At 37.5% G+C, this 72,089-nt stretch overlaps 3 protein-coding genes across 6 annotated transcripts; 2 read left to right on the top strand and 1 right to left on the bottom strand.

Annotated features, from left to right (window-relative positions):
• Positions 1 to 22,042: 22,042 nt before the first annotated feature.
• On the top strand, positions 22,043 to 26,718 carry LOC107827964 (putative mitochondrial saccharopine dehydrogenase-like oxidoreductase At5g39410). Of its 2 annotated transcripts, XM_075250448.1 has the most exons (4): positions 22,043 to 22,315; positions 23,606 to 23,679; positions 24,287 to 25,193; positions 25,951 to 26,718. In XM_075250448.1, the coding sequence occupies exons 3-4, from the start codon at positions 24,423 to 24,425 to the stop codon at positions 26,638 to 26,640; spliced, it is 1,461 nt and encodes a 486-aa protein (XP_075106549.1). In that variant the 5' UTR covers positions 22,043 to 22,315; positions 23,606 to 23,679; positions 24,287 to 24,422; the 3' UTR covers positions 26,641 to 26,718. The 2 variants fall into 2 exon arrangements, with proteins under 2 accessions (XP_075106549.1, XP_016510684.1); XM_016655198.2 differs by lacking the exon at positions 23,606 to 23,679.
• Positions 26,719 to 28,521: 1,803 nt separating this feature from the next.
• LOC107827967 (uncharacterized) lies at positions 28,522 to 31,614 on the top strand. Of its 3 annotated transcripts, none has more exons than XR_001657657.2 (6): positions 28,522 to 28,819; positions 28,909 to 29,401; positions 29,875 to 30,013; positions 30,138 to 30,199; positions 31,136 to 31,339; positions 31,512 to 31,614. XR_001657657.2 is itself a non-coding variant. In XM_075250447.1 (6 exons), the coding sequence occupies exons 1-6, from the start codon at positions 28,675 to 28,677 to the stop codon at positions 31,156 to 31,158; spliced, it is 921 nt and encodes a 306-aa protein (XP_075106548.1). In that variant the 5' UTR covers positions 28,522 to 28,674; the 3' UTR covers positions 31,159 to 31,604. The 3 variants fall into 3 exon arrangements, 2 of the variants coding, with proteins under 2 accessions (XP_075106548.1, XP_016510686.2); XM_075250447.1 differs by adding an exon at positions 30,516 to 30,574 and having other exon boundaries at positions 31,136 to 31,604; XM_016655200.2 differs by having other exon boundaries at positions 31,136 to 31,614.
• Positions 31,615 to 32,137: 523 nt separating this feature from the next.
• LOC107827966 (putative ubiquitin conjugation factor E4) lies at positions 32,138 to 48,002 on the bottom strand. The gene is made up of 16 exons (XM_016655199.2): positions 46,580 to 48,002; positions 43,871 to 44,075; positions 43,524 to 43,675; positions 43,136 to 43,436; positions 42,835 to 42,987; positions 42,324 to 42,527; positions 42,117 to 42,229; positions 36,521 to 36,635; positions 35,400 to 35,489; positions 35,087 to 35,290; positions 34,912 to 35,007; positions 34,645 to 34,767; positions 33,174 to 33,266; positions 32,900 to 33,064; positions 32,696 to 32,785; positions 32,138 to 32,615 (listed from the first exon to the last, which is right to left on the bottom strand). Exons 1-16 carry the CDS (start codon positions 47,413 to 47,415, stop codon positions 32,436 to 32,438), a joined length of 3,120 nt encoding a protein of 1,039 aa, XP_016510685.2. The 5' UTR covers positions 47,416 to 48,002; the 3' UTR covers positions 32,138 to 32,435.
• Positions 48,003 to 72,089: the final 24,087 nt, after the last annotated feature.

Below are 72,089 nucleotides of genomic sequence, written 5' to 3'. Positions count from 1 at the left end.
AAGAAAGCAAAAATATAAAGAAAGTCGGAATTGGGCATCTTCTTCAATTTCAAGCCACAGGCCCAAAAAATGGCTCAACCTTCCCTACGACTCAGTCCATTTCGAACTGGGTCGACCCAGTCCATAACCCAACACCCCTATTATTTTACAAACAAAATAAAACAAAAAAAAAGAAAGAAAAACCCCTAAAAATGCCTACGCCCCCCCCCCCCATTTCTCCTTCTTCTTCCTCAAGCTCCCCTCCCAAGCCATCAATGGCTTCCCTCACCGACGTCGACCACCCTCCACCACGACCACCCCATCACACTCACACACACACACACCAACAACTCCATAGTTGCCTTCCTCCATCGAGCTTCGTCATCCATGGCAAGCTCAAAGCTCATCCATGGCTTCCCCTACTACGTCGACCGCTTCTTATTCTTCTTCTCCACTGTTGTTACTACCATGGTTGCGTCACTGCTGCCAGCTTCATGTCGCCATGGCTGCTGCCAGTTTCTTCTTCGTCCTAGCTCACCCTAAGTCGCCGGAAAACTCGCCATGCCCGCGACCGCTTCTGCCTCATCACCATGGCTGCACGTTTCTACTTCACACTGCTTCTTCTTCCTGCAGACGACACCATGGCAGCTGTCACTGCTGCTCCGCGATGCTACAGCTCGCCGTGGCCAGCTTCTTCGGCTTTCTTCTTCGTCATCCAAACAAATCCCATTGCAGCTGCTTCAGTCCAGTCGAGTCCGCATACTTGATTGAGTTTTGGTCGATGTCGTCGATCATTGTTCGAGTTTGTCGTTGGTTGGTCGTTGTTCGTCGTTTCATTTCCGGTTAGTTTTTTTTTTTTTTGATTCTCATTTATCGTCCATATTTTGTTTGGTATTTTTCGGATAAAAAATCGATAAATGATTAAATTCTTGTTTGGTTTGTTCTTCGTTGAAATAATTTTCAAGTTTGTTCATATGTTTTGATTGAATTAATTTTCAGATTTCAAATGAAAAGTTAATTTTCTAAAAACAAATCTTGTTATTTGTCTAAAAAATTTTAGTTGTGTTGAAGGAAATATATTGATTTAATCGTTTGAATCCGTCATGCTTGTTGTTTAATATAGATTTAATTCATGTTCATACTTTGTTTGGATGATCTTGAATCCAAATTTTGTATAGTTTGATTTCTTGTTTACCATTTATGATTATTTCTTGAATTGTTCTCATAATCTTGTTTAAAGTTTAATATAAGAATTGTTTGTTGTAATGTTGTTAGAGTTGATTTTAAGTTCAATATGATTGAGTTTAGAAATCTTCATACTTTGTTTGTTGTTGGTGTTGAATCCGAAAATAGGATTGTTTGTTGCTAAAATATTGTTCAATCAAATTTTAGTTGTTCTTGGTTGTTCAATTTGTGTTCATGTGATTTGTTGTTAAAATGTTGTTAAAATCATGTTCATGTGATATTGTTGTTATGATGTTCATCCGTGTTCATATTGTTGTTTGAACATTGTTAAAAATTGATCATATTGTCTATATTTTGGTTAAGTTTGATTAATTGATGTGTTATAGCTGATGGGTAGTTTGGTAAATTTGTAATACGTTTAGGGGTAGTTTGGTAATTTCAGTAAGGTCGGAAGGGGTAGTTTAGGAATTGTACAATTTGTAATTGTTATTTTGAAGCATGGGGGACAAAATGAAATGGGGTGGGTTGTGATATTACTATTTAATATAAAGGGGGGACAAGATTTAATTTAAAGGGGAATCTTGCATTATTTTAAAAGAAGCATGTGGGACAAAATGAAATGGGGTAGTGTGATATATTTATTTAATGTAATGGGGATGAGTGGGAAGATAATGGGTTTGGTAGAGAAAGGGATTGATTTTAATTGATTAAAGGGTGGGGATTATATATAAGAAGTCTTGAAATGAGAATAAAAAGGGGAGAAGAAATACAGACAGAAAAAAAAGGAGAGATTGAAAAAAAGCTGAACATTTATTCCGAAAAAAAAATTGAAACTCTCAAGAAAAGAAAAACAAACAAAGAAAAAAAAAAGTTGAAAATTAGAAGAGAAAGTAGTACACACCTGATAAATATTCTGGTATACAGGTGTAGAAATTAAGGGTTGAAGATTAACTAGCCTTTCAAAAATCTGAAAATTTCCCTTGGTTTCTGTCCATTATTTTCGGCATTCCTGGATTTTATTTTGAATTTTTTAAAGCTGTCACTGGGATTTTCGTTGACTGGTTATTGTTGCTGTTGCTGTGTTACGTATTACGTTGCTGACTTTCTTCTTCTTATATTGACAATAACAGGTACACAACTGTAAATTTGGCATTTTTAAGCTGAAATGAAGAATGGAGTGTTAAATTTTTAATTTAGTTTAATTTAATTTTTTGTATTGTATTTAGGTTATTCATGTATTATTATTCTGTAAATCACTGTCATCGGCATAACTAGGCATATTATAGCGACATATTAAATAACGCCTTTACCAGATTATTAGGAAATATATTTAAGCCTGATTATTAATTAAAACTGTTTAAATAAAAAAAATAGAAGAAATAACGTAAAAATGACGTTATTTAATCAGTTCAAAAATTAACTAAGTTCCTTATTCATAAGGTTTTTCGTCAACGATAAGTTAATCCGAATCATGTAGTCAATTTCAGTTATAACATGAATTAGTTTGCGAACAAGTATTAGGACATGATGAATTAAAACAAAGTTAGTTAATGTTAAATTGTTTAAATTTTTAGAAATATGATTTAGTACTCAAGTTTTTATTTTTATTTCTTTCAATTTTCAGTATTTGTAAATAATTAGTTTCAATAAGCTTAAGTCTTACTAACAATTTGAATTTTAATCCAACTATGGGATAATTAGTTTTTTTTTTTTTTTTTTACTTTTCGATAATTCCATGTTGTATTTATGATTATAATTTTATTACTTTCTGTTAATATTTGTTTTTCTCTTCTATTTAATATGTCATTTTCAAGAATGTAGATATTGATTTTATATTTATAAAAAAACTTAGTAATAATAAAAAGGTAGTCATTAAAGGATATTCTTAAAGGATTTCGCTAAAAATAAATAGATAGTCTTACTAACAATTTGAATTTTAATCCAACTATGGGATAATTAGTTTTTTTTATTTTATTTTTTTTACTTTTCGATAATTCCATGTTGTATTTATGATTATAATTTTATTACTTTCTGTTAATATTTGTTTTTCTCTTCTATTTAATATGTCATTTTCAAGAATGTAGATATTGATTTTATATTTATAAAAAAACTTAGTAATAATAAAAAGGTAGTCATTAAAGGATATTCTTAAAGGATTTCGCTAAAAATAAATAGATGTAAATAATACAAATTTACAGGATTCTCCAATCTCATTTATTTATTTAATTATTTAAAAAAAATTACTTAGAATTTGGGATGGATTGTTTAGTGAATTTTACTTCCTTCCCCAAAGATAATGACGCGCTAGACTCTTTAGGCGCGATTTAATTAATTTTACCTTCTTAAACTCGGATGCGCATTTCATGCGACCCAAATCTAAATCCTAAAACATCAAATAAAATATGTTTCGTATTGTGGGTGCATTTCATGTGACACAATCCAAAGATATGTTTTAAGCGATGTTCACATTCCTAAAAATAATAATTATAATAATAAAGCGGTAAAAGATAAAATTTGCACATGGTTCATAATTGTATTAAAAATCAGATAAATAAGCCGAATATAACAGTTGAGCGACCGTGCTAGAACCACGGAACTCGAGAATGCCTAACACCTTCTCCCGAGTTAACAGAATTCCTTATCCGGATTTCTGGTACGCAGACTGTAATATAGAGTCATTCTTTTCCTCGATTCGGGATTAAAATTGGTGACTTGGGACACCCTAAATCTCCCAAGTGGCGACTCTGAAATAATTAAACCAATCCCGTTTCGACTGTCCTTTAATTGGAAAAAACTCCCTTCGCCCTTCGCGGGGTCGGAAAAAGGAGGTGTGACAGCTCTGGCGACTCTGCTGGGGATCAAACCCAGAACCAGCGGTTCAGGGTTAGAAATTCGAGCTCATATAAATTGTTATATTTGGTTTTATCTGATTTTTACATGATTGAGCCTAATGTGCTAAATGCTGCTTTTACCGCTTTGATATTACGTGAACTGTGTATAAACTGTGCCGAAACCCATCTCCTCTCTCAGTCTTCTAAATCATGAAGAAGGGTGTACTTCGTACGACTTCTTTTCTGTATAGTGTCAAATCCCAATTTAGAACGAGGTTCGGACAAGTTGCTAAGCCGGTGAAGCTTCTGTATTCCCGGTACGCTACCCCCCTCGGCTCGAGCTGTCCGCTCGGGTAAGCCAGGTCTAGAACAAACACCCAGGTTCTGAACCTAGTATAACAAAGCCACATGCCGGATCCCTAGTAGGAACGTTTGTTTGCATCACGTGCATCTGACTTTGGAGGCTCAACACAGGGGTTGGGTCTGTCTAGGACAGGTGCACCAAAAATGAAAATGACCATCCTGATGCATCTTACTTGTTACTACTTGCGCATTAATTTGATACGGACTTGTGTGTTGACTGACTTGTGAATATCAGGAATAATATTTTGAAAAAAAAAAGAAATAGCGGTTAGAGAATTGATTGTTTATTTTGAAAAGAAAACAAATGCCCAAATACTGTCAAAACTCTGCTGAAATTTTTGAGAAAATGAAAAAAAAAATGTCTTATTAGTTTGTTTTATTAAAAGCTAAGAAAAGAAAAAAAAAGAGTCGTTGTTCTGTTTTGTTTTTCAAAAAATAAAAATAGAAAAAAATATATAGTTTGTCTTGCCATGAAAATGAAAATGAAAAAGAGTCCTCTTTTTAAAATGTTTTTTTTTATTTATTTGCTTATGAAAATGCAAAAAAAAAAAAAATCTTTCATTATTTGTCGCAAATATATATATCTGAAAAGTTTTTTTTTATTTCCAAAAAATATATATATCTTTATTTGTTGCAAAGAGTATTTGTCTTGCCAAGAAAATTCAAAGTAAAATTCCAAAAAAAGATATGTCTTGCAAAAAATAATATAAATATCTTTATTTTCCATTGTTGATAAAACAAAAATAATAAAAATGTTTTTTTTAAAAAAAAAAAAATCCGAAAATATTTTGATACTTCTTTCAAAATTGAAAAGAAAATTCAAAATTCAAAAAATATTTTTTAGAAGCATTTCTTTTATCAAAAGTAAAATTCCAAAAATATTTATTTTTTTTCTTTAGAATAAGAAAAAAAACAAATGAAAATTCAAAAAAAAAAATCCTTTTACTTTTGAAATTCTAAAAGTTCAAATCAAAAGAAAAGGAATTTTTACAAGTCTTTCTTTCAAAAAGAAATCAATCAAAAAAAAAATATATATATATATATATATATACTTCCTTTCTTCTTTTGAAGCAGTTCTTTCACAGTTCCAATTAAAAAAAATAATATATTAGTTCATTTACTTATTCGCGAGGCCCGAACTACGCGGGTTTGATTCTCACCGGATGTGAGATACGTAGGCAACCCTCATCGGGTCCAACCCCCTTTTTTGCTAAAATAGTCAAAAACCAAAAAAATATATAAAAAACGTGTCAAAATTTTTTATTTTGTCATAAATAAGTCTAGTGGTGTCCAACCTTCCCTTTTGCTAAAATAGCCAAAAAAAAAAAAAAACATGTCAAAATTTTAATTTTGTCATAGAGAAGTCGGGTGACGCTGTTTTATGAAGACATAGCCGAATGTTCCCGAAAGGGACGCCGGGAGGCTGACTTTGCATAAACAGCCACCTTTGGGTCATTTTTAAGATTTTGACCAGTTGACCCACACAGCCTTAAAAATCTTCGTCCCCGAGGCGTTGAAAGGTCGTGTTTGCAATATTGACTTTTCTAATTCGAAAAATGATAAAAAGAGTCATAAATAAGTCGGGTGATGCTGTTTTGTCAAAAATAGCCGAATGTTCCCGAGAGGGACGCCGGAAGGCTGACTTTGCATAAACAGCCACTTTTTTGGGTCCTGTTTAGGATTTTGGTCTAGTTGACCCACACAGCCCTATAAATCTTCGTCCCCGAGGCGCTGAAGGGTCGTGTTTGCAACATCAGGTTTTTAGTATAATTTGAAAAAAAAAAAAGAGTCAGCGGTCAGGTGAATACCGTTTGGATTTTTTTTTAGTCAAAATAACCCGAGCCAACTTCGGCCGCGTCTTGAACCGTTCTTGCCGAAATAACCTTAGAGTATCTGTCAGTTGTCGAAAGGTTATTTTCGTAAAAGAATGGACAAGTGTGTAAAGTGTCATAAAATAATCCTCCCCGGCCTCAAATTCATGTGAAAGTTGGAAGGGGCCACATTTGTAAAAATAACCGTTTGGTTGCATTTGTCAAACGGGGAAAGAAATTGGCCATTTGTAAATCTTTTAATTAGAATATGTGGGTTGTTTGATTTTCCAGCTTGTAGGTCATCTTCAAACCTTTGAAACTCAGTTTGTTTTAACATGAAAATTGAAAAAAAAATGTTTAGCATTGTTTATCTTTTATTGGGTCCGAACTACGCTCGGTCTTATTCATGCGGGGTCATGATACGTAGGCAATCTCCATAAGATTCGACCACCACCAAAATAAAAAAATATATAAAAAAATATAATAATAAATAAATAAAAGAGAGTGTGGAAGATTTTCAGGGGGCACAATTGTCTAACTGCTTAGGTACATTGTATCTCTGATACATGATTGTCTGTCCAATGCCCTAACACTAACGTGATGGCTTCCCTTTGATGTGTCCATATATAGAAAGTGGTTGGTTGTGGTAACTCCTCCCTGCAAAGCAAAATCAAAGGACAATGGCTCAGAACCGCAGAACCGAGTGGATCGGTACTGATGACCGACAACAATTGGTCGAACAGAACAACAGGTTGGTAGAAGAAGTGAAAATGCTGAGACAGCATGTGGCAGACATGTATCAGGCATGGATAACGGGAAAAGCACCACCCCCTCCACCGCCAAGCCTCTTGAACTCGGTCATTTCCCAAGCACCCAACACCATAATGGAAGATTCTCCATCCTCTCCATCCCAACCCATTTATGGCAGCTTTCCCAGCTATCCGAGTAGCTCCATCACTCTTCAATGTTTCTCCGCTCCCCAACACCACTTCTTTCCCCGTGACCTCAAAAGCCATACCTCACTTCCCAGGTACCCGACTCCACGAAATGCTTACCCACCCATACAAGCCTACCAAAAGCCATCTGGATCAGGTTTCCGGCCCTGTCAACATGCAAGAATGAAGAGGTTGCTGAAACGAGAAAAGGCTCTCACCCCTATCGGGGTATCTTATGCCAGTCTGTTTGAAAGGCTAAGGCATGCTGGCTCGATTGAACCACTCCCTGCATGTACTCCAAATCCACTTGCAAGGAGCTTTGATCCGGCAGCGCGATGCACCTACCACTCCAATGTCATAGGGCACAACATTGAGAGCTGTCATAGTTGGAGAAGGGAAGTAGAGAAAATGATCCGAGAAGGGCGGGTTGTGATTAATAACAGTGACATGGAGCACTCGAACCCCCTCGAGAACTTGCCGACGGAGGTTGATGAGATTGAAGCTGGTAATGGTCTCGGTAGTATTGATGCAAAGCTCAGTGGCTAAAATGCCAATTTTGATAAAGTGGGAGGACGTTTTGTTCCTTGGTCAGCAAGAGAGAAGCTTGTGGTGGCTCATTTTGTTGTCATTTCTGTTGTTCGGATTATTAGGGTTATAAGTCGGATGTTGTCTTGTCCAGTTTGTTTTAGGATTTTGTTCTGGATTGTTTTGTTTGTTTTGTTATTTAAACCATTTCACCGGTAGTCTAATACAAAATCCGGTCTTTTATTATTTCCAGTCATCTTTTTGTTTAGTCCTTTTATCATTTTTGTTCAATGCCGATTCTAGGGACATGACATGCGCACCCAGTTTGGGCCAAGTCTTAAAAGTTAATCATAAAACCCTGAGAAGGTGATCAAAGCATTTAAAGGAAATAAGAACGGTTTGAGATTATTTGGAGCCCGAGTCATGTGGAACTGGGGCAAACACAAAGAAAACCGTTAAATAAAGATTCGCCTAAATTGGCATGAGGGTCGTTCATAATAAAAGAGAATGAGAGTGTCGCCCAACGGTGCTTTAGAAGTGACAAATGAACAAACATATGTTTAACATAATTGTCAAGCCCAGCACCGTCGGAAGAGACTATAAATCTATTGTTTGTTGTGTTGTTTGCATTTGGCATGTTTTGAAGACTGGAATGACGAAGGCATTTTGTTCTGCTACCTAAACACTTTATCCTTCGTTACCCCTTTTTGAGCCTTACTTATTTTTCTTTCATACCCCTCGTTCGGAATCAGTAAAAACGACTAGAAAACGCGAGCATGGCATGAAAACATGAAAAAAAAAACGAAAAAGAAAAGAAAAGAAAAATGGTAACAAAAAAAAAAAGTCAAATGAAAAAAGAGGAATTGGGAACTACGTTTGACCTGATTCCTCAAAGAGGATACGTAGGCGCTTCACGGCTCGGTCATAGTTTTGAAAAAATATAAATCAATCAAGTAAAATATCCCCAAATAAAAATAAAATTTAGTAAAATATCCCCAAGCAAGAAACTGGGGCAAAAGTTGCGTTTGTGGTAAATAAATCTAGTTCCGAAAGTTGTAACTAATAACCCAGAATTAATGCATTTTTGAGCCTTTAATACCTTTTTTTTTCTAGCCCTATCCAAAACCCACATTACGGTCCAAAGAAAGACCTTCTGACCAGTCTTTAAAAGATGCCAAGTCAGACAAATGAGAGTCTTACCGACGAACATAACATTCTGTTCCACAGCAGAAAGGACTCTAATTTCCAGCAGAGAGAGTCATACCGGCAACACTCCAAATCCCCAGCTGGAAAGTGATACAAATGAGAGAGTCATATCGGTGAAAACCTTCACAAGCACCATAAGGCGATGAAAGCTGAGAGAAGAACAAAAAATGAGAGAGACTTGATAGTGAAAACTCTTTGGGCACTACAAGTCGAATAAGATTAAGAATCCAATGGGGAATCGCCAATTGAAGATCTTGAAAGATGATTGACGGTAGAGGATAGGCCACATACGCATGTCATGGCCATTAGAGTCGGTATCTGCGTTTGATAGGTTTTTATTTATAGTTTCTTTTGTAAAAGAGTCATCATTTCCTTTGTCTTTTGTTTTGTATCTTTTATCTTTCTCCTTTCATAAAAATTTTTCCCCAATAGAGTCTGTCCGGTCAGAACAAGTATGAAATGACTTCAAAATATGTCATCAGCTTCCCAATTATACAAAATGAGATCTGACTAGTGCATCCAAATGGTGTAGTCAGCGAGGAACAAGCGCGAGGCCAGTGTCAAGAAAATATCCCCAGCAAAAGGGAATTGACAAAAGGATTGACGAGTGTCAAAAGGGATATCCTTGCCAAAACCAAAGTTATAAACCTCAAGGCCAAAGCCAGTGGGCAAATCAAGGAGAGCAATGAGCATGATTTGGGAAATTCATACTAGGACTAAAAGGTCGGGGAAATGCCAGATTCCGAGTTATGTCACAAAAGAAGACGGATATCCCCAGCAGGAAGGGATTATCCCCAGCACATAATATCATCCCCAACAAGCTGTGGAACGCAGAGCAAGGGAAAAGCCATCCCAGTAGGGGTATCACAACCAACCACCATGTTTTAAACTAACAAATTTTGTTTGATTTGAAACAGGTAAAGGAAATGGCATTGATGCCAGAAATGCATGCCGCAAGGGATATTATCAAACTGGGGCAGAAAATTTTCCTTCCGCTTAGAAATTTTCTGGAAGTCAGGTACCCATGCGGGAAAGAATAGAGATAACGCCAGTCTCAAGGGAAGTGGTCTTAGAACCAGTGTTGCCCCCAACATAATAAGTTCTATGGAGGAAGTTGTTCCCCAGCAAAGGGATGAAACTTGAGCTCAGTGAAGCACTAGTTCTGAAAGAATCAGAATCCCCCAACAGTGTTATCTTCGACAGCGTTATCCCCAGCTGATAACATTTTGCCCCCCAACAGGTAAGTAAATAATTCCCCAACAGTGTTATCCCCAGCAAGTATTCGAGGTAAGACATTTTCAAGTCTTAAGGATATTTTGGGTTCATCCGCCCTCGAATAGGATATTTTGGGTTCATCCGCCCTCGAATAGGATATTTTGGGTTCATCCGCCCTCGAATAGGATATTTTGGGTTCATCCGCCCTCGAATAGGATATTGTGGGTTCATCCGCCCTCGAATAGGATATTGTGGGTTCATCCGCCCTCGAATAGGATATTTTGGGTTCATCCGCCCTCGAATAGGATATTTTGGGTTCATCCGCCCTCGAATAGGATATTTTGGGTTCATCCGCCCTCGAATAGGATATTTTGGGTTCATCCGCCCTCGAATAGGATATTTTGGGTTCATCCGCCCTCGAATAGGATTTTATTTTCAAAGTTGTTGTTGAAGCCAGGCGCCCACCTGAATAACGAGAGGAATACTTTTCTTGTCTGTCCATTGCATATTTTAGGCGCTCACCTGTATAACAAGGGAATACATTCCACGCCTTTGCCAATAGGAGACGCACTTCCTAAGTCTAGTTCTGCCAATAGGAGACGCACTTCCTAAGTTAGTTTCACCCATAGGAGACGCATTTCCTCCTAAGTTTAGTTTTACCCATAGGAGACGCATTTCCTCCTAAGTTTAGTTTACCCATAGGAGACGCATTTCCTCCTAAGTTTACTTTTACCCATAGGAGACGCATTTCCTCCTAAGTTAGCATTGAAGTTGGGAGCCTGCCCATATAACAGAGGCATACATTTCTGTCCTTTTACTTTCATGTTCTAGGTCGCCCACCAGTAAAATGCGGGAATACTTTCTGTTCTAGGTCGCCCACCAGTAAAATGCGGGAATACATTTCAGTTCTAGGTCGCCCACCAGTAAAATGCGGGAATACATTTCAGTTCTAGGTCGCCCACCAGTAAAATGCGGGAATACATTTCATGTTCTAGGTCGCCCACCAGTAAAATGCGGGAATACATTTCAGTTCTAGGTCGCCCACCAGTAAAATGCGGGAATACTTTATGTTCTAGGTCGCCCACCAGTAAAATGCGGGAATACTTTCTGTTCTAGGTCGCCCACCAGTAAAATGCGGGAATACATTTCAGTTCTAGGTCGCCCACCAGTAAAATGCGGGAATACATTTCAGTTCTAGGTCGCCCACCAGTAAAATGCGGGAATACATTTCATGTTCTAGGTCGCCCACCAGTAAAATGCGGGAATACATTTCAGTTCTAGGTCGCCCACCAGTAAAATGCGGGAATACTTTATGTTCTAGGTCGCCCACCAGTAAAATGCGGGAATACTTTCTGTTCTAGGTCGCCCACCAGTAAAATGCGGGAATACATTTCATGTTCTAGGTCGCCCACCAGTAAAATGCGGGAATACTTTTAAGTTCTAGGTCGCCCACCAGTAAAATGCGGGAATACATTTCAGTTCTAGGTCGCCCACCAGTAAAATGCGGGAATACAATTCAGTTCTAGGTCGCCCACCAGTAGAATGCGGGAATACATTTCAGTTCTAGGTCGCCCACCAGTAGAATGCGGGAATACATTTCAGTTCTAGGTCGCCCACCAGTAAAATGCGGGAATACATTTCAGTTCTAGGTCGCCCACCAGTAGAATGCGGGAATACATTTCAGTTCTAGGTCGCCCACCAGTAAAATGCGGGAATACTTTATGTTCTAGGTCGCCCACCAGTAAAATGCGGGAATACATTCATGTTCTAGGTCGCCCACCAGTAAAATGCGGGAATACTTTCAGCTATAGGTCGCCCACAGTATAATGCGGGCATACATTTCATAATTTTGCATTGAAGCAACTTTTTAGTCTTGTATTACAGAGTTTGGAATCAGTAACCCCACCAGAAGGCGGAAGGTTACAACAGGAATCCCCAGCAGTAAACAATAAAATCCCCAGCACCGGAAAGCAGAAGGTTGCAACAAGAGGTCCCAACATAAACTCAAGTCCATGTGTCAAAAGGAAGAAAAGCATCGGAAGAAAAGCACCGAAAGAAACACAAGCCGACAAGAAAGCAAGGCAACAAGAACAAATTTTAGTCTAGCCTAGCTTCTTGTTTTCTTTTAAGCACGATGTAACAAAGAGATCGGTAAGCAGTGATAACAGCATGCAACAGCAGTAACATCGCAGTCTCACGGTAGTCCCAGCTACCAAAAACTTCCCGAACTACATTGACCTGATTCCTGTTTAGCCCAGGATATGTAGGAAACCTTTGAAGCAAAGGTTCGGTCAAATCTTTTTCAAAAAATGCTTCACACGGAGTACTCGGATGGGCAAAAATCGCTCGCTTTATCTTTGCACGAAAACCCTTCGTGTATCCGGGCAAAGAGGGGCAGCTGTAAGCACGTGATTTTTGCCCTATATGAGAATTACTCCCAAAAAATCCAAAAATAAAATGATTTTTCTTTGGTGTGCAATTTTGTGATATTTTGTGATATTTTGAATAATTATTTGTATTTGTCTGTGCGTGTTTATTTGATAAATTAATAAAAAAATACAAAAATATGTCGCATTTTGCATGTAGGATTTAATTCTATAGTTGTTAGTAATTAAATTTGTTTTACAAAAATTAAAAAATTACAAAAATAAGCATCGTTTGCATTTTTAGCATTTAATGTCCAAATATACAATTTTATGCTTAATTAATACTTAATTGTGCATTAATTGTTATTGGGAGTTAATTTGTGCTTTTATAACTTAATTTAATTCTTAATAATAGTTTAAGTATTTTTATAATTTAGTTTTAGAGAAATAAAAGAAGAAAAGAAAGCAAAAATATAAAGAAAGTCGGAATTGGGCATCTTCTTCAATTTCAAGCCACAGGCCCAAAAAATGGCCCAACCTTCCCTACGACCCAGTCCATTTCGAACTGGGTCGACCCAGTCCATAACCCAACACCCCTATTATTTTACAAACAAAATAAAACAAAAAAAAAAGAAAGAAAAAACCCTAAAAATGCCTAAGCATCCGCCCCCCCCCCCCATTTCTCCTTCTTCTTCCTCAAGCTCCCCTCCCAAGCCATCAATGGCTTCCCTCACCGACGTCGACCACCCTCCACCACGACCACCCCATCACACTCACACACACACACACCAACAACTCCATAGTTGCCTTCCTCCATCGAGCTTCGTCATCCATGGCAAGCTCAAAGCTCATCCATGGCTTCCCCTACTACGTCGACCGCTTCTTATTCTTCTTCTCCACTGTTGTTACTACCATGGTTGCGTCACTGCTGCCAGCTTCATGTCGCCATGGCTGCTGCCAGTTTCTTCTTCGTCCTAGCTCACCCTAAGTCGCCGGAAAACTCGCCATGCCCGCGACCGCTTCTGCCTCATCACCATGGCTGCACGTTTCTACTTGACACTGCTTCTTCTTCCTGCAGACGACACCATGGCAGCTGTCACTGCTGCTCCGCGATGCTACAGCTCGCCGTGGCCAGCTTCTTCGGCTTTCTTCTTCGTCATCCAAACAAATCCCATTGCAGCTGCTTCAGTCCAGTCGAGTCCGCATACTTGATTGAGTTTTGGTCGATGTCGTCGATCATTGTTCGAGTTCGTCGTTGGTTGGTCGTTGTTCGTCGTTTCATTTCCGGTTAGTTTTTTTTTTTTTGAATCTCATTTATCGTCCATATTTTGTTTGGTATTTTTCGGATAAAAAATCGATAAATGATTAAATTCTTGTTTGGTTTGTTCTTCGTTGAAATAATTTTCAAGTTTGTTCATATGTTTTGATTGAATTAATTTTCAGATTTCAAATGAAAAGTTAATTAGTGGTTTTTTTTTCATGTTTATTTCATGTTTGTTTTATTGTTAGAATAAATATTTGTTAGTTTGATGTTTGTTAGATTCAAATTGAAATTTAATTGATTATTTCTTCAATTTGTTTCATGTGTTTATGTATTTTTAGAAATTGTTAATATTGTTAAGTTCAAGTTTAAGTTCATAATAGTTTCTAACAACAAATCTTGTTATTTGTCTAAAAAATTTTAGTTGTGTTGAAGGAAATATATTGATTTAATCGTTTGAATCCGTCATGCTTGTTGTTTAATATAGATTTAATTCATGTTCATACTTTGTTTGGATGATCTTGAATCCAAATTTTGTATAGTTTGATTTCTTGTTTACCATTTATGATTATTTCTTGAATTGTTCTCATAATCTTGTTTAAAGTTTAATATAAGAATTGTTTGTTGTAATGTTGTTAGAGTTGATTTTAAGTTCAATATGATTGAGTTTAGAAATCTTCATACTTTGTTTGTTGTTGGTGTTGAATCCGAAAATAGGATTGTTTGTTGCTAAAATATTGTTCAATCAAATTTTAGTTGTTCTTGGTTGTTCAATTTGTGTTCATGTGATTTGTTGTTAAAATGTTGTTAAAATCATGTTCATGTGATATTGTTGTTATGATGTTCATCCGTGTTCATATTGTTGTTTGAACATTGTTAAAAATTGATCATATTGTCTATATTTTGGTTAAGTTTGATTAATTGATGTGTTATAGCTGATGGGTAGTTTGGTAAATTTGTAATACGTTTAGGGGTAGTTTGGTAATTTCAGTAAGGTCGGAAGGGGTAGTTTAGGAATTGTACAATTTGTAATTGTTTATTTGAAGCATGGGGGACAAAATGAAATGGGGTGGGTTGTGATATTATTATTTAATATAAAGGGGGGACAAGATTTAATTTAAAGGGGAATCTTGCATTATTTTAAAAGAAGCATGGGGGACAAAATGAAATGGGGTGGTGTGATATATTTATTTAATGTAATGGGGATGAGTGGGAAGATAATGGGTTTGGTAGAGAAAGGGATTGATTTTAATTGATTAAAGTGTGGGGATTATATATAAGAAGTCTTGAAATGAGAATAAAAAGGGGAGAAGAAATACAGATAGAAAAAAAAGGAGAGATTGAAAAAAAGCTGAACATTTATTCCGAAAAAAAATTGAAACTCTCAAGAAAAGAAAAACATACAAAGAAAAAAAAGTTGAAAATTAGAAGAGAAAGTAGTACACACCTGATAAATATTCTGGTATACAGGTGTAGAAATTAAGGGTTGAAGATTAACTAGCCTTTCAAAAATCTGAAAATTTCCCTTGGTTTCTGTCCATTATTTTCGGCATTCCTGGATTTTATTTTGAATTTTTTAAAGCTGTCACTGGGATTTTCGTTGACTGGTTATTGCTGGTTATTGTTGCTGTTGCTGTGTTACGTATTACGTTGCTGACTTTCTTCTTCTTATATTGACAATATCAGGTACACAACTGTAATTTTGGCATTTTGTAAGCTGAAATGAAGAATGGAGTGTTAAATTTTTAATTTAGTTTAATTTAATTTTTTGTATTGTATTTAGGTTATTCATGTATTATTATTCTGTAAATCACTGTCATCGGCATAACTAGGCATATTATAGCGACATATTAAATAACGCCTTTACCAGATTATTAGGAAATATATTTAAGCCTGATTATTAATTAAAACTGTTTAAATAAAAAAAATAGAAGAAATAACGTAAAAATGGCGTTATTGAATCAGTTTGGCAAAAATTAACTAAGTTCCTTATTCATAAGGTTTTTCGTCAACGATAAGTTAATCCGAATCATGTAGTCAATTTCAGTTATAACATGAATTAGTTTGCGAACAAGTATTAGGACATGATGAATTAAAACAAAGTTAGTTAATGTTAAATTGTTTAAATTTTTAGAAATATGATTTAGTACTCAAATTTTTATTTTTATTTCTTTCAATTTTCAGTATTTGTAAATAATTAGTTTCAATAAGCTTAAGTCTTACTAACAATTTGAATTTTAATCCAACTATGGGATAATTAGTTTTTTTTATTTTTATTTTTTTTACTTTTCGATAATTCCATGTTGTATTTATGATTATAATTTTATTACTTTCTGTTAATATTTGTTTTTCTCTTCTATTTAATATGTCATTTTCAAGAATGTAGATATTGATTTTATATTTATAAAAAAACTTAGTAATAATAAAAAGGTAGTCATTAAAGGATATTCTTAAAGGATTTCGCTAAAAATAAATAGACAGTCTTACTAACAATTTGAATTTTAATCCAACTATGGGATAATTAGTTTTTTTTATTTTATTTTTTTTACTTTTCGATAATTCCATGTTGTATTTATGATTATAATTTTATTACTTTCTGTTAATATTTGTTTTTCTCTTCTATTTAATATGTCATTTTCAAGAATGTAGATATTGATTTTATATTTATAAAAAACTTAGTAATAATAAAAAGGTAGTCATTAAAGGATATTCTTAAATGATTTCGCTAAAAATAAATAGATGTAAATAATACAAATTTACAGGATTCTCCAATCTCATTTATTTATTTAATTATTTAAAAAAAATTACTTAGAATTTGGGATGGATTGTTTAGTGAATTTCACTTCCTTCCCCAAAGATAATGACGCGCTAGACTCTTTAGGCGCGATTTAATTAATTTTACCTTCTTAAACTCGGATGCGCATTTCATGCGACCCAAATCTAAATCCTAAAACATCAAATAAAATATGTTTCGTATTGTGGGTGCGTTTCATGTGACACAATCCAAAGATATGTTTTAAGCGATGTTCACATTCCTAAAAATAATAATTATAATAATAAAGCGGTAAAAGATAAAATTTGTACATGGTTCATAATTGTATTAAAAATCAGATAAATAAGCCAAATATAACAGTTGAGCGACCATGCTAGAACCACGGAACTCGAGAATGCCTAACACCTTCTCCCGGGTTAACAGAATTCCTTATCCGGATTTCTGGTACGCAGACTGTAATATAGAGTCATTCTTTTCCTCGATTCGGGATTAAAATTGGTGACTTGGGACACCCTAAATCTCCCAAGTGGCGACTCTGAAATAATTAAACCAATCCCGTTTCGACTGTCCTTTAATTGGAAAAAACTCCCTTCGCCCTTCGCGGGGTCGGAAAAAGGAGGTGTGACAGTACTTAATGCCATCTGGCGTAATTCGGGAGAATATGTCTAGTAAATTGTGGTAATTACTCGGGAGAGAGTTACGACAGTTAGAGCGCTCATGATCGGTAGAGAATACTTAGGCAAATTTATAAAAAATGTCGCGGGAAGGATTCCGACAATAAGGGAAATCATAACTCTAGACCTCCTTAATTTTTTCTCCAACCTGTAGTATCTTTAGTTATTAATTTACTATTTTAATTTGTCAGTTAATTAGTTAAACACAAGAATCTTATTATCTATAAGTTAGAAATTGTTTGGACTTGTCTTCTTGGTGATAGTGAACAATTGTAGCTAAGCCTTAGTTCTCTGTGGGATTCGACTCCGGACTTGTAAGCCGAATTATATTTGCACCGACTGCTTAGTGTTTTTTATAAGGCATAGTTGCGCGTGATCAAATTTTGGCATCGTTGTTGGGGAGCTAACTGTGTAGTTGTAGGTGTACATATTGCTAGGTTTAAAGTTTGAACTTTTATTTTATTTTTGTATTTGACTTTTTTTTTTAAAATTTTTGTTTTACTTGTTGACTTGAGATACATGACATCTTGGAATTATGAGAGTTTTGATGTTGGTAATTCTACTTTTGATCCCCCTTATGCATATTGTGGATGAAACCACCCAGGGCAAAATTATCAAAATATTTCCGAGAGCGAGTTTTGTGCACCAACTCAATTTTATGTGTGGAATGTGTGTGATATGTGTGGTGGTCATGATGGTCACTTTCATGGTTGTGCTTATATTTCTTATCTTCCCCCAACCCCTTACTATAATGGTTTTACTTTTTCTTGTGAGGATAATAGGAACAATGAACCTAGGGAAGCTGACCTAAAGGAGATCAAAGATATATTAAAGTGCCATGTGGAACAATATGATGAGAAACCACGGAAGATACAAAGGCAAGAGACAACTATTCACAACCTGGAGGCTCAAGCAAATAAATTAATTGAACCTTGTAAAGCGCAACAAGTTGACATTATGGATAACAGCCAATATGAGCATGAATTGGCTGCAAAAATTGCCATTATACTGGAGGATTTAAAAAAATACGGGGAGGAGCTAGAGGAGAAGGCTAGAGTAGAACACCAACAATCAATCGAACTAGATTTGAGGATGCCTATGTCGTAGAAGAGATACTAGAGTCAACCAAGGATATTGAGGATACATATTTAGTTGACTCTACTGTCATTGATACTGAGGATGTTGGCAATTCCAATATTCATGTAGTAGAGCGCATTGATCTCGCTCCAAGCATTTTTCCACATTATTTTTGGATGATGATATAGAAATAGAGTCATCCGAGCCACTTGAGGAGTCAAGGGATGAGGAACAAGGTACTTACATTCTGGAATTCTTCTTGCCAGAAAGTCGGGATTACACACCTTAGCTAAAGGCCAAGAAGTGCAGAATACTACATTATTTTATTGGGCCAGTCGGATTCGTTCCACCATCCCAGGAGCATGATCATAGAGCAGAATAAAAAATTGGGGTCCAATTCATAAGCTAGGGGTGGAGGCAAAAAGTGATTCGCTTCGTGCCGCGGCGTTAAATCAAGTGCTTGTTGGGAGACAGCTCAGCTTTACTGCTTTCTTTTATTTATTTATTTTTTTTTTTAATTATTGTATTATTTTTGTAGTGTCGATTTTTTATTTTCTAGGAGCATGGAAAGCAAAGCTATTGGAAGGATGCAACAACAAATCACATGTTTGGAACTAAGTGTGAGGTACCCGCACGAAGGACCAAGCCTGGGAGAAGTCTGAGTATCTCATGAGCTGCTAGTGCTTCGGCCTTTGGCCTACCAGGGAGTTTCTTTTATCCTCTTATTAGTTATGGTGTGCATTGGGGACAATGCATAATTTTAAGTGTGGGGTGAGGAGATTGTCTAGGTGACTTTCTATATTATTTTAATTTTGTTAGTTTAATTGAATAATTTTTTTAGAAAAACGAAAAGAAAAAAAAAAGATTTTCTTGGTAGGTAGTGTAGTAATTCCCCCTTGGTTTTTCTTTGTGTCGCGGTTCTTTTTCAAGAGTTTTGTTTGAACCGGGTGTAGTTAGTTTTATTTTTTTAGGAGTAGGAGCTAGTGTGAGATGAATTGAATTGCAACAATGTCTCTTGACTTTGTTATACCTTGAAAATAGTGAGTACTTTGGTTGTGACGCTTAGAGTCAGTTTTGACTCTTGTATAAGTACCTTAAATCATATGATCTTAAATTTACTTAACTAATTTGAAAAGAGTGCCTTGATGATCCAATCTTGAATGAGTCATGTGTCATGTCGGAATAATCCTGTTTCTTTGGCAACCACATTACAAGCCTTACCCATTTGTTTAAATTAACCATCTGTTTGAACCTTTTAATCTCTCATGAGCACTTGAATTATTATGAACTTTGTAAAATTTAAAGTGTGGGGTGGTTGGTTCAGCTTTTGAGTGGAACTAATGAAATAAAGAGAAAAGTGCACTGATTTGAAAGAGCAAGAGCCACTTGAATTGAAAAAAGAAAAAAAGAAGAATTGTGTGCAGATATTCATTGATAAGTGGTAACTCTTGATGTAATTGTGCTTAAATAATTGGGAGTTGATGTATATTGATGTGAAGGTGGAGTTATGGTTTGACATAAGTGTGAGGTTTTAAATGTTAAAATGTATGTATTAAAGTGCTTAGGGAGGTGTAGTCTTTCTTATATCTAAATGTATCCTACCCGTCCCTTAGCCTACATTACAAACAAATAAAGTTCTACTTGACCCTAGACTGAATGAGCTCGATTAGTAGAGTAGTACACTACTGGCAAGCCTATGGTGCATCTTTTGTGGCATATGAATGTCGTTTCTGAGAGTGAATTAATTTTTTCTATCTTGAGTTCCTAATTGTTCTTAACTTTTATATTGTATGGAACTACTCTCTTTGTTGTGTGAGGGCACTTGATTCATAAAGGAAAGGTAATGTTAGTGACCTATATGTTAGAGTAAGTGGGTAAATTGTGAATAATGTGTGGTACTTGCGAGTCAAATCTTGAGGTGAAGATGTTACATTTTTGTGCTTAGTCTATTTTAAATATTTTTGGTGTGATGAGTTAGGAGAATTGTTTAAAAAGGTCGTGTCTATATAAAATGTGGTTTGATTGCTCGAGGAAGAGCAATGGTTTAAGTGTGGGGTATTGATGACAGACTATACTTGCATATTTTAGTCGCTTATTACACTCTAATGTATTGCACTTTAATTAAGTTTGAACTTTAATCACTAGTACTTTGCACTAATTGTGCATGTTATGCTTTGTAAGAGTGATTCCAAGCTTTGTAGATATTATGGAATGAATTCAAGTGATTTGGAGCTTTGAAGTCTGAGTAAAAGCCCAAGGAATCAGGCCGGTATCGTGTTCAGGGATCAATAGATTCAACGATATATTGTGGAGCTCAAACAGAGTTTTGAGCGAAAAGCTATGTGCATTTTACTAGACAATGCGTCGTATGCTCGCTTGATTCTCCGTTTCATTCTTAACAAACTTTCAGGTCTTGCATTTTTTAGAATTCCCACTACCGCGGCACATGGTGCGGCGCGACGCGCCTGTGGAAATTTCCTGCAGCCTGTCAGAATCAGCTTTCTGAACTTCTCCACAAGCACATCGTGTGGCACGTCGCCCCATGCGGTGCGCTTGTGCAAATTTTATAGAGCCAGAGTCCTATTTCGCGCGGGAGAAGTTATTTTTGTCTTGCCCGACCCTACTTGGTATAAATATATGTAAAAACTCTATTTTAAGGACGGTGGACAGACTTTTGACACACTTAGACCTAGGGAGAGCACGGAGCCGCGGGGGAGACCTGAGATTCAATCTAAGGAGGCAAGAACACACTAGGAGCAAGGCAGGAAATTCTTCTACGAGTTTTTCACTTCCTTTTTCCTTTTTCCATTATTGGTTATGAATTCTAGTCTTATAATTTTGCATACTATTATGAATAGCTAATTTATTATCTAGGATTTTGATGAAACCCATTGGAGGATGATTTTCCTACTACGTTAATATAGATTTGCTGTAGCTTTTTCTCTAATTGTTCAACTATGTTTATATTGTGGTTGGTTGAAGTGCTCTCAATCGACTGTGCCTATTTAGTATGTATTACTCGGGAGAGAGTGCATATTTAGGTAGTTATTGAGCAACATCACTCCTAACGCATATAAGAGATCAATACGAAGGGTTTAAAGGTGGGATTAGGGATAACAAAACCTTTGGTGCGATCTGAGTGAGTCGTACTTAATGTCAGCTTCGGGAGAATATGTCTAGTAAATTGTGGTAATTACTCGGGAGAGAGTTATGACAGTTAGAGCGCTCATGATTGGTAGAGAATACTTAGGCGAATTTATAGAAAACGTAGCGGGAAGGATTCCGACAATAGAGGAAATCATAACTCTAGACCTCCTTAATCTTTTCTCCAATCCGTAGTATCTTTAGTTGTTAATTTACTATTTTAATTTGTTAGTTAATTAGTTAAATACAAGAATCTTATTGTCTATAAGTTAGAAATTGTTTGGACTTGTCTTCTAGATGATAGTGAATAACTGTAGCTAAGCATTAGTTCTCTGTGGGATTTGACTCCGGACTTGTAAACCGGATTATATTTGCAACGACCGCTTAATCCTTTTTATAAGGCATAGTTGGGCGTGATCAATGCCCATATTAATTGATGCATATTTTATTGGATTTGAGAAAATAATTTGAAATGAGTAATAAATACTATGGGTAAAACATGAAGAAATTTGTTGTCTTCTCTTGATATGCGTAAAGTACCAAGTAAAAGTGAACATCTATTTTTAGTATACATGCCAAGTAAAAGTGACCGGAAGGAGTAATACCTAACAGAAAATGGTGGATAGTCTAATACAGTAATAATTTTTGCTATAAATTAAAATGAAGAAGTACCAAATATCTGCACTTGCTCTTCTCAAGTCCTCCTCATGCCAGATTTCACATCCTTTAATTTCCATTAATGAACGGGAGTACGAGCGAGCGAATGATAACCATAGGATCAACTTCTTCTTGATCCAACGGCTATCTTTCTCCCGTGCTCCCTATTTAAGCTGTGTAAGCCTCGAATCAAAAACCCAAGAGATGAAATCCGCTACACAAAGAGCTAAAACAATGAAATCCTAGTGATTATCAGTAAATGAAGGGAACTCTTTGAAGGCTTGGTCTTGCTCGGTCCTCATTTTGTCATCAGGTAGTAATACGGAGGTTCTTCCATGCTATGTTAAAATACAATTTTTCGTTTAATTACCTTAATTTTTTGTATCTCATCTCTTGTATATTGAGGAATAAAAAATTGAAAAAAATGAAATTCGTATATATGGAGTTCCTGATTTCGTCATAGAATCTGATGTTTGATTCTGATAGCATATAAGTGTTCTCAATATACAAGATGATGCGAGGTCTTAACCAGCATATAAGTGTTCGCATCATTTTGTCATCTGATTTCGTCATACAAGATTTCGTCATGTAAGTCTAGATCGTTCTCCGTGATTCGAGGTCTTAACCAGCGTATTTCTCGAACGTAAGATGATACGAACTTTCTTAGAATGTATTTGATCTCTATGAAAAAAAAGAACATCTGTTTGTCACTTCGACAGCTTTGAGAAAGACAATATTTAATGTCTTTGATCTCTTTGTGAATATTCCATGAATTTTTACGGAGTTTCAAGATACTTTCAAAGGAAATATGTGGTCCCTTATATAGGTGTAGCTAGGGGTTCCTCCAAGTTAGAGTTAGCATTTGGTTATAGATTCTCAAATTTGTTTTGAAAAATTTGATTTGGGTGAAGTTTGATTTGAAAATAAAAATGTATTTGGACATACATTTCAAAACATATTCCCAAATTTATTTTGAAAAAACATGTGTATTATTTGGGATTTGGCCCAAAACCAGCAATTGAGCTGGTTTTTTGGGATTTGGGATTTTGCCAAAATATAGGCAAAATTTATGGTCAAACATGTATTTGCCAAATAAAACCCAAGTTTATTTTGGCAAAATCTATGGCCAAACGGGTCCGTAGTATCTTAAATTTAGAATTTTACCCAAATTTCATATGGATTTGATCCGATAAAATTTTAATGTCTACACTGTCATTCTCATAAATGTTTTGTTATAAACATAGTTGCTTAGTTGAATTTAGAGTCATTACCAATAATAAAGAAATTTTAATGCATTATGAATAAATGTTAGGTATCGACTTCAAAATAATTAGAATTCTTAGAGTTAATTACCATATTGTCCCATATTTTAGCTTCTTCCCTTTTTTCCAAAACTTAACGTTCTTTTTCTTCGAGAAAAGGGGTTGCGACAAAACTTAACGTTCTTTTTCTTCGAGAAAAGGGGGTGCGATATATGTAGTGAAGGAAGCTCGTGTCAATACTTTCCTTGCAATAATAACAATATATTTAGTGAAATTTTATAAGTGAGACATGGGAAGGTTAGTATATATGCAAATCTTACATTTATCTTGTGATTTAACAGATGCGGATTTAAGATTTCAAAAGAATCGGTGCACTATTGTGAAGAGGTGGATCTAGGGAATTTACATTTGACAGGTTAAATTTAGTCGTTTACCATAAACCCACCACACCTTTAGAATTATAGGTTAAAAACTATATACTTTTTGAAATTTTATATATCTACACTTCGTACCGAAAACAAGACCGTCAAAGTGGGATTTGAACCACCAATTTCACTTGTAGAGGTGCATCCGATAATTATTGCACCATAGGAATGTTTAAGCATGGGTGAACGCAAAGGTAGATTCATGATTTAGACTTTATGTATTCAACCTTTAAGATATTTAACATTGAATTTATTATATTGCTAAAGTTATATATTCATATCAACTATTTATTGTAATTTTAGTAAATTTTTGACATTAATTTATGTTTCGTGTTAAAAAGATAAGTCTACTGGATTCAGATGAACCTGGTACTAAAAAGGATAAGTAATTCTGAAAAAATATAATATTGTTATATACGGTTTAGGGAGAGTAGCATGAGAATCCATATCCCTTAATCTGGATATGTCTCTAGGTAGAGAAACTATTTTTGATAGACTGTTATTGCATCCGTAGATTTTGAAGCCCATCGACTTCATATTTCTAAGTGATTTTGTCATTCTTCATTTAACTTGTCTCATTGTCCTTGTCAATGGCAGCTTACAGAGGAGGATTCATTCTGCGCTACGGCTTCAAGTTTTGGAGGGAAAGAAACGATCACGGGAGGTGTACGTGGGTTTTGGCGGAAGTTCGGTCTTGGACTCTTGGACCGTAAGTGCGTCATTTTCTCAGAGAATGTGGACTAATAAGATGATTTCTTCAAAGATATTGGACTATTTTGGACTTTATCTCAAAAACTCACATCATCCACCATGTATTACGATATCTAGTAGGAAAATGTCTCAAAAGCTCAACCCAAACCCGACTTACGACGTGATAATCTTAGGTGCCTCAGGTTTTACTGGCAAATACGTCATTAGAGAAGCTCTCAAATTCCTTAATATTCCCTCTTCCCCATTAAAAAGCTTAGCTATAGCGGGACGTAACAGTTCCAAACTTTCCCATGCACTCCAATGGGCCGCCCGTTCAAACCCACAACCCCAAATTCCAATCCTCACAGCCGACACAACCGACCCATCTTCTCTCCGCCACCTTGCTTCTCAGGCTAAACTCATCCTTAACTGTGTCGGCCCATTTCGTCTTTATGGTGAGCCCGTTGTTAAGGCTTGTGCTGATTCGGGTTGTGATTACTTGGATATTTGTGGAGAGCCCGAGTTTATGGAGAGGATGGAAATGAAGTACCATGATAAGGCTGTAGAAATGGGCTCTTTAATTGTTTCGGCCTGTGGGTTTGATTCTATTCCTGCTGAATTAGGCTGGATGTTTAATTCGAGACAGTGGCTACCGCCGGCAATTTGCAATCGGATTGAGGGCTACATTAGTCTAGAATCGGACAAGAGAATTGTTGGAAACTTAGGGACGTATGAGTCAGCAGTGCTTAGTGTGGCTAATGCGGACAAGTTACAGGAACTAAGGCGCTCCAGACCTAAGAGGCCTCGTCCTGTGGTAAGATTTTATGATCTTTTCTTTTTTTGTTGAAAGGCTGGTTATTCAACTACATAACATGACTTATATACTTGTTTCATGTCGATCAATGTGTATATACGAAGATTTATTGAAACTTCTACTGAAGTTAGATTGGGGTTACATGTTTCAACAGGGGATTACGGACTTATTAGATATCGACTTTGGTACCATATGAAAAATTATAAGCTTCGAACGCAAAAGATAAAGGGTATGTGTGGAGTAGCCCATGATTTTTGTGGGAAAAATGTAAAAGGGCTCAGTTCAATCACATACTTCAAATCCTCGTATAACTATTCTATCTTCACTACTCTTTTGTTTCACCGGAGAAATGTTGTATGTTAAGAAGCAATTGATCTCTAAAGCTTAGAAGTTGATTAATCATTATATGTTTGAAGGTGTAAACTTTAGTCAATATCCGCAGTCAATTATAGTTAACTCGTTTTGGAGAATGTTTAAGCTGTTATACAAAATGATTATTACGTAAATAGCGGGTCAAATTCATTGTTTACTTTTTCTAGCAAGTATAAGTAGATTATACATTAATTATACATAGTTATACATATATTATACATGATCTATATATATATATATATATTATACATCGGTCGGCTATTTTTAGCTTAAGAGATTAGATGAGCGACTATTTGGATTAATTCTTCTTTTTTAAATAACATATCAGATCTGTGAAGCGTATTATTTACTCTTCCACACTCCAATATTTTCCCGTTTGTTTCAGATTTCTGGTCCTCCCCCTCATAAAGGTCCAATGGTACACCACCTTAAGGAAATTGGGCTTTGGGCTGTAAAGTTACCATCAGCAGATGCAACTATAGTGAGGAGAACACTTTCATGTTTGGCTGAAGCTCCTCGTGGTTTACCTGGTGTTAATGAAAGCACTGAACAGATTGAGAGGAAGGAGGCATTTTGGTCTAGCATAAAGCCAGCTCATTTTGGTATGAAGATAGCTTCGAAATCTCTGTTAGGTGTTGTTCATTTCATTATAGTTGGCTGGTTCATTGGTCACTTTGGTCAAACTAGTATAGGCAGGTGGTTGCTCCTGAATTTCCCTTCAGTGTTCAGTCTTGGATATTTCAGGACAAAAGGTCCAACTGAAGATGAAGTAGCAAGTGCTAACTTTAAGATGTGGTTTGTTGGACACGGGTATAGTGATGGCAATCTTGCATCACAAGGAAACAGGAAACCCGATACGGAGATAATTACAAGAGTAATGGGACCTGAGATTGGTTATTCGACAACTCCAATCATTCTAGTCCAGTGTGCCCTTGTTTTGCTCAAGGAACGAAACAATCTTCCAAAGGGAGGTGTTTTCCCTCCTGGGATTGTGTTTGGCCCGACAGACCTCCAAGATAGGCTTCAGCAGAATGGAATATCTTTTGATGTTATTTCAAAGAATGCTATTAACTAAATGGTAGTTGAGTGCAGTTTTAGTCATATGGAAAATTCGAATTTATGCCACAGTAATAATGATTCTATTAATTCCTTCTACTTTCTTTGCGTGTTCTTCTGACTGTATTTTTTCTTAAGTTTTAATATGCTTATTCAATGCCTTAAGGTGCTTTTCTGTTTGTTTCTTTCCGTGGACTAACTTCAGAATCCCTGGCCATCTTTCTAGTTCTTTCTTTATAGTGTCTTAACTATCTTTACAACCATATATAAAAGGTAGTCATAGAGAACTCCTAATTTTTCTTAAAGACATGAATTATGTGTAGAGAAATAACGCGGGAAAATAACAATAACACAGCTATAACATTATTTGTAAGTCCACGAATTGGCTTGAGTCGTGCTAGGCAACTATTTCAGCAATGTAAAATGTTTCCCCAATATTAAACAAGTTTACCTCTATTTAAGAGAATACAAGAATAGCAAAATATTAATAATAAATCCAGCAAGTTGAAATAGAGAGAGCAACTAATATCTTTTGTCAATTAAAATATTATAGAAGAAGAAATGAAAAGGAGAAGAACATATAGGAGGGAAAGAAGATAGAAGAATTTTCTTCCTTTGCTAATGATTAGCTTTTTTTGGTGTTTGGATGATAGAAGAATAATGGCATAATCATTGCTATATATAGGCCTACGGAAAGCTTCTACACAAGATAAGTGTATCAAATTTCCTTCATGCAAGATGCCAAAACATCTCATGCAAAATGCCACTTGGCTTAGTAAGGTCATTTGTCAAACAATCTTTTTAAACAATGCCACATGTAAAAAGGTATGACACTTGTAAAATAAAAAGACACATGATTATTTAAAATTTTGAAAATACTCCCACGTTATGAATGAATGAAATTAGCTCCTGAATAGAGCGGAATGGCTATAGAAGATTCACATAGGAGACTATAACCAGTTTGGGATTGAGTTATAGCTGATCGATTAAAATATAAGTTTTTTCTCTCTTCTATATTAGTAGATTGATGTAGGTCAATTGACTAGATAATATTAACAATATTATGTCTCTTTTAATATAATTCTCTTTGTTGTCCGGAAAACAAAAGGTAACTGCAAAATTTATTTGAGGATGGAATTTAACGTTCTTAATATTTTGTGGGTTTTTAGCATTAAACCTCAAGCGAGGAAACCTTCAAAAATTATGTACTCCAACTTAGATTATTAAGCTGGACTATTATTGCAGCTATTCTCTAAAACTTTTTGGTTGAACGTACATATTCTTTCATACACCATTTTTAAAAAATTATACGTAGGAAATAGGAGAAGAGGAAGCAGAATTAGGGGAGAAAAGTAGTTCCCATAATTCGAGTGAGATTGTCATGGCGCAAAAATAGATATGGTCCGGTACTCCGTCATTCCCTGTATTGGTTATGTTCTTTATATCTTGTCTAAGGTGAGGAATTGAATCTTCACCAACAAGGTGAGAGTTCAAATAGTCATCCAACTAAGCTACTACTAAAAGCGAAGTCAAAATATTTTGTTTTACAATATAAGGGAAATGCTATTTCCAATATTTACGTACCATGCAATTTTATTACAAAAACAGGAGCTCTGATCAATATGTTCTATTTAACTTCTTCAGAAAAATATTGAAGTAGAATGTCAAGTAAATGTAATACACATAATTTTAAGTTGACAAAAGAGTTTGAATGAATATACACTTCTATATTCTTCCATATATAATGTTTTAATTTAATGCACCTAAATAAAAGGATGGAAACAAAAAAAGAATGTCACAAAATAGTAGTAGCACTTAAATTGAACGTGTGATCTTGCAGTTCAATTTTGGACAATTCCCATTAAGTTGTCCGAAATGTATAGTTAGGAGTACCAAATGTTTTGGGCGGGTTAGTTGGGCTTGACCCAAGTTGAACGTGGTCTCTTCACGACGCCGTTTACTCCTCCTTCGTCCAGTCCAGTCCAGTTCAATCCCCGGCAAAATCTCCATTTCCTGTAAGTGAGAGAAGAATCATCCCCATCAAGTTAATGCCATGAGCGCCTGCAAAACCTTATTTCGCTCCTCAATTTCGTTTATTGAGTTCAAAACTCGAAGCAGTTATCGGAGAAGTTTCTCTTCTCATTTTTTATCCAATTTCTCTCCTTTTAACGCACTGCGTCTACTCTCTCCTAATCCAGGTATCTATTTATAATGTTTGTGATTTTCTATGTGTTGCGCTGTATCTGTTTACTACACTAACCTTGTTCTTTACTGTATTTCTATGTAGGATTTAGAATCGAACCGTGTAGAGCTACTTCAAGACGATATGGCAGCACTCGAGGAGCAATTTCGCTGGAAACTTCGGAAAATGCGGAGGAAATGACAGTTCCGCGTGTCGCCGTAGAAATTCCGGAGGAAAAATCGGAAGATACAGTAGAAGAGTTGCTTTCCAATAGAGATGATGTAACAAAATTTATGAAAATGGAACGTAGGTCCAATACTGAAGGCCAGGGGCATCAGGACCGTTGGTTTCCGTATTTGGATAGATTTAAGGCGGGAAATGTGGATTTGAATAGCGCAGAGGTATTGGAAGCTTTGAATCCGGTTATAATGGATTCGAGGAAAGAGAGGTTTAGACATGCTGTGATGAATCGGACATATTCTGTATGTTTGGTGGTGGAAGGTTTGAGTGATTTTGGCAATATTTCAGCTGCATTTCGGTCAGCTGATGCACTGGGCATTCAGTCAGTCCATGTTGTAGCGTGTGACTGTTCGAAAAGGTGCTCAGCACTTTAGGTGAAAATAGTACTTATTTGTTTCTTTTTCTTACCATGCTCGATATTGCTTAAATAATTGGCAGTTTTAGTTGTATCGACTTGAGTTTCAAATGTATTCTTAGCATAATACATGATTTACAACAATGTGTCTGAGGCGACATGCTTTATAGTTTCCCCTCCTTTGGCTAGGGAAATAAAGAAGAACGTTTGGTTCAATGTTATACCCAGCTCGCGGTTATATTTAGTGAAACAAATGCATTTTGTGGTTTACTTAGTCATCGTGTTGATTAAGGTTTAGTGCAAAGCGTTCCAGAAGTGGTTTACTATCTAACAGTGCAAACAAATCCTGTCACAGAGAGTTCCAATATTTTTGTTTGACGATTTAATTTTGCAGGAAGGGAACGGTTTTTATAAGTGAATTGGTTTTGTAGAGCACTCTTTGTGCAAGTGCCTTGACATTTACTATCTGCCTACAGGTACAGGGAGAATCGTCATGTCAGCATGGGAGCTGAGAAATGGTTGGACATCGAACTTTGGGATTCTGTCCATGAGTGTTTCAAAGTTTTGAAATCACGTGGTTATCGTATTGCGACAACACATCTTGGAATGGACACAGTATGGAGATCCTCTTTTATTTCTTATACTGAATTGCCAGTGAAAATTTGCTTGCTCATTTTTTGGTTCTTTCCATTTTATTGCTTTCTCAAGATGTCAATTGAAAGTTGTCTTTCTATTGTAGGTTTCTGTGTACGATATGGACTGGTCATGCCCAACTGCAATTGTTGTTGGAAATGAGCTTAGGTAGGTGTTAGTCTGCTGTCCTCGTTCAAGAATAGTTATTCAGATTTGATCCTACCTGCTGACAGGGACTACTATATTCTGTCACATTTGAACTATAATCATATTAGCATCTGCGATAAATTTTTTGGTAGAATTTGTTATCAATTTCTTTCTAGTCTTGGTTCTCTATTTTAATGATCTTCTTTATGCTGAAGAAGATCTAATTCTATTTCCTTGTAAAATTAGAGATAATAGGAATATTGCCTCTTGACATGAAAAGACTATGATTTATTTTTCTGAGATGGACCAGAACTAGATGAGATATTGTTGTTTGCAGGGGAATTAGTGATGAGGCTCTTGAATTATCAGACATGCACTGCAGTATTCCAATGAAAGGCATGGTAGACTCATTCAATGTATCTGTTGCTGCTGGCCTACTTATGCACTCTGATGGAAGGGGGTGGGGACAATCAAATTGCAGTACATCCGATGGAATGGAGAAACTATGGACTAGGGTTACCTTCTTTTTTTTCTCGGTGATACAAGTATTGCCTTGATTTTTCTCTTTCTGGATGAGGTTGTGGGTTAAAGGTTATACATGTTGCATTAGCTACATAGCATGTTGTTTTTCTATCTTTCTTTTAACCTTCCGTGGAAATAGGAAAATAATGGTACAATCTATCTGCCTATGGTGCTTCTCTACTAACAATCAAGAAGGTGAAAGCGTGGTAAAAGAGTGGTACAATCTATCTTCAGTGTTAATTGATATCTCTCCTGTATTATTGTACCTTAGAAAATTTGAAACTTTGTTGACTCGTCTTTGGTGGTTGATGAAGGTGACACCGTAGTTGATCATAGTTGCTTCAAGTTTCTAACCTATAGAAGGATTTGGCCTTCTTTTGTTCATGATCTCCAAGATTCCATGTACAGAAAGTTGACTTTTTTTTTTCTTTTAAGGGATGTCATGGAGATCTAACTAGTGAAGAGAGCCAAATCTTGCTGGCAGAGTTCACTTTGCGCCACAGCAATAGTGCAATTAGGATTGCTCATGAATATGCAAAAAGAAAGATACCTGAGCTTAAATCAAAGCTGTGAATAACTGGTCAAACTAGTTTCCTGAAGGAAGCTGTTTTAGCCTATTTGCACGTGGGAACTTCACAGGTATTTCCCTACATAAGTGATTAACATTTTTTTCAAATATGACTATATTTGTTGTTTCGTGGTTTGCTCTTTTCTTTTCTTCTTCTTTTCCTGTCGTAGTGGAACAAAGTTCACATGTTCGCTTTGTTTTTAGACTTTGAATTACTTATGTTTTGGTTTTAATTATTGTCAGTAATATGTCTGGATATTCGCCACGCTTGATGCTGCTGACTGCCTGGTCGTATAACTGAGCAGCTATGCTTTTGCATTTTTTGGATAGTTCTGTTACAGCTTATGTATAGCTTTACTTTCACCAGTTTGCTTTTTTACGTCCACCATTTTTAAAGGATTTACTCCTTAATGTATTTTTTAATTACTTAGACGAAATAAGCTCTCAAGAAAAAATTGAGACGCCGTTAGCTTGCGTTCTTTATGGATTTACTGGTTTAATCAATGAAGCCCTCCCACCAAGCCACCTTCTACCGAAAGTGTAGCCGAAAAAGAAGTGGTTTAATGCAATCTAATAAACGGGGAGCTGCGGAAATTTGTTTGCCTTACAACCATCTGAATACTTTCTTCGTCTTTTTTAATCTTCTCGCTTTATTTTTTACACACCAGTAATGCCTAAAATTACTGATGCTAAAAGAAAAACGGAAAGATAAATAAATCGAGTACCCAAATTAACAAAGGTATTACCCTTATAGGTAGGACTTGGCAAAGGTACAACTTGATATTGACAGAGTATAGAATAAACAAATCATTTTATCAGGAGATAGAATGCTTAGTGCACTACATTCACTAACAAACGGACCAAAAATGTAATCACGAAAACATTAATATACCATTTCAGCAAATTCCCTTGTGTACATTGTGGTGGTCACATACATAAAGGCAGCTGATCATGCCAAAAGTTGTCACCAGGCCCGCAAGAGACATTGATTAACTAATAACATCAATTCTCATAACTCCCTATAGTTATTGGACCCTGAGGTAAAAGAAGAACTATCGCATACAGAAAGAAAAGCAAAAGATTTTCTAGTTTTTGCCAACAAGGTCTACCATTGATCACTTGAACCCAATATACACATGATCAGGTAAAAGAAGAAAAGATAAATCCCTACTCAATTAAATTTGAAGTATCAGTTGTTTGTATTGTTGTTTTTGTGTTTTGCAAGTTCAAATCTTCCCCATGCTTCTGCAATTCATGGGACCGAATGAACTCTTCAATTTTCGCCTTCAACTCGGTGTCGGGAATCAGCATGTCCGCAGTTAGATGAGACCGGTTAAACGGGTCTGACTGTAAACCAGTAGAAACAAGTGAAAAACAATAATTCCTAGTGGAATAAAAGACTTAGAAACATAGATATAGTGGCTTACACTATCACTAAGAAGGTGCCTCTGAATAACAGGTCGGTCCACTGTTATTCTCGAAGAGGGAAGAATGACAGGATCCTTCATCAAAGTATACTGCAAATCGAATAAAGACCATTCGTCCAAATCAAAAATATGACTACGGAAGCTATCTATATAGCAAGAATTGTAAGATACTTGATTTGATTTCGAGAAGAAGAAGGTACGTACTTGGATAGGATCAAGGAATTCATCAGGAATGTCTCCAAGCGCAGCCTCAGCGTCCATTGCTTCTGACGCTGCAACCTTGGCTTTTGCGCCAAGGTCAATGAACTCTTGAATGATCCTCATATCTTCACCAATTCTTCTAAGGACATCAGCTGCAGCACTAAATATCTGAAGCAAATCCAATTTGTCACGCCGAAGTCCAAACAAAGAATGAATTTGAAGAAAGCAATTTTTTTTTTAAAGGAAAAGAAAACAATTAGCAACATAGAGTAAAAACCTGATCACTGTACGATCGACCATCTCTTGTAATTGCAGCTGGAAAGATATTCTCCTTATCCCCTCTCGCCAAATGCACATATATTTTCACAATCTTCACATACGACCAAAAGAAATTGTAAAACTTCTACACACGTATCTTCTCCTGATTCTAGTAACAATACTATGGAGACTACAGGATACACTAAACAATAAGGAGAAAAAGAAATTTTTCTGGCCCTCTTCATGAAACAGGAGATACCCAGACACTGTGATGAATAGAGGAAAAAAAGGCTAAGTAATACAGAAATACACTTGGTTTTTGTCAAAAGAATAACCAGACGGCGCTTCTAATAAATTCAGAACATAGACCCCATCAACATCATATTAGATATTGCTAAAACAATAATAGTCTTGGCAAATAAAATGCTCAAGACATTTTGTAGGCTTTCTACTTTTTGGTATATACTTCTTGTATACGGGGGTTTGGTCCAAAATTTACTGAAAATTCGTTTGCTTGATCCAAAGAAAAAAAAGAGCTCAAGACACACCTGTATTCAGATGATATTTGCTGCTAATATGCAACAAATTACTTGCTTTAGATTCTTTTACAGATAACACTACCAATATTATCATGGCTATAGCAAACTAAACTTCTACACCAAGTCATCATCCACATAGAGAAATAAATATACATCTGTTAAGGTCATTTCCCAACATACAAGTTCATTAAGAGAAATGATCATTTTTCCTTCACAAATGAGTGATTAAAAACTAATTTTTGCCACTATGGAGCATAATCCTTCCAGCAAAGCAGTCAATCCCAAAACAGCTATTTCAATATTAGAATACTTTGGGAAGAACCAAAAGGAAATATCTGATATAAATTGGAAAAAAATAATTATTCTATAATCTCAAACTCGGTATGACATCTCAGACACCAAGCATTCCACTTTTCACAACCCACACTGTTGTTTTTCAGAGACATATATTCCAAATCATTAATTAAACATTTTTCTACCAAACTTGATATGATAATCTATTCACACTTTGTGCTATTAGTAACTGTGCAAGTAGAAGTAGGTTTTGCCTATTGAGACGTGGGGATATTAGAAACAAGTCCAGTTAGAGATGAGGCAAAGGTGCCAATGTAGGTACAGAGCAAGCAAATGGAAAAAGAGGAACTAGACGTGAAGGTCAGAGAAGGAGAATTGGCAGATATAAATATAGTGATGTGTGTGCCTCTGGCATTTGATCACGCGGCTCAGTCATATTTCATATTTTCTTTACCTTATCTTTTTGCCGTGTTAATTTCCAATTTCAATCATAAGAAAAGCATAGTTGCACTTTGCTACTTTTTAAGTGTATAAAGGCAAAGACTTCAGTCAAAAGGTAAAAGATTAGAAGTTTTCCAATTTGAGGGACACTTAATGCCAGCTGATCTTTGTTAGTTATAGCAAGTAATATCAAGATATGCAAAGAACTTCATTCACCTGTTTCAACAACTCTTTCGGACGAAACTCATACTTTTCAGGGTCTTTCAAGCTGAGAGATTTTCTTTGTGGACCCACCAGCTGTAGTAAAAAGTAATTCAACATGCTAGCAACTCTCTCCACCTAGGAAACCATTTCGAGAAAAATTAAGGGGGAAAAACAGCTTCACCAATTATAAAACAATAACCAATTTGAAAAGAAAGAAAAAAACAGCTTCATCGATTAGAACACGATACCACGAGAAATGATATAGAATGGTGAACATACCATCTCAGGAAGAAGAAACGGGGCGGTAATTTGCTCTGAAGTAAATGCTAGCAGGCTCACATCTTCATTTGCCAACTTCATATCAATTCGAATTATCTAAAATCAACCAGCATCTTTCACTTAAATTATGAATATAGCTTTAGCAAATAAAAATATTTAAAGATTTAAAACTGACATTCTCTTGTGAATGGAACAGGCGAGTTCTCTCCTGCCTTTCTTGAGCTGGTCTTCGTTCCCATTCCGCTGTGTTAGACATTTCAGCTTCCAGCTCTTTTAGTTCAAGAATTTTATTAAGACTTTCATCGAGAAGATAGATGCTATCATTAATCAAGAAGTTTAAGAAATTCAAATAAACACCCTTCTCCTCCTCCTTGGCAATCTGTAAATATTGAGGTTACAGATGGAGCGTTATTGAAGAGTAGTTCAAGAGTTGTGTTATAAAACATTGAACGCAAAATATACCGAAAAGAGAGAAAAAAACTCCCAACCTGTCTCCATGCATTCCTGTGACTTGGAACTTGCCAAAGATATTCAAGTAGTTCAGCAATGTTGTGGCGGATATTAAATTTATCATAGAACTGCAGCAAAGAAGATATTCCATTAAAGAGCACACAGCGGAAGTCTCTACCATCAAATGAACTAAACTGCAACTAACAGAACAATATGGAATGGCATTGACTAAATTAGCAACTTTTGTTTCTGGCAATAAGGCTGAATCAGAGAGCCGACTGTTTATTCATCAACCATATTTTCTTTTGTGAGACAGCAACTTTTTACTGCTTTATCCCTGGCCACTCCACTTTTTAAGAAAAAATTGAAGACATATTACCAAAGCATTCAACGTCTTTATCCTGAAACAAGTATCACCCGAGAACCAAGAAAACACTATCCAAAACCTGTGGGTTTATAGAAAAAGAAAAATTTGATGACTTAAGCCAGCATTCAAACCTCTCTATGCTGAAACGATAATATCACCAAAGAACGAAGAAAACAGACTTTGAGAACCTGGGTAAAAATAGTTCTGTTTTCCAAATAGCCATACTTTAAAGATATTTCAACACTCATGGAGAACCATACCTACAAATAAAGTTCTTGGAATATGTCTACTTTTCAATAGACTCTTCCATATAGCTAACACTCGCACTAATTTTTCTTCGAGAAACCTCTTTTATGACGGAAAAAGATTAATTCTTTTAACGCCCCGAAAGATTACTGACAACCCTCAAGAACAAGCAAATATCTGTATATTTTTATGTCCAGCCAGATCTGAAGAATCTCCACTTTGAGAAGGTAAGGGAGAAGTGAAAGGTCAATGACCTGAAGTTTTGAAAATGAATGACACAAGCAGGACGAAGGAGTAAGCTCACATTTCAAGATCCTTATGAGACTATAAAAGTAATTTATAAAATTATGAGAAAAGAAAGAACTAGCATCACATATTGCTTTTTCCTTAGTAGGAGGAATTTTTAGGGATGCAAACAACTTTTTTCACTTGTATAATGTGAGCACAACTTGTTTGGGACTGAGGCATAGTTGATGTTGTTTTTTGTTGCAGAAAAGGTTTCACTTGTCAAAGCACATATTAATTAATAAAGCACCAAAGCATTACCTGAGTGTGGGATCCTGTAAATTCAATGTCGACATAAACCTTCAAAAGATTCCTCACAAGATACTCCAGAGAGAGTTGATGCCCCTCAAACAAAGTAGACGTTGCAGTCGAGCCGCTGCATAAAAAAATCACTTAGATAGGCGACAGGAAAAATATTCCTAGCATGCATAGAAACAAATTCTCCCTCCCTTCCCCGTTGTTTGCCATAGTTTGACTTGGCACAAATTTTAATAAGGAAAGGAAGACTTTTGAAACTTGTGCTCTTAAATATGGCATAACACTTGTGTGACTATAAAACTTTTGAAACTTGTGGCCTTCAACATGCCATAGTTTTTGTGTGGCTATAAAAAACTTCATTAAGGATAGGAATGTGCCTCTCTTTTTTGCAACCGACTAATAAGTAAATAGTGCCAAACAAAGTGGAACAGAGGAGTAATAGTAAAAATTGTGAGAAGGCACGGGAGAAAATATGATATATATTGATATATATTGTGTGTGATGCAATACAAGAGGTGCTATTTATAGCTACTCTATACAAAGGGGATACTACTCCTATTTCAATGTGGGACAATTACATAACTATCTCTAACACTCCCCCTCAAGCCGGAGCATATAAATCATATGTACCGAGCTTGTTACATATATAATCAATGCGAGGACTAGTGAGGGACTTGGTGAAAATATCTGCAAGTTGATCATTCAATCTCACAAACTTCGTAGTAATATCTCCTGAGAGTATCTTTTCTTTGACGAAGTGACAATCAATCTCAATGTGTTTAGTTCTCTCATGAAACACCGGATTTGATGCAATATGAAGTGCAGCTTGATTATCGCACACAAGTTCCATCCGACTGATTTCACCAAATTTCAACTCCTTGAGCAATTGTTTGGTCCAGACTAGTTCACATTTTGCCATAGTCATTGCTCGGTATTCTGCTTTTGCACTAGACCGAGCAACTACATTCTGTTTCTTACTTTTCCAGGACACCAAATTTCCTCCTACTAAAACACAATATCCAGACATAGAACGTCTATCAGAAGGTGATCCTACCCAATCAGCATCCGAGTACCCAACGATCTGCTCATGACCTCGATCCTCAAACAATAATCCTTTACCTGGAGCCGATTTTATATACCGGATAATGCGGACAACTGCATCCCAATGACTATCACAGGGAGAATTCATAAACTGACTTACAACACTCACAGGATAAGAAATGTCGGGCCTAGTCACTGTGAGATAATTTAATTTACCAACCAGCCGCCTATAGCTTGCAGGATCGCTAAGCGGCTCCCCCTGTCCAGGGGGAAGTTTAGAATTCAGATCCATCGGCGTGTCAACAGGTCTGCAACCTGTCATCCCTGTTTCCTCAAGAATGTCTAACACATATTTCCTTTGAGAAATAACAATACCTGAGCTAGATTGAGCAACCTCAATACCTAGAAAGTACTTCAATCTGCCTAGATCCTTAGTTTGAAAGTGCTGGAAGAGATGCTGCTTAAGATTAGTAATATCATCCTGATACCCGTAATAACAATATCATCAACATAGACTACCAGATAAATACATAGACTTGAAGCAGAGTGGCAATAAAACACAGAGTGATCAGCTTCACTACGAGTCATGCCAAACTCCTGGATAACCGTGCTGAACTTACCAAACCAGGCTCGAGGAGACTGCTTTAGACCATAAAGTGACCGACGCAAGCGACATACAAGGCCACGAGACTCCCCCTGAGCAATAAAACCAGGTGGTTGCTCCATATAAACCTCATCCTCAAGATCACCATGAAGAAAGGCATTCTTAATGTCCAACTGATAGAGGGGCCAATGACGAACTGCAGCCATGGATAGAAAAAGGCGAACTGATGCCACTTTAGCCACTGGAGAGAAGGTATCACTGTAATCTAGCCCAAATATTTGAGTGTATCCTTTGACAACAAGACGTGCCTTAAGTCGATCAATCTGGCCATCGGGACCAACTTTGACTGCATAAACCCAACGACAACCAACGGTAGATTTACCTGAAGGAAGAGGAACAAGCTCCCATGTACCACTTGTATGTAAAGCAGACATCTCGTCACTCATAGCCTATCGCCATCCTGGATGAGACAATTCTTCACCTGTAGACTTAGGGATGGAAATCGAGGACAATGAAGATATAAAAGCATAATGGGGAGATGACAGACGATGATAACTCAAACCAACATAATGAGGATTAGGGTTTAATGTGGTCCGTATACCTTTTCGAAGTGCAATCGGTGTACTAGGAGCAGGATCCGTAGTAGGAGCCGTGTCAGGTGCAGGACGAGAACCAGATGGGCCTGATGTAGGGCGCGAATGACGATGATAAGTCAAGAGTGGTGTTCCTGTGGCTGGGGAACTAGGAGGGATAACACTGGACTCCTCAAAAGTTGGTATGGGTGAAACCTCTGTGGTTGAAGGTGGAGGAGGATTACTAAACTCCTCAAAAGTCGGTATAGGTAAGACCTCAGATATGTCATGGTGGTCAGCAGAAGTGACATCAGTTGTGAAGAAAGGTTTAGACTCGAAAAATGTGACGTCAGCTGACATAAGGTACCTATGAAGATTAGGTGAATAACAACGATATCCCTTCTGAACACGAGAATAACCAAGGAAGACACACTTGAGAGCACGAGGAGCTAACTTATCTTTCCCCGGGGCTAAGTTATGAACAAAACATGTGCTCCCAAAAACCCGAGGTGGAAGAGGGTATAAGGCTAACTGGGGAAACAATATTGAATGTGGAATCTGACCCTTGATGGGAGATGAAGGCATCCTATTAATCAAATAACAAGCTGTGAGAACTGCATCACCCCAAAAACGCAGCGGAACACGGGACTCAATTAGAAGTGTGTGAGCAGTTTCAATAAGGTGCCTATTCTTTCTTTCTGCAACCCCATTTTGCTGAGGGGTATAAGGACAAGATGTCTGATGAATAATTCCATGAGAAGACATAAACTGCTGAAACTGAGAAGATACATATTCTAAGGCATTATCACTGCGAAAAATGCCGATAGAGACACCAAATTGGTTTTTGATTTCAGCACAAAAACTCTGGAATATAGAGAATAACTCAGAACGATCTTTCATTAAGAAAACCCACTTGAGTAATCATCAATAAAGCTAACAAAATAACGAAATCCCAAGATTGAACTGACTCTACTAGGACCCCATATATCAGAATGAACCAAGGAGAAAACAGACTCTGCATGACTCTCAACACTACACGTAAAGGAAGCTCGGGTATGTTTCCCAAGCTGACACGACTCACAATCTAATCTAGACAAACTGGATAAACTAGGCACCATCTTTTGAAGTTTGGATAAACTCGGATGTCCTAAACGTCTGTGGATTAGATCTGGAGGATCTGTAACTAGACATGTTGTGGAAGGACTGAGCGAGTTAAGGTAGTAAAGACCTTCTGATTCACGACCTGTACCAATTGTCCGTCCCGTACTGCGGTCCTGCATAATAAAAGAATCATCAATAAAATATATACCACAATTGAGGGCACGAGTCAAACGACTAACAGATGCAAGACTAAAAGGACAACCAGGAACATAAAGAACGGAATCTAGGGTGATAGAAGACAATGGGTTGGCTTGTCCAACTCCTTGTGCCTTAGTTTGACATCCATTGGCTAAAGTAACAGTAGGAAGAGACTGTGAATATACAATATTCGACAAAAGTGATTTATTACCAGAGATATGATCAGAAGCGCCTGAGTCCATGACCCATGGTCCAAGAGTACTAGACTGGGAAACACAAGCAAAAGAATTACCAGCAATAGGAATATCAGTCTGGGCAACTAAGGCTACTTGTGGAGATGTTTGCTTACTTGCTCGATACTGAAGGAGCTCATTATATTCTTCTTTAGATACAGAAAAGCCCTGGTTACCTGTAGTCTCGCTCTGAGCAACGTAGGCAGTTTTGGGTGGAAAACCATTTAAGGAATAACACATTTCGCGAGTGTGTCCAAGTTTGTGACAATAAGAACACTTGGGTCTAGATCTCCCAAAAAGGACCGCCTCCTCGTCTATTCTCCATAGCTTGAGATGCCCGAACATCCACTGTCTGGGATGCAAGAACAGAGGAATCAAGTATCTATGATGAAATCACTGGGTGACTTGGTGCTGCAGCAAAGCGAAGTAATCGAGAGAATAATTCAACTGTAGGGACAGTCGGACTCGCCAAAATCTGGTCTCGTACTGAATCAAGATCATGAGGAAGTCCAGCGAGTGTAAGAACTAGAAACATTTTCTGTCGCTACTCTTGTTGTTTTGACACACTAGCAGAAACTGGCATCAATGTCTCAAATTCCTCCATGATTGCCTGTACCTGACCCAAGTAAGTAGACATATCTAATTCTTGCTTCTTTAAGTTTGTCATCCGTGATATCACATCATAGAAACGAGATATATCATTAGTGTATAACGTACGAGCCTTTGCCCAAACCAAATAACATGTCTGGAATGGCCGAAACAAAGGCATCAACTTAGAATCAATAAAACGCCACAAGATGCTACATAATTGAGCATCAATTTTTGCCCAAAGCGCTATCGTCTTTTCATCTCCTTCGCTAGACTGTTTAATCAGATGATGTTGCACACCTTGACATTTACACCACAACTCGACAGATGAAGCTCAAGCTAAGTAGTTTGAACCTCCCATTAAAGGTTCCGAGGTAATCATAACATTAGAGTTTCCAGAACTCATGCTTTTAGACCCAAAAACATAAATTCCCAAAGACATCTTGTAAATTATTACCAAATAAGAGAAGTAATCAACTGTAATCCACTGAAAATAGAGTAAGGAACACTGAACCAAAATAGGAAACTACTGTAGCAGTTGGAAAGTTACTGTTGCAGCCGGAAAATATTCAAAGTGGTCGGAATGAAATAAAAACAGTAGGGGTAGGAAGGATCGGAATTACCAGAAGACCCAACTGTTCTGAAGGAACTTTTCAAAAAGTGGCCGGAAGTCCACTTTTTTGAAATCACTATTCACGCCGAAAAAATAAAAAAGTGGTCGGAATTTGGTGTAACCTGGATGGGTAGGCTCGGAATTGCAAGGGAAACAATCTGTCCTGAAGAGTCGTCGCCAAAAAATGGCCGGAAGGTGGCCCACGCAACGTTGGAACTTTGCCGGAAAATTTTCTTTGGACAGTTACAGTACCGCCGGAGATTTTCACTGGGATTTGGTCGCCGGACAGTGACTACTCTTGTGGTAGTGTTGGATTTTGTGCACAACACTGACCGAGACAAAACAGACGCAAAACAACTTTGAAAGTCGCTGGAAAAAAAGGTTCCGGTGATTGATTTTACTTCCCGGAATCGCTGGAATTTATGCACAGCGATAAATCTCTCACGATAGCTCTGATACCATGTGAGAAGGCACGGGAGAAAATATGATATATATTGATATATATTGTGTGTGATGCAATACAAGAGGTGCTATTTATAGCTACTCTATACAAAGGGGATACTACTCCTATTCCAATGTGGGAGAATTACATAACTATCTCTAACAAAAATAATGAAAGCAATATCACAACTGAATATAATTGAATCACCTTCTACGGGGCATCCAACAATTTAGGACTTCAACCATCTTTGCTCTAAGATAAGGGTTTCTGATATATTCTGGACTTGCCATGAACATGATAATGAAATTCATGAAGTCGTCCTGTTAAGTAAGGCAAGAACAGAATTACATATCACAAAAGAACAAATGAAGAACAAGAATACGAATTGACATAAAAAGACATGACTAAACCTACCAGTAAGACACCATCCAAAGCTCTAGGAATTCGAGAAGCAAAAATTAGCAGCTCCATGGCATCTTCCACAAAGTGCTCAGGCATAGAAGCAAACTCCATAGGGCAAGGGGAAGGTAAAGGCATCTTAAAACCACCAACAAGGCCGACCAGCCAAATGACCATCAACCTGTAGAAGGATAATGCACGCTGGAGAAGCCCTCCATCCTGAAAACAAGGCAATCTTTTAACTCCGTATACAAGTAATATAAATAGGGAAATGCAGAGATATAACTTGCACCTATTCCTACCTAGGATATGTTGATTGCACATTTTTTATTTTACTCAAAAAAAAAAAAAGCATGTATGCAAAGAAAAAGTAGGACAGAAACAAAGAGTTAACACCAAAATAAGGAGCTGCTTTGCTTGAAAGCAGCAATGTAATCAAGTATAATCTAATAAAATAGAGAGAATCCCTTCAGATTCTCAAGATTGCACAATCCTTCTAGTATTACAAAAGGAGAAGTTTATATACCCTCAGTATTTGGGCTTCATAGCACAATTTCTCCTGTGAATACAGCTCAAGTTCTTTCTCCAAGCGAGATATTTCCTGCTGCAACTGTGGTGAGGGTGCTTGTTCTAGCATGGTCTTCATAGTAGACAAATGATCTTCAGATCTTGAAATGTCCTAAAGATGATAATTAAATAATTAGATTAGTACAAACACCATGAATATACCACATTAACCTTTCATCCACTGTTACATATGGTTCAAGACATCCTTCTTTCACCAAGTATAATTTGGTATTTCCTTTCCTCAAGTCCTAATTCCTCACCTGAACAAGATGCTTAAAATCTGAAAATGCTTTTAGGAGACCCAGGTTGAGCACCCTTGCAGTCATGAAGAAGCATTCACATATGAAGGGGTATTTGGCTTTTTCACTACTACTTGATATTGGCCTGCTATTGTGGAGAATCGAAGGTCCACCAGAATCATTCCCGGAGCTTGTAGCTTCCTGAGATACCAACAGCCGATTTTCTCCATCACTGCCTTCTTTAGAGACATCATTCTCTGGATTATTTTGATTTATCCATTCAGAAACTTCTTCTGATGATGCATGCAGAGCAGTCAACCCCCTGATATGGATGATCATAGGCAATGTTAAAGGAACAAACATACATGCAGATGAAAAGGGGGGAACATGGGAAAGAAGAAAATTTCACCTCAGTTCCAGACGGGTGCTAGAAAACACATATTGGGGATCAATCTTGTCCCTTTTCGTTAAATTGGCGTCTAAGAAAGGTTCACAGAGCCGAAGCATAACAGCACTGAGATTTACAAACATGCCTGAACTAGCACAAGATAATGCATCAACCTGCAAGCATAAAATTTTGGAGTGAGGGCAGAGTAGAAAAACACAGAACCCAAAAAACAAATCTACAATCCGCACAAAGCAGAGGAAAAAGGTATAAGTACAAATAAAGTATCCACCACAGAGCCAACAGATGCATACTTTACGGGTCTGTTCACATTTTAGTGCTCTATAGTGTGATCTGGACTGAAAGCTTACCTGTAAATGAGCCCTTGAAGAATTTTTGTTTATAACTGCTGCGAGATATTCAAGGACATTTTCACGAATGGCTGTATTTTTCAGAAGAGACATAAGGACTTCTCCCAAGCCATCATACAAGTTATTCATAACAGTTTTGATTGTTGTGAAAGAAGACAGGAGATCAGCAGGACGCCGCGTTGCCGATTCCGAGAAACACTGCTGGCTGGTGGCCAACACAAGTAAAACAATCTATCAGTCCTTTGGAGATAAATAAAGGTCTTCAACAGAGAATATGTCAATGCAAAAGGAACTATCTTTGTTCACCTAGAACACTAAATAGCAACCCATCCTAACTTTTCAGTTAGAGAATGACAGATATGCATAGGCTAAGTCACCGATAACAAACATAATCATATACTAGCTTGACGGTGTCAAAAGAATCAACCTTTTCAATATAAGAAGCTAGAGAAATGCTTCTTCCTAGCTCTTTGAACTTCAGATAATGAACTTTAACAGTAACAACTTGCTTTTTCCTGTTAGAGAGCTTAGGCCTTTTTTGTTTGCACTTAATAGAGGTCTGAATCTTAATCATTCAGATATCCGTCATTAAGTGCGTTTGTTTTTTTTGATCCGATTCTTAATCATTCAGATCTTAACAAGTTAAGATTGTTTGTTTTTTCAATTTTACAACCACTTAATGGGTCTGATCGTTTGAATAGATATTAATGATTAATATCTATAGCAGAGTCTTAATATCATTAAGATGTTATAAATTCAAGAATTTTTGTAAAAATAATATTTCATTATTACTCCTACACTTTTACCACTAATCACCATCGCCACTGCTATCGATGTCCCCTGCTATAATAGACTACAACCACCCACTACCCACCACCTATTACCACCATCCTCAGCCACACCACCACCGTTGCCAAGCATGAATGTCAACTGTCACTACCATTAGCCATCATTTACAACCATAACCAACAACCAACATTATCACAACAATCACCAATCACCGCTATTAACCACCACTATATATCACTCATCACCGCTATCAAACACCACAGTTAACTATTATTGTCATCCACCACACATAATTACCATTATCAACCAATACCACCACCACCAATTACTACCTAGTCGGCACCCACAAGCACTACTATTAGCCATTATTACCACCAACCACCATGTAAATTTTAAAAAAAAATTATTAGTTTTAAATTAATTAGTATTATTTGATTTGACTTTATACTTATTAATTCTTAAACAAAGATCACATCTACACATTCAGATGTAGAGAAAACAAACAATCTTAATTATTCAGTATTCAGATCTTAATACAACATCTTAATATTCATATATGTATTCAAATTCAGATGTTTTAATCTTAATACACATTAATATCCAGATGTGTATTCAGATTCAGACGTCTTAATCTTAAATCTTAATAAAAACAAATGAAGTCTTAGGCCTCATTTGTTTGTTTTAAGATTAAGACGTCTGAATCTAAATACACATCTGAATATCAAGAACTGTATTAAGATTAAGACATCTGAATCTGAATACACATCTGAATATATTAAGATATGTATTAAGATCTGAATACTAAATAATTAAGACTGTTTGATTTTTAACATCTGTATGTATAAAATTTATCTTTATTTGAAAATTAATAAACATAAAATTCTAATGAAATACTAACTAATGTAACATTCTATCAATAAAATATATAGTTTTTTAAAATATGATAGTTGTTGGTGGTGATGGCTAACGGGTGAATGCCGACTAGAAGCGGTAGTTGGTGGTAGTTTTGGTTGATGATGGTGGTTCATGCTAGTAGCTAGTAGTGATTGGTAGTGGTAGCGATTATGATTGAGGATGGTGGTGGTGGGTGGTGATAGTTAATAATAGCGGGTAGTGGTAGCAGTGTGACTAAGGAAGGTGGTGGGTGGGTGGTGATAGGTTATAATGATGGGCAGTGCCGCCTGTGGTTGTTGATGGTGATGGGTTGATCAGTTGTGGTAGTTGAGGTGGATGAGTGTTGATTGTAGGTGAAAATGATGGTGGTCAGAGTAGTGAGGATAGTGGGTGGTGATGGTCGATAATGGTGGCGGCTATGATTGAGGATGATGGTGGCATGATGGTGGTAGAGATGGTGGTGGTTGAGTATGGTGATGGTGGTGGCATGGCGGTAGTTGATAATGGTAGGTGGTGACGACAGTTAATAATGAATATGATAGCATCTTAATGAAATTAAGTCTCTGTTATAGATCTTAATCATACATACCTATTCAGACCCATTAAGTGATTGTGAAGTAAAAAAAACAAACACACTTAATAATTAAGATCTGAATAATTAAGATTCAGACTTTAAAAACAAACGCACTTAATGTCTGAGATCTAAATGATTAAGATTCAGACAAGTGCAAACAAATGAGGCCTTAGTCTCCTACACAACTTGTAAACTTATGCAACACTCTTTAGTGATCTTATCAATCAATAATACTTTGACATTATCAAAAAGACTTTCTTTTTCACACGTTAGCCTACACCCTTCTTGCAGAAACAAGCATGATAACAGGGATTGAACGAGTACGAAAGGCTGCAGCATCTGTTATTTTCAATCCATATTATAATGCCATATAATTTTTCATCAGTGTATAAAGTCAGGAAAAACACTTATTCAGGATACAATTAAAAGAGACAAAAGACAATTTTACTCACCCAACATCCGGCTGACTCTTAAAGATTGTATTATCAGGCAAAGCACTGACATGAAAGAAAGGACCCAAAATACTTGTCATCTCAATAACCCTTCCATTCAAATACACACTCTTAGGAATCCACCAAGGATGATTCACCAATGACTTTGCGCCCACCGGATACTTAACCAAGTACAATAAAGCCCTAAGTGGCTGCTGAAAATTACCCAAAGCTGAAACCTTTAACACAGTCCCTCTTAAATCCTCATACAACTGCTTTAAAATTGGGTCCATACTATCAAAATCCCCTTCTTTAAACAACTCATCCAAAAACCCAGGTGGACATGTCATTCCCCCACTACCCCCACCCCCACCAAACGCATCCACAGAGCTTGAAACCTCTGAAAACACCAAAGGAAGCAAAGGAGAAACACTCAATTTCGCTGTATCCCAATTAGGAAACATATCAGGATTCCCTAAATGTATCCTACAATAAGAAACCGCAAGCTTCTTAACTTGTTTAACCACTAATTCCATCTCAGACCTGACGTTTTTATCCTTCATCGATGCAATTTTCTTGCCCTCTTCGTGGGCCCTACGGAAACAGTTGATTAAATACTGGAAAGGGGGTTCAGCCGATACAAAATTACCTGAAAGTCGATCGATTAAAACCCGCTCCATTAAATCCCTAGATAACCTTAATTCTTTTCCCTCGCTTAAAATCTCCGCCGCCGTCATCTCTAAATACACGACACGTGTATCGTTTTCCATTGAATCAACTAGGGTTACGAGGAGGATTTTCCGAAGTATTATGTCCTCGATCTCCGCCGGCGTTCTCTGTGGTTTAGTAGTCGCCATGATTTCAACAATAAATAACAAGAATTCGAACAAAATTGATAGTTTTGAACTATTTATGGGTGTGAAAATTGATGATTTGGGAGAAGCTAGAGATTGAGACAAGAGCAGCTGGATTTACAAACTGTAGGCATGTGATATAACTACTTGCTATGTGAAAATTTGTAAATTAACATATGCATAAGGGTTATTTAAATACGTAGATAAAATTGGAGAAAACATTGAAAGGAGGATTGTGGAATCTGGATAGATGAAGAATACTCATGAAACCGAGGACTTTGGGAGATATAAGACGTGGTTTTCGAGTCTACAAGGTATCCTTATACGCTGTCGTTTTCTGTTCCAATGCTAACTTGAATTGGGAGTGTTGGTTTGAAGTTGAACTAGAAGACACTGTGGGGGTTGGTCTTACCACAAACCTAGTAGGAGATAGTTTAATGAAATCTAAATTGTTAGTCATAAGTTAAAAAAATCCAATGTATTGAGTTGATTTTCTACATTATTTTGATTAGGGGAGTAGTTGACATATGTAGACTTATTTGTAGAGGTTGTTACACGGGTGGGATCTTGACCTCGAATTGAATCGAGGCGAGTTGTATTGAGTCTAGCCTACTTTTATAATATGATTTGAGTCGAGGTTGACTAATCAAAACTTTGCAAAACCATAATCCAGCCTAAATAAGCTTTTTGATATTGTTTTCTGAGTATACTATTATGTTTGGAGGAATAATTAATTTCATAAATAGATTGACTAAGAAAATGAATAAGATAAATAGTTTAGATAGAGAATCATATATAATATAAGGCAAGTGGCGCGTTAAAAAAAATCGTGTGGCACTTTTAGGACAAAAATTAGTAAGCTATATATGAAGAAACAAAGATCTAATGTTCATTGACCTAGAGAAAACATATGATAAAATAAAACGAAAGGTCCTTGATAGTGATAGAGAAGAAAAAAATCATATTAAATATATAAATACAAAAAAAAGAATAAGTATGAACGAGTTGTCACTAGCACAAAAATAGTAGTAGGAGATAGAATGGAATTTCCCATAACAGTGTGTCGATACCGAGGATTGGTATTGTGTCTTCACTTATTTGCCCCAGTTATGGATGAACTAACTAACACAATACAAGATGAGATCACATGGTGTATGTTATTTGCTGGTGATATTGTGTTAAATAACAAAATCAGTAAAGGTATCAACCAAAAGCTTAAACCGTGGGGAGCAAAACTCAGTTAGCTTGAGAAGAGCGAAGTTGAGGTAAGATTAGATAAAATTATGGTGCCAGAATGTAAAATAACTTTTAGATATAGAGGCTCGCTTTTTAACGAGTACTCTTAGAATTAAAACTGGAAGGTTAAAGTGGAAAAGTTTTTCGAGGATGCTATGCGATATAAGGATACATACCTAAGTGAAAGGTAAGTTCTATAGAATAATTATAGACATGTAATATTATATGGTAGTAAATATTAGGCCGCTAAAATTTGACATATCCACAATACGAGTGTTGCAGATATACAAATATCAAGATGGTGGTGTGATCATATAAGATTAGATATGATTAAAAATGATTACATTCATCAAAAAGCGTAAGTAGCACTTATTGAAGATAAAATAAGATAAGGTCGCTTGAGATAGTTTGGTCATGTCTTGCATTGACTATAGATTCACCGATCCAACAACAACGACCCAGTATAATCCCACAAATGGGGTCTGGAGAGGGTAATATGTACGCAGACCTTACCCCTACCCCGAATGGTAGAGAGGTTGTTTCCAGGAGACCCTCGGCTCAAAAAGCAACAAGAGCCGATATATTAGTACCATAAAATGCATAATAAAATAACAGCAATACAAGAGATATGAAATACAGAATACGAAATACGAAAAAGATGGCTGGTATAGTAAAACTAGCAGGTAAAGCCCTGCATCAATAGACGACCAATGACATTCTTAGTCTAACTCCTAACTGGCTAGTCTCACTCTATTGTGCTGTAGAAATATTTACAACTCTCCCCTAACCTACAACCTTAATACTCGACCTCCATAATTCCCTATCAAGGGCCATGTCCTCAGTAATCCTAAGTCGCGCCATGTCCTGTCTGATCACCTCTCCCCAATACTTCTTAGCCCTCTACCTCTCCGCGTGACCACTATAGCCAGTCGCTCACACCTCCTCACCGGTGCATCAGTGCTCCTCCTCTGAATGTGCCCGAACCATCTGAGTCTTACTTCCCGCATCTTGTCCTCCATGGGGGCCATGCCCACCTTCTCTCGAATATCTTCATTCCTAATCTTATCCATCCTTGTATGCCCGCACATTCACCTCAACATCCTCATCTCTGCTACTTTCATCTTCTGGATGTGTGAGTTCTTTACCGGCCAACATTCAGTTCCATATAACATGGCAGGCCTTACCACTGCTCTATAAAACTTACCTTTTAGTAACGGTGGCACTTTCTTGTCACACAAGACTCCCGACGCTAACCTCCACTTCATCCACCCCACCCCTATACGGTGTGTGACATCCTCGTCAATCTCCCCGATCCCCTGAATAACCGATCCAAGGTACTTGAAACTACCCTTCTTGGGAATGACTTGAGAGTCAAGCCTCACTTCAACTCCCGCTACCGTCGGCTCAACTCCAAATTTGCACTCGAGGTATTCCGTCTTCGTCCTGCTCAACTTGAAACCTTTAGACTCAAGAGCATGTCTCCAAATCTCTAGCCTCTTGTTGACGCCGCCTCGTGTCTCGTCAATTAGAATAATGTCATCAGCAAATAGCATGCACCATGGCACCTCCCCTTGAATATGATGAGTCAGTGCATCCATCACCAGGGCAAATAGGAATGGGCTGAGCGCAGACCCTTGGTGCAACCCCATAATAACTGGAAAATGTTCAGAGTCGCCTCCTACTGTCCTAACCCGAGTCTTAGCTCCATCATACATATCTTTAATTACCCTAATATAGTCAATCAGGACCCCTTTATCCTCTAAGCAGCTCCATAAGACCTCCCTAGGAACCCTATCGTACGCTTTCTCCAAATCAATAAACACCATGTGAAGATCCTTCTTCCTATCCCTGTATTGTTCCACCATCCTCCTAATAAGGTGGATAGCTTCTGTGGTAGATCGCCCCGGCATGAACCCGAACTGGTTGTCTGAAATAGACATCGTCCTTCGCACTCTCATTTCTACCACTCTCTCCCAAACTTTCATGGTATGACTTAGTAATTTGATGCCCCTATAGTTGTTACAGCTCTGGACATCACCTTTGTTCTTATACAACGGGACCATTGTACTCCACCTCCACTCTTCAGGCATCCTATTAGTCTTGAATATAACACTAAACAATGTAGTAAGCCATTCCAAGCCTGCTCTACCTACACACCTCCACAGTTCAACCGGAATTTCGTCTGGCCCGGTAGCTCTGCCCCTTCTCATCTTATGCATTGCCTCCATTACTTCATCGATCTCAATGTCCCTACAATCACTTAATTCATGGTGACTGTCGGCATTCCTCGATTCCCCAAGTCTAATATCTTGATCCCCTTCTTCACTTAGAAGTTTATGAAAGTAGGTCTGCCACCTCCTCTTAATCTGGTCATCTCCCATCAAAACTTTGTCGTCGTCATCTTTTATGCACCTCACTTGGTCCAGATCTCGAGTTGTCCTCTCTCTCGCTTTAGCGAGTCGAAATAACTTTTTCTCCCCGCCTTTGTTCCTTAGTTCCTCATACAGATGAGCAAAAGCTGTCGTCTTAGCCTCCGTCACTGCCATCTTTGCCTCCTTCCTAGCTACCTTATACCTTTGACTGTTCTCTCTCTTCTCCTCCTCGTCAGTTCTCCCTACTAACCGCAGGTAAGCCGCCTTCTTTGCTTCCACTTTACCTTGGACAACTGCATTCCACCACCAATCTCCTTTGTGGCCACCATTGTGGCCTGTAGATATCCCTAACACCTCTCTCACCGCCTTTCTTATACAGTCCGCCGTCGTCGACCACATTGTATTTGCGTCCCCACTACTTCTCCAAGCTCTCATTGCCGATAACCTTCCTTCCAACTCCTTAGCTTTATCCTTAGTTAAGGCGCCCCACCTAATCCTGGGGCATCCTTGTACTGACCTCTTCTTCCTTCTTATCCTAATACAAATGTCCATCACAAAAAGCCTATGCTGCGTTGAGAGGGTCTCACCTGGGATAACCTTGCAGTCCTCGCACAACCTTCTGTCGCATCTCCTGAGGAGGAGATAGTCAATCTGAGTCTTCGCCACCGAACTTTGGTAAGTAACCAAATGTTCATCCCGCTTCGTAAAACTCGAGTTCGCAATGACTAGATCGAAAGCCTTGGCAAAGTCCAACAGCGCAATGCCCCCTCCGTTTTGCTCTCCGAAACCAAAGCCGCCATGCACCTCAGTGTACCCACCTGCAGATGACCCAATATGACCATTGAAATCTTCTCCTATGAATAACCTCTCAGAAGGTGGTATAATACGAACAATATCATCCAACCCCTCCCAAAAGCGCCTCTTAATATCCTCATCCAAGCCTGCTTGTGGTGCGTACGCGCTAACAACATTTAAAGTACCCTCACCCACCACCAACTTAATAGTCATTAGTCTATCATTCACCCGCCTGACCTCTACCACGGACTCTCTAAGATGACTATCTACCAGGATACCCACTCCATTCTTACCCCTCAGGACACCAGAGTACCACAACTTATACCCATCCACGTTTTTCGCCCTCGATCCGACCCACCTAGTCTCCTAGACACACGCTATATCAATCTTCCTCTACTGTAGGATTTTCGCCAACTCTATGGATTTACTCGTTAGTGAACCTATGTTCCATGACCCGATTCTCAACCTATAGGCTCCCTTGCCCCCTATACCTCCCCTGCTACCCGACCCACCCCCTAACCCCAGCCCCACACTCTGCCCCACCCGAGGACATGCCCTTATTCTATCATCCCAGACTGCAGCCACTACACTTACAACAATCTAGAGAAGACTCGCTAGTGCACAACGTACGAAATCAAACTAGAAGGAAACAAGTGGTAACTAGTATCCTAGTTGAAAGGTTTAACTATTGCGAAGTAAAGTAACAGTAATTTAGCTAACACCAAAAGAGAAACAGTAAAACAGGAGGTACCAACTCCCGATAACAAAACCTGTGGCTGATTTGCTGTACTCGATGCAGTTGTACGCTCACGCACCACTTCCTACCGCCCTTTGCTGACACTCGCCCAGGTTGCTCTCCTTTGCTAGTGCTCGTGCGCCCAACTTGTCTCCAATACTCCGAGAATTCCTGAAAACACAGAAAATACCACGACCCAAAAACCAGAAGGAGCTATCACCGCTACCACTGGTATAGCCCCAACAATATAAAATGTACCAAGAAAGGAGAAGAAGAAAACTAAGATACTAACATCAGGATTTCACATATTGTAGAGCAAAAGAAAGGGAGTAGAACAATATCAAAACCGAAACCAGCACAATCTGATCAATTATTTAAAATATAGTAAAAGTATGCATATAACAAGCACAAATACAATCTGATCAAGAAAATCAATCTAATGGACCTGACATAGCTTCCGACGATTAGCAAAATCAAGCCAAAATTTCGATTGCGCAGTAGATCAATGAATCCAAAGAGCTCGATAAAAATCACTGTAAACTCAATTAAATTATGGCAAGAAGATGTTAAAATCACCGATCCGTAAGTATAAAATTATGGCGAGAAGATGTTAAAAGGAGACCGATTGACCTAAAATCGCATGAGAAGAAGTTGTCTTGAAAGACCTACAAATTCTTGAAACCAATAAAAACTAGCTAAAGATAGGATACAATGAAAGAAAAACGATATCTACTATTAAGAATAGGTTTAGTGTTGTTAGTGAACTTCTATTATTATATATATAACGTAGCTATTAATTTATTTTATTTGGTATGATGATGATATAAGTTGAACTTAAATGGAGAAGTAAAAATTCATATAGTCAGCCCAACTTATTTGGACTGAGGCATTTTTATTGTTTTATAAGCTATATACATGTTAATAGAATTGAAAGATAAAATGTTTGAATTTGAATTGAAAGATAAAAAATATTTGAACGTAAATCAAAAGATAATTATTTTTTTGAATTTGAATTGATTGATTAAAAATTTGAAAAGTAACATGGAACTTAATGCATGAATTTTGAAATGGATTGTTACATCTCATGTTTTCGTACGTTAAAGTACGTCATAAGTAAATTGATGGAATGAGATATTACATTCCACATTTTCGTATGTTAAAGTTTCGTCGTAAGTTAATCGACGTAAGTTTGAGAATGAGATTATTTTGAGATTATAAGCATTATGCTATTTCAAACAAGTGATGAGTAAATTCGTGAAGGTGAGAGGGGAAACAAGTCAAAGAAAATGATTTTCATTCAAATTCAACATGTTGGGATAGAATACAACCCAAACTAAAATACTCGGTATTTATGGACTAGTGTCATACAAGGTATCACATGACCATAATAGTAAAGTGTATAAGGTATGTTAAAAGCGAATGGTATTTTAAGTAAGTGGAGATAATTTTTAATTATGTGTGTAATTGGTTAATTATTGGGTAATGAGACATTACCTAGTTAATTAATAATTAATGGTGGATTAATTAAAGTCTTTGGGTAAAGACTAAGGTCTTTGGATGAGTTCAAGGTGTAAAAACGTGGCAGCCCCTCCTATTCTAATTAATGACTCATTAGTCATTCAAGAAAGGTGTCAAGTGTCACACTTGAAGAACTTAGGTGACACTAAGCTAGACATGTGGGCCCACTTAATAATTACGGATAACTTTCCAAATTCAACATTTTCTTCAAATTTCTTTAGAAAAGAACATAGTAATGTTCTTTCTAAGAGAGTTCAACCAAGCTTTCCATTTTTATGTAACATAATTTCTAAACTCTTAAGAAGAGTTTCAGCAAGCTTTCCATTATATAGCATTGATTCAAAATCTCTTGAGAAAGAGTTTCGACAAAGATTATTTTGCAATAACAACATTATTACTTTGAATATTTAATGCGATTGTTCCCTCTTTCGATCTCGCCATTATGTATTTCGTCGCAATTAACGTGTGTTAGAGGGATTGTCAAGAGAATTGACTCAGGTATGTTAAGGCTATCCCTTCTTTCCTTTTGGCATTATCCATACGACACAAACGAAACGAGCAAATGCACAACTTCCATAAATGACTCTATTCGTAGAAATGCTAGAGATGCTTATATTCTTGATTCTCCATATGTCTTATTATTCTCTGTTCATGGGTCTCAGAAAATAGTAAGTGATAAAGTCTTTTTGATGATATTAATCAGAGGCATAATGGTCTTATGACACTCCAAAAGGTTTTATTAACGTATTTCTCATACACTGCATTCATTTACACTGACCCATGACCAGATGTCGTTATATATGCGTATATATGTGTATTATATGTATATGGGATAGGGAAAAATGTTACAGCATTATATACGCACCACCACCTGATCAGCTGGTATACGTTGATGATTTTACCCATAGTGGCCGAGATGATATGATGGGATGCCCTCAGAGGCTTAATGATGTTATGAACACATATACATATGCATTACAAGACATTTATACGCATATGCATGACATTATAATATTAAATAATTCACAGAGCTGTTCAGACATACATGTCGAGTCTTTTACTCCATGGTTCTCTCATGTCTATTATTTACTAATTTTCATTCCTTACATACTTGGTACATCATTCGTACTGACGTCCCTTTTGCTTGGGGATGCTACGTTTCATGCACGCCGGTCCCGATAGACAGGTCGAGAGCCTCTAAGTAGGCTATCAGCTCAGCAGAAGGTGTTTGTGCACTCCACTTGCTCCGGAGTTTCCTATTTGGTGAGTATGATTTGGACATGTATTGATTGGTATGGCAGGGCCCTATCCCGATCTTTATGACATTTATGTACTCTTAAAGGCTTGTAGACAAATGTCATATATATGGATACTTGTATGGCCTTATCGGCTTATGTTTTGAGTATAAAAATTATCATGTCGTCCTTATAGGCCCGTATGTCACATGTATAAGTTCGTATTCCCTCATGCTTTACTCTAGTTCATTTACCTATGATAGAATAATACAAAAGATACGTTACGTTGGTACTCGATTGAGTAAGGTACCGGGTGCCCGTCGCTGCCCATCGGTTTGGGCCGTGACAAAAGTGGTATCAGAGCAGTTCTGTCATAGGGAGTCTACAAGCCGTGTCTAGTAGAGTCTTGTTTATGGGCGTGTCGTGCACCACACTTATAAGTAGGAGGCTATAGGGCATTTAGGACTGTCACTCTTTCTTCTTACTCTAGATCGTGTGGTAGAGCTCAATTGTAAGAACTCAATTTCCTAAACTCTATTGAGTCAGAGAGACTTGATTTTTCATGATGCTTATGATGCGTTAATGTAAGGTCTTCGGTAGATCATGTGTGTACTAAGACGTATAAGTCTCTCGATAAGGAGCCTTAAGGCAAAAAATATCTATTCACCCCTAAAGGCAATGAGAGATTCAGAAGATAGATACAATCTTTAACAAGTAAAAGGAGCAAGATGAGAAGGGTACACGACACCCAGTTAATGAAGATTATCGATATTTTCAACTCCGGCAGAAAAATATAAGCATTGTGAGTTACCCTCTATAGTAACAAAGGTATGTATAATTGGCCACACCCATCTCATTTAAACCCTATTGGGGGCTAATAGGTGTAGTTTAAGAAAAGAACGGGATATCAGGATCCGGCTGGGGTTAGAGTAACCCAAAATGGTGAATTGATTGTTTGCGTTAGTTGACATTTCCAAAGGATATTGCAAATGTACTAATAGATCTCCTTGTGAGACACCCAGATGTGGCCCTCTAAAATAGTACAACTGGATATGAGTACTATAAAGATAGACACTGGAAGCCTTGAGGGGTTAAATATTACCTTAGTGTGGCTCATGTCCCTAGTAGAGCGAGAATTCTAGGGAACCCGACGAGCCAATGGATGAAGCAAGGGGAGCTAAAAGCAAAAGAATGTCTTGTTAAAGTTTTTCAAAAGAAAGTGATAGGCAGAAATATTAGCAGGAAAATAAGAAGAGAGATAAGGAAGCATTATGAGTAAGGTGTGATACATGGATGACAACGGTAGATAAAAAAAATGACAGTATTACAGAGTCTATAGTAGGTGAAAAGAAACGAGAGGTGATAGGCCTTGAGACAACAAAAGAGTATAGGACATAAAGTCATATCCTTATTATGAGAAATAAGTTCATGACTCTAACGTGATTACCTGAGGGAAAAACTAGACCTTCAGAGTAATAGAAATCAGTATGGGCTGGCGAACAAGATAAACTAAACATGGGTTAGGGACTAAGTGATTTGATAATGGTTGATATCATGAGAATTTCAGATTTCGGTCCGGCGATAATAGAATAGACAACAAAAGAAGATTCATGAAAAATTCAGAGAATGATCATTCAGGAAGGCGCTTCCCTAAAGCAAGCAATGTGAGCAAAGTGAAGCTTAAAGGACTATATGTGCCAATTACACTAAGTGTCACCCTCACGAGTAATAAAATTTCGTTATCCTTGATACAAAAAGATTACCGCAAGGCAAGCAAGGGTCATTGATGATGTGAAAAGACGCCAAAAAAATGAAGAGGTACAACATCTATATGTAGATCATCATAGCGCTAAATCTTAGTACTCCCCTAAAGAGGGGAATATGGAGTGATGTGACATTAAGTCAGAATTAAGTGATTCTAGAATGGTAAAGGAAGAATGCAATAAAAAGAAAATGAGAAAGAAATGAGATTGCACTTATTCAAATCCTACGGATATGCAACGACTCCAAAACATTATGCAAGTACGACGTCAAGGAAAGGAAGTAACGGTTCCTTTCCAAGATGTTATTGATAAATAAGGAACCAGTGCGAGACATAAGTTAAGACAAAGGAAATAACCCCAAGAAAGATAACGCGGAATATTGATGTGAGAATGAGCCAACGAGTAGTTAGTAGTTGATTCAGGAAGAGCCTAGTTATGGCTAGACAAGAGGATACATACGAAGCAGCAGATCGTGCAAGATAAACATAGTAAACCCCAACATAGTGAATTCAACCTTGCAGTTATGACAAGGTAATCCTTGAGAAATATTCAGATAGGAGTTAGGGTAGTTAAATGTACCGTATGAGTGTGACAGGAATAAAAGAGAGTTCCACTGGGAAGACAGTTAAACTTCATTCAGGAGCAACCGTACAAGCATATAAGTGTGGAGGTAAGTAACTAAGGAATTTTATAGGTGAGCACGAACATCAAAAATTCTATCGGGAATACGATGTAATAAGCTCGCAGCTTTACAAGAGTCAGAGGGTCCTCCCTAAGTACTACAATGAAAGACTAGCTGAGTAAATAAGAAAGAAGGCTTCAACCTAAACATAGTGACCTAAAGAGGAAATGGTCGTATAATAATAATCTCACAACAACATTGTATGCACTCCATAAGAAAGTAGCACCTATCGTGGTTAATGAACGGGAAGAAGAAAAAAAATCAAAAGGGTGATATTCAAGATCATATGGGTTGTATGGAATTTCAATATGTGTGGGCACTAAGATAAGCCAAGTATTCATGCAATAAGTGGCAGAACGGCTAGGGAAAGTAATTGCTTACATTTAAAGAAAGTTGAGAAGGAACAAAAGGAATTAGTCGATCAATGATCCAGAGTTAGTTACGTTATGAATGCACTCAAGATTTCAGAGTATTATCCATGCAGCATATATGTTGGCAATCATACAGCCGTAGAAGATGCCGGTATAAGTTAAAAGAAAGAATTAAGTTCAGGTCATAGACAAAGGATTGAATTATTAGAAGATTGTATCATGGATATTCCATAGCGTCCACGGAAGGCTAAAGTAATAACTAATACCATGAGCCGTAGGTCGGAAGATATCTTAAGCCTACATAAAGGTTGATCAGAAAGAAGAAGAGACTAAAAAGTTACATCAACCAAGTAAATCAGGAGTCTAATTATTAGACACAGAAAATTATAGAAATCATGATTGAGAATATTGCAGGATCACTCTTAATATCAGAGGTACAAGAGAGATAGTACAACAACTATATTCTATAACAGCCCTACGATAAAGCTAGTTAGAAAAGTACCATCCTCATAAGAAGTCAGTACGAAGCTCCCACCAGATTGTATATGCATCAGAGGTGCAAGTATTATAATAGAGCTTCAAGTTATGGACGTGGGTTACACCTAGGTGGAAGGGAGGTCATGAAAAAGATATAAGATACGATGCGAGATTTTAAGGTAAATAAGGTAAAGGTGAACAATATACGAGATACTCAAAGGTAGAAGATCGTGAATAGTCCATACTTCAGATAAAAGGCTAGAAGCGCGGGGATTCAGTATCTAGGAATAATAGCGGCTCGTCAGTAGCATATCTTCCAGCCTATGTTCTAGGTATTGAAAAATCTGACTAAGAGAGTAAAGAATATTTAGAGACGATGTGATGTCTCGCTTGATGTTCCAAAATAACATAAGGAAATCTATAATGCAAGCAAGTTAAAAGGTTGCAAGTAATATAAATAGATATGTGTAGGTCACAAGATATTGTATAGTAAAGCGACAAGGTTCTAGAAGACAGGAGTAAGGATAAGAAAGAGCGAGTGAGAAGGTAACGAAAATGGATAAGTCCTTAGGATTAAGCCCATGAAAACAAGAAGAGCAAATGGCTTCTCTAAGTTATACAAAGCTCACTATAGACTGAATGAACTCAAAGGAGTCTAAGACTAATAACATTTAGAAGGGATGGAATGTTGCCCTGGTAATACAATGAGGGTGTAATTGTGATAGATAAAGGATGACGTTTGGGCCTTCGATTGAGTAATGATCTGACGAAGAAAAGAAAGGGGTCTCATGAATTGAATATTATTAAAATACCCACGTAAGGTGAATCACATTGGGATGCTGTGAGATGCGGTTATAAAAGCATAGTATCGCCCCAAGTTATCAATCTAATCATTTCAAATATTTCCCGATGAGACGTGAACCCTAGCGACAGTGTTACATAAAAGGTTAAGTTATCAGGGGTAGATTATAGATCAATATTAAGGTGAATCAACAATGGATGGATAAAAGTTATAAAGTATGAGATGAGATTAGGCCGTCATTCTTAAAATAAACAGTAATGTGGAAGCATTAAAGGACATAGATTTATACATATTGGATAAACAATGAAAGTAACCTAGAGTTTGGTAGCAGACCTCATCAACGATAAATCAAAGTAAGAGTTATAGTATAGTATGACCTACCTAGATGCAGTAAAATCACACGGATGTATAACCGGTGCTATAAAACATGATATAGCGATATTCATAAATTCAATAAAGTACCGAGCAAAGAACTTCAGTATACCTATAGATGCCCAGAGAGACATCTTATTAACCTCTATATATGTTTACAAAGTAAGGCCTAGAGATTGACTAAAAGTTGGAGGAAAAAGAAGAGAAGAGTCTCATAGGCACACTTACAAGATCAGTATCGTACAGGTTGCATGATAGAAGGTAGCAACAGTTACGAGATTGGAAGGATTTCGATCACAAGTCATGGTGTGGGAAAGAGGCCTAAAAAGGGGAATGCCCCGGCCTTTGGATTTATTCACAGAACAGTTGCCTAAATGGCAAAGAGAGTATTAAAGTATTCGCAAGAGCTATGGGTTATGAGAATGATAAGCGCATCAGTCAACATTCGAGGACGAATGTTCCAAAGAGGGAAATGATGTTACACCCCATGTTTTCGTACGTTAAAGTACGCCATAAGTAAATTGATGGAATGAGATATTACATCCCACATTTTCGTATGTTAAAGTTTCGTCGTAAGTTAATCGATGTAAGTTTGGGAATGGGATTATTTTGAGATTGTAAACATTATGCTATTTCAAACAAGTGATGAGTAAATTCATGAAGGTTAGAGGGGAAACAAGTCAAAGAAAATGATTTTCGTCCAAGTTCGACATGTGGGGATAGAATACAGCCCAAACTAAAATACTCGATATTTATGGACTAGTGCCATACAAGGTACCACATGACCATGATAGTAAGGTGTATAAGGTATGTTAGAAGCGAGTAGTATTTTAAGTAAGTGGAGATAATTCTTAATTATGTGGGTAATTGGTTAATTATTGGGTAATAGGACATTACCTAGTATTAATAATTAGTGGTGGATTAATTAAAGTCTTTGGGTAAAGACTAAGGTCTTTGGATGAGTTCAAGGTGTAAAAACGTGGCAACCCCTCCTATTCTAATTAATGACTCATTAGTCATTCAAGAAAAGTGTCAGGTGTCACACTTGAAGAACTTAAGTGACACTAAGCTAGACATGTGGGGCCCATCTAATAATTACGAATAACTTTTCAAATTCAACATTTTTTCTTCAAATCTCTTAAGAAAAGAACATAATAATGTTCTTTCTAAGAGAGTTCAACCAAGCTTTCCATTTTCATGTAACATTATTCCTAAACTCTTAAGAAGAGTTTAAGCAAGCCTTCCATTATATAGCATTGATTCAAATTCTCTTGAGAAAGGGTTTCGACAAAGATGATTTTGCAATAGCAACATTATTGCTTTGAGCATTTCATACAGATTGTTCCCTATTTCGATCTCGCCATTATGTGTTTCGTCATAATTAACGTGTGTTAGAGGGATTGCCAAGAGAATCGACTCAGGTATGTTAAGGTTATCCCTTCTTTCCTTTTGGCATGATCCATACGACACAAACGAAATGAACAAATGTGCAACTTCCATAAATGGCTCTATTCGTAGAAATGATAGAGATGCTTATATTCTTGATTCCCCATATGTCTTATTATTCTATCGTCTGTTCATGGGTCTCATAAAATACGTAAGTTGATAAATTCTATTTCATGATATTATCAGAGGCATAATGGTCTTATGACACTCCAAAAGATTTTATTGATGTATTTCTCATGCATTGCATTCATTTCCACTGACCCATGACTAGATGACGTTATATACGCGTATATATGTATACTATATATATATGGAATATGGGAAAAGGTTACGACGTTATATACGCACCACCACCTGATCACATGATATACGTTGATGATTTTGCCCATAGTGGCCGAGATGATATGATTGGATGCCCTCAGAGGCTTGATGATGTTATGAACGCATATACCTATGCATGGCAAGACATTTATACGCATACACATGACATTATGATATTAAATAATTCACAGAGATATTCGAACATACATGTTGAGTCTTTTACTCCATATTTCTCTCATGTCTATTATTTACTGATTTTCATTCCTTACATACTCGGTACATCATTCGTACTAACGTCCCTTTTGCCTGGGGATGCTATATTTCATGCCCGCCGGTCCCGATAAACAGGTCGAGAGTCCTCCAAGTAGGCTATCAGCTCAGCGTAAGATGTTGGTGCATTCCATTTGCTCCGGAGTTGCTTATTTGGTCAGTATAATTAGGACTGTCACACCTCCTTTTTCATCCGCGCACGCAGGGGCGCAGAGGGAGTTTTTCCAATTAAAGGACAATCGAAACGAGATTTATTATTTAATTTAGAGTTGCCACTTGGGAGATTTATGGTGTCCCAAGTCACCGGTTGAATCCCGAATCGAGGAAAAGATTGACTCTGTATTACAGTCCGCGAACCAGAAATCCGAGTAAGGAATTCTGTTAACTCGGGAGAAGGTGTTAGGCATTCCCGAGTTCCGTGGTTTTAGCACGGTCGCTCAACTGTCATATTCGGCTTATTTATCTGGTTTTAATACATGTTGAAACTATGTGCAAATTTTAACTTTTTACCGCTTTTATTATTCTTTTAATGAGAATTGCAACGTCGTGAAAACACATCTCGAACCACGTCACATCAACGCACCCGTGGTTATTGACATGTTCCGACTCCGTTGAGATTTGGATTTGGGTCACATAAATGTGCACCCGAGTTTAAGAAAGTACTTTATTTAAAGCGCGCCAGAAGTGACTTGCACATTATTATCTTTTGGGGAAGGTCGTGAAATTCGCTAGATGGCCCGTCCCTAAATCTAAGTATTTTAAAACAAATATTTATTGAGGGCCCCGCAATTTTGTATTTTTTTTTATTCGGCGAGGCTCATCTCATTTTTATTCAAGGATAACCTAAAGCGACTATGATTTTCTATTTATTTGTCTCTAAGAATAAAGAAAATCCTAATCAATTAGCATTAAAAGTTCGGGCTTCAAGTTCAAGTCCGGGTCCAAACAAAAGGAAACACCTTCTAGTTTGAACCCGCTACCTAACTTAAGACCTGCCGCCTGCTGTTGTAAATATTAACAAACCAGCTACCATTTCGATTCAGTTCAACTTCAACTTTATTATATGAATTGGACTATTGGAATTAACTGTGTGGAATACAAAGCCATTTTTGTGCTCTTTTTACGATTTGCTGAAAAATGCATCAATGCTTAAAACTGTCATCAAGCTAACATTAATCACTAACATTATTTATGTTGCTATTTAAAATGATGTTATTTACTCAAGTGAACTCGCAATTTCAGAATTAGACCTATTAAACCAACATGCTGATTTCCATAAACTATTTGAACCTGTTTTGTGACATAAACTATTTGAAACTATTTCACGACTACTGAAAAAAAAGAATTAAATACAGTATATTTTATAACTAGTAATCACCAACTAAGATTAATTACAATTGATATTCCATGTTTGTAGAAATAGATTCAATCAGTCCATTTTATGCATTCCAAAGTCATTCCAATACATACTATGAAATATCAAGTGAACTATTGCTTATACATCAAATTAAACACAAAGAAACAGGGGAAATTCAGAGATCCATTCCAACAACTCTTTACTTCCTTTCCTTTAAATTTGAGAGCTTTAGAACGTGTACCTGGATAACGGAAATACAAGAAGATGAAGGAGCAGTCAACAACAGTAATAACACAGCGCAATGACAGAACAACCCAGTGATAAATTAAAAAGGAAGGAACCAACAGAGTTCCAACAACACCCAATGAAATCAGTAGCCAATAACCAATAGCAAATTCAGGAAGAACCAATTGAAACCCCAGAAATACCAAACAACAACACCAATGAAACAACAACAGTACTAGTTCTGATATTCAGCAGTAAAAGAAAAGACTCACTTTTCAGTTTCTTAGCTCTCCAAACACTGAACCTTTTACGATTAAAAACCAGCATGTTTTTTACTCTCAAATTACTGAACTTTTAAATGTTAAAAATCCAGCCTAAACTCTCTGAAAAAAAGACTGAAAGAGAACTCCTCTTCTTCTTCCAAAAAACCAAACCCCTTTTCTCTCTTGAAATGACCCTATTTATCACCCAAAAACAGGTATGGGCAACATATTTTAATCAATCCTTTTTAAGCGTTTCATACCATTATGTTTTGTTCCCCACACTTGCATGCCTTGTTCTCCACACTTGCATGCCTTGTTCCCCACTAGCAAATGTCTTGTTCCCCACACTTGCATGCCTTGTTCCCCACACTTGCATGCCTTGTTCCCCACTAGCAAATGTCTTGTTCCCCACTAGCAAAAGCACTGTCCCCTACTATGTATTAAACAATGCCTTATTTTAATATTATTAGTGCTTAGTGGTTAGAGCACTCAAATTAATCATTTTTAAAACTTTAAATCCCAAAATACCCCTGAAACTATTGAAATTACCATTCTACCCCATCCGCTATATCTAATACTCCTAATCAATTAACCAAACTATAGTAGTTATAACCAATCTTAATTGAGAAATCCTAACAATTGACTAATTAAACACATGAAACCAACTCCCAATCAACAACATTAGGACAATTCAACAAGGCCAGATTCATATCAGAACAAACTTAACAGAACAAATAAGTATATCCAAATCACTAAACACAATCATCAATTGAACTCAAAATAGTAGGAAAGTCGTCAAAATGCATACACATATAATTTCAACGAATATGCAGTAGGATACTTCATGCGAAAACTTTATCAAAATGAACCCACATTAAAACGAAACCACAAATAGATCCGTGAATAGCATAGATTCGAGGTAAGAGATATGACCTTTACTACTGCACTTTCTTGCTCCGTTACGCACAGTGAAAACGAAACTCCAAAGAAAAAGCAAAAAATCTGTGAACGAGCTATGGCTGACCTTTATGCTAACGATCCGACGTCGAACAATGTTGAACTTCCGATGAAAACAGCTTTGTTCACAACACTGTTTCGACGCTTGACTAACAAACACAGACTCGGACGGAACCTCGACGCACTCCCTCGACGTACGACTGAGCACGACCTCGGATGGTTGGTCTCGTTTTGGACTAGAGGGTGGCTGGTCTCGTTTTGGATTGGAGGGTGGCTGGAGAAGGTGAGGCGGGTTGTTTCATTTGGTCGACGAGCTGATGGAGTCAAGGTGGTCGTTGGTAGTGGGGCTGGCGTGAAGGGAGGTGGTCGTTTGGAGAAGTTGGTGGTGGCTGCTGGACGTGGTCGTGGTGGGCGTGAGGCGGGCTGTCGACGAGTGACGGAGTTGCCGGTGGTCGTTGGATGTTGATAGAGAGGAGAGGACATCCATAGGGGTGGTCGTGGTGGCTGGAGGGGTCGTTTGGAGAAGAAGAAGACGGAGGGTAGCCATGGACGTGGTCGTGGGAGCTGGAGCAGCTGTTTGGAGAAGATGAAGAGGAGAGGGGGCGGGTGGTTTAAGGTTTGTTGTTATGGGTTGGAAATGAGAAATGGAAAAAGGGGGGGTGGTCGTTTGGGCTATGGGGCAGACTGGGTCGGGGATGGGGTATGGGCTGGGTATCTGAGTTTCAATTTCAAAGGGGAAGAAAAATTGTTTGGGATGATGGACTTTAAATTGATTTGGCCCAAATATGACTTAACACTCTTTTATTTTGCCTTTCTTTTCTTAAACTAATAAAACTAAAAATTCCAAAAATCCTAAATTAACTTATAGGACTAGATTAATTTATAAAAGTACTAACTAACTTTTAATAACAATTAACACACACAATCAAATAAAATCACATAACTTGGACATGAAATGCTAAAAATGCAAAAATACATTATTTTGTAATTTTCTTTCTCTTAAAAACAAAACATGGTTCAATTAATTCCTAAGTGCACAATTAAATCTCAAATGTGCATGCAACATATATTTTTTGTATTTTTCTTAATTAAAGTAGAAATAAACATGCACAGACAAAATACAAATAAATCACAAATAACACAACACCATTTTATTTTATTTTGAATTTTTTAGGAGTAGTTCTCATAGGGCAAAAATCATGTGCTCACAGCTTCCCCTCTTTGTCCGAAAACACAAAGAGTTTTTGTGCAAAGATAAAGTGAGCGGATACGAGCGATTTTTGCCCGTTGGAATACTCCGTGTGAAGCATTTTTGAAAAGATTTAACCGAACCTTTGCTTCACAGGTTTCCTACATATTCCTGGCTAAAAGGGAATCAGGTTAATGTAGTTCGTGAAGTTTTGGTAGCTGGGACTACCATGGGACTGCAATGTTACTGCTGTTGCATGCTGTTATTACTGCTTTCTGACCTCCTTACTACACCATTGCTAGAAAGAAAACAAAAATCTAGACTAGACTAATGATTATAGAATCTTATCTATCTTCGACTTGCTCTTGTAGTCTTCTTTCAGATTTCTGAAATGGGATTCATGCTGGGGGTATTTTTTTTGTAACCCTCCGCATTACTGACTTCTGGCTTGATCTTGAAATGTATTCCTCTATTCTGCAGGCGGGCTCCTGACTTCAACTTGAATGTGTACTCCTTTGTTCTACAGGCGGGCTCCTGACTTCTTCAACTTAAAATATAACAACCTCCGTTCTACAGGCGGGCTCCTGACTTCGACTTGAAATTGTAACAACCTCCGTTCTAATAGGCGGGCTCCTAACTCCTTCAACTTAAAATGTGACAACCTCCGTTCTCCAGGCGGGCTCCTGACTCCTTTAACTTTAAAATATAACAACCTCCATTCTACAAGCGGGCTTCTGACCTCAACTACAACTCAAAACGTAATACCTCCATTCTCCAGGCGGGCTCCTGACCTCAACTACTTCTTAAAAATATAGCACTTCCATTCTCCAGGCGGGTTCCTGACTTCGATAAACAATTTGAAAATAATACCTCCATTCTCCAGGCGGGCTCCTGACTTCAACTACGACTTAAAAGATAATACCTCTATTCTCCAGGCGGGCTCCTGACTTCAACTACTTCTTAAAAATATAGCACCTCCATTCTCCAGGCGGGTTCTTGACTTCGATAAACAATTTAAAGATAATACCTCCATTCTCCAGGCGGACTCCTGATTTCAACTACGACTTAAAAGATAATACCTCCATTCTCCAGGCGGGCTCCTGACTTCAACTACTTCTTAAAAATATAGCACCTCCATTCTACAGGCGGGTTCCTGACTTCAACAACTTCTTAAAAATATAACTCCTCTATTTTTCAGGCGGGCTCCTGATTTCAAGAATTTCTTAAAGACATAACACCTCCATTTTTCAGGCGGGCTCCTGACTTCAATTTATGATTTAAAATGTAACACCTCCGTTCTCCAGGCGGGCCCCTGACTCCAACTTGACTTTAAAACATAGCACCTCCATTCTCCAAGCGGGTTCCTGACTTCAACTTCAATTTGAAATGACAACAACCTCCATTCTCCAGGCGGGATCCTGACTTCAACTACAACTCAAAATGTAGTACCTCCATTCTCTAGGCGGGCTCCTGACTTCACTACTTCCCAAAACATAATACCTCAATTCTACAGGCGGGCTCCTAACTTCAACTACAACTCAGAATGTAATACCTCCATTCTCCAGGCGGGCTCCTGACTTCAACTACAACTTGAGAATATAACAACCTCTATTTTCCAGGTGGGTTCCTGACTTCAATAAACAATTTAAAGATAATACCTCCATTCTCCAGGCGGGCTCCTGACTTCAATAAACTTTAAAATGTAACACCTCCATTCTTCAGGCGGGCTCCTGACTTCAATAAACTTTAAAATGTAACACCTCCGTTCTTCAGGCGAGCTCCTGACTTTAACAACTTCTTAAAGTTATAACACCTCCGTTCTCCAGGCGGGTTCCTAACTTCAACTTCTTCTTAAACAATGTGTTTTATTGATGTTGTTCCTTCCTGACTCTCGAACCATTTTCCTTCTAACTTGAATCATCCTATTTCTGAACTGCTTCCCTCAAAACTGGTGTTTTATTCCTCTAAAAACTGCTGGGGATAACACCGATACTTTATTCACAAATATGTTATTTTCCTTCTTCAAAGACTACTTCCTTTAAAGCTGGTGCTTTCACTTCTCTGAAACTTGCCGGGGATAACACTGCTGGGGAATTATCTTCCTTCTTAAAGACTAGTTACTTTTCTCCTTTTAACAATGGTGGGGATGATACTGATTCAAAGACCACTACCCTTAAAACTTGGGTTATCTTGCTTCTCCTAAAATTGCTTTCTTTTAAACTTGTATTGCCTTCTCCCGTAAACTGCTGAGGATTTCACTTCCTTCAAAACTTGTGTTATCTTCCATCTTCCCCCAAGTGGCTATCTGATTTCAAGAAAATTTTCGCAATGAGAGAAAATTTTCTGCCCCAGTTTGATAATCTTCTTTGTGGCCATGTCTTCCCGCTGTCAATAACATTTCCTTTCCCTGCTTCAAATCAAAGAAAAATTTGTTAGTTTAAAACGTGGTGAGTGGTCGTGCCACTCCTGCTGGGGATGGTTTTTCCCTTTTTCCTTTCCCTGCTTTGCGCTTTATTACAAAACTTGCTGGGGATGATATTATTTGCTGGGGATGATATTCCTGCTGGGGACGGTTTTTCTTTTCTCTTCCTTCCCCGCTCTGTGTTGTTCGACCATCGTGGAACTTGGTCGATAATCTGTCGGAGCTGTTCCTGCATCTCGCAAATCTGCTGGCGATCCTCTCGGAATTTGATCCATAACTTTTCAACTGTTATTTTTTCTGTTTTTCTCCAACTTCCCTTGGAAATTCGATCCTCTTGGAATCTAGACCCATTCATCATTTGGTCTTGCGACAAAGTTCTTTTCGCTTTGTCGCCTTATCTTTGGCCCGTCCTATCCACATTGTGTTTTTGCACCATCTTGGAAACTGGTAATAAGCTCTGAAAATCCTTTTCAAAAACAAACTGCTGAGGGGATAAAGTCTTTAGACCAAGAAATGAAAAAGTGATGATTTCAAAACATAGAAAAAGAAGAAATCTTTCTGAACAAATGCTGGGGAAAAGGAAAGAAAAGAACTTATCTGAATGATATAACTGATCCCAACGATCATGTCGTGAATTCCAGATTAAGCATCCCAGTCTATTTGTATCAATCAATCTTTCGGAAGGCCTCATCCTGCTGGGGATAAACAGGCACTCAACTCTTTGCCAAATGCGGATCCTTTCCGCCAATCTGGTCTTGTCGCCTCATAGTGCCCTTCGAGGGGTTTTCACCAATAAGACTCTCTCATTTCTCTCAACTCCCGTTGCCTTATGGTGCCTGTGAAGGTTTTCACCGATAAGACTCTCTCATTTTATTTCTCTCAACTTACGTCGCCTTATGGTGCCTGTGGAGGTTTTCACCGATAAGACTCTCTCATTTTATTTCTCTCAACTTCCGCCGCCTTATGGTGCCTGTGAAGGTTTTCACCGATAAGACTTTCTCATTTTATTATTTTTTCAGCTGGGGATCGGAGTGTTACCGATATGACTCTCTCTGCTGGGGATTCTTTCGGCTATCAATTCATTTCCAGCTTATGACCCTCTTCTCTGTTGGGTATTAGAGTGTTATTCCCGACTTCCGTTTGCATGACTTATCACTTCTCAGATACTGATCGGGAGGTCTTTTTTGGACATCAATATAGGTTTTTGGGTATGGCTAAAAGAAAAGGGTATCAAAAAGGTTCAAAATAATTTTGATGAGTAAAACATTACAACTCTTGGAATCAAACTTCCTTCCCAAAATTATAAACACAACTTCTGCCCCAGTTTTTCTTACTTGGGAATTTTTTTTGTTTTTATTTTTTTGTTACACTATGACCGAGCCGTGAGGCGCCTACGTATCCTTCTTTGAGGAATCAGGTCAAACGTAGTTCCCAATTCCTTTGTTTTTCTTGTGACTTTTCTTTTGTCTTTATTATCATTATTTTTCTCTTCTCTTTTTCTTTCATTTTCATTACTGATTCCAAAAGAGGGGTATGAAAGAATAAATAAGGCTCAAAGGGGGAAGCAAAGGTTAAATTGTTTGGATAGAAGAAAGAATTGCCTCCGTCATTTTGATTCTCCGATAAATGCCAAGTACAAACAAACAACAATTACAATCAAAAGAAATCATACATAATATCTCTTAACTGCTTCCGAATTGATGGCCATGTCGGCGCATTTCCCTTCGATATCTGTTAAACATAAAGCACCATTGGACAACACTCTGGTTACAATGAATGACCCTTGCCAATACATAATATCTCTTATTATATGCTCTTGCCATCCTCTTTTGATACAACTGGCCATGACATACTGCTGCCAACCTCTTTTCATCAATCAAGCTCAACTGCTCCAATCGGGCTTTGACCCATTCATCATCATCAATCCCAGCCTCAGCGATAATCCGGAGGGACGAAATTTCTACTTCTGTCGGTATCACTGCTTCAGTTCCGTATACCAACAAATAAGGAGTTGCACCTACTGAAGTGCGGACAGTAGTGCGATATCCCAACAATGCAAATGACAACTTTTCGTGCCATTGCCTGAACCCTTCTACCATCTCCCTCAATATCTTTTTTATGTTCTTATTGGCTGCCTCAACCGCTCCATTCGCCTTGGGACGATATGGGGTGGAATTGCGGTGTGTAATCTTGAACTGTTGACATACTTCTTTCATCAAACCGCTGTTAAGATTAGCACCATTATCCGCGATGATCACTTTTGGGATCCCAAATCTACAGATGATATGAGAATGAACAAAATCTACCACTGCTTTCTTGGTCACCGACTTGAAAGTTTTAGCTTCAACCCACTTAGTAAAATAATCGATGGTCACCAGAATGAACCTATGACCGTTGGTAGCTGCCGGCTCAATTGGCCCAATGACATCCATGCCCCAGGCAACAAATGGCCATGGTGCTGACATTGTATGCAATTCTGTCGGCAGAGAATGAATCAGATCTCTGTGTATCTGACACTGATGGCACTTCCGCACGAAACTGACACAATCATGCTCCATAGTGAGCCAATAGTACCCTGATCGAAGAATCTTCTTTGCCAATACATATCCGCTCATATGTGGCCCACAAACTTCAGCATGTACCTCTATCATAACTGTCGTGGCTTGACTAGCATCTATACATCTCAGCAATCCCAAATCTGGTGTTCTTTTGTACAACACTCCCCCACTGAGGAAAAATTCATTTGCCAATCGCCGAATGGCTCTCTTTTGATCTCCGGTGGCCTGTTCCGGGTATATCCCCATCCTGAGGTATTCCTTGACATCATAAAACCATGGCTCACCATCCATTTCTTCCTCTATCATGTTGCAATAAGCATGCTGATCACGAACCTGGATATGCAATGGGTCAACATGAATTTTGTCTGGGTGGTGCAACATCAATGCTAAGGTGGCTAAAGCATTGGCAACCTCATTATGAACTCTTGGGATATGTCTGAACTCTATTGATCGAAATCGCTTGCTCAGATCGTGCAAACATTGTCGATATGGTATGAGCTTCAAATCCCTTGTTTCCCGTTCACCCTGAATCTGATGCACCAGAAGGTCCGAGTCTCCCAAGATCAAGACATCCTGGACATCCATGTCTGCAGCTAGCCGTAGACCCAAAATGCATGCCTCATACTCAGCTATGTTGTTGGTACAATAGAACCGCAGCTGAGCCGTAACAGGATAGTGATGTCCTATTTCAGAAATAAGTACCACTCCTATTCCAACTTCCTTCGCATTTGCGGCTCCATCGAAAAAAAGCTTCTATCCTGGTTCCTTGGTCATTTCCAACTCATCTATTTTTTCATTAGGAAAATACGTCCTCAAGGGCTCGTATTCTTCATCAACAAGATTCTCAGCCAAGTGATCAGCCAATGCTTGGGCCTTCATGGCCGTCCTCGTCACATAGACGATGTCGAATTCTGTGAGTAATATCTGCCATTTCGCCAATCTCCCTGTGGACATAGGCTTCTGGAAAATATACTTCAATGGATCCAAGCGTGAAATGAGATAAGTAGTATATGATGACAGATAATGCTTTAATTTCTGGGCCACCCAAGTTAGGGCGCAACATATCTTCTTGAGTTGAGTGTACTTAACCTCATAGCCTATAAGCATTCTTGCTGAGATAATAGATGGCTTGCTCATTCCTTACTGTAATGCCGTGTTGCCCAGTATACAGCCAAACGAATTCTCCAGGACTGTTAGATAAAGAATTAATGGTCTTCCCGGCTCAGGTGGAACCAACACAGGTGGATTTGATAAATATCCTTTGATCTGGTCAAATGCTTCCTGACATTTTGCCGTCCACTCTACCACAA

Source organism: Nicotiana tabacum, chromosome 3 (genome assembly GCF_000715075.1).
Source record: "Nicotiana tabacum cultivar K326 chromosome 3, ASM71507v2, whole genome shotgun sequence".
Lineage (NCBI taxonomy): Eukaryota > Viridiplantae > Streptophyta > Magnoliopsida > Solanales > Solanaceae > Nicotiana > Nicotiana tabacum.
Note: the sequence above shows the minus strand (reverse complement) of the source record. Positions and strands in the feature narration are given on the sequence as shown.

Bases quoted from the DNA above. Each gene is read 5' to 3' on its own strand.
- LOC107827964 (XM_016655198.2), top strand. From the start codon at position 24,423: ATGTGGACTAATAAGATGATTTCTTCAAAGATATTGGACTATTTTGGA. The intron at 25,194-25,950 runs GTAAGATTTTAT...CGTTTGTTTCAG, and splicing joins CTAAGAGGCCTCGTCCTGTG to ATTTCTGGTCCTCCCCCTCA.
- LOC107827967 (XM_075250447.1), top strand. From the start codon at position 28,675: ATGAGCGCCTGCAAAACCTTATTTCGCTCCTCAATTTCGTTTATTGAG. The intron at 29,402-29,874 runs GTGCTCAGCACT...ATCTGCCTACAG, and splicing joins GCGTGTGACTGTTCGAAAAG to GTACAGGGAGAATCGTCATG. The intron at 30,014-30,137 runs GTATGGAGATCC...TTTCTATTGTAG, and splicing joins CACATCTTGGAATGGACACA to GTTTCTGTGTACGATATGGA.
- LOC107827966 (XM_016655199.2), bottom strand. From the start codon at position 47,415: ATGGCGACTACTAAACCACAGAGAACGCCGGCGGAGATCGAGGACATA. The intron at 43,437-43,523 runs GTGAAATTTTCT...CATCCATATCAG, and splicing joins AGCACCCGTCTGGAACTGAG to GGGGTTGACTGCTCTGCATG. The intron at 33,065-33,173 runs GTTTTTACTCTA...GATTTGCTTCAG, and splicing joins GTCGATCGTACAGTGATCAG to ATATTTAGTGCTGCAGCTGA.